The sequence below is a fragment of the Varanus komodoensis genome, unplaced genomic scaffold (assembly GCF_004798865.1).
Source record: "Varanus komodoensis strain SLA01 unplaced genomic scaffold, ASM479886v1 scaffold1, whole genome shotgun sequence".
Taxonomy (NCBI): Eukaryota; Metazoa; Chordata; class Lepidosauria; order Squamata; family Varanidae; genus Varanus; species Varanus komodoensis.
In genome coordinates, this window is record NW_025335268.1 from 125,002,167 (window position 1) to 125,072,093 (window position 69,927).

Here is a 69,927-nt window from a genome sequence, read left to right on the forward strand (position 1 = left end):
TTGGGATCACTGATAATGCAATATTTCTGATTACACAGAAGCTTTGACTTGCATTCAGCTGATGGGTGGTGTACAAATATAATTAATTATATTTAATTAATTGTATTAATTAATTGAGCAGATGTGAGTAGAAGCCTCCTACAGACCTCCCTCCTCAACATAGGAAGGCTGGAGACTAAGTAGGCAGAGATGAGGAAATCAGGGTGGGACCTGAGTGCATGCCCCCCACTTCCCATTGCTAGCCTTTGCCTGCATAGGACTTCTGCCCTTGACTCTTTGAAACTAGCAATGTGTTTCCTTCTCTCTCTGACACACAGAGTCCCCATTCTTCTCACCTGGAGGGGTATCCCACTCTACCACTCAAATTAGTCATAATGTTCAATACATCTGCCAGGTGGAGATTGATTATTCCTGGGATTACAGCTGGTAAGGAAGAGGATTGAACCTTTTTTATCCCCTGCTGCAGTCTGAGCAAAAAAAAAAAAGGGGGGGGGCCCTCAAAAGCTACTACTTAAATTGAGAAGACAATGATGGAATTTGAGGAAATCACACAATGACATGGTTCACATGTCATAACATCCCAGAATATAGGTTAGTATAGGTTGAATATGGATGTCTGATGAATTAACCACAACATATACATAATCTGTATTTCATCGGTAGTCTAAGTTGTCATTCCATGTGTCCAATATAATAGTTTCATGCAAACTACGGCCATTCAGAAGAAAAACAGTCTAATACAGAGCCATTCCTGTCGCAAGACAGAAAAATTGGCTTGGGCTGTAGGCCTGCATCAGGTGTCATGTTGAGGAGAGCATCCAGTGTTACTAGGCAACCACCAACAATTTTCTCTCCGTGATGGGTAAAGCAGCATCCTGAGTCACGGTGATGACACTGGCTGGGAAGGGGTGGGCGGGGAGATGGCCTAGATGGAAATGAGGATTTTGACCTACCCCTGTATCTAGAACACTAAAAGAACATTAACCTCATACCTCAAAGCAGCAGTCTCCTTCAAGATCAGTTTCCTCACTGTGAATAGCAACAGGACAACAGCAATCTTGAGGAGAAGTCTGTGGGGAAAGGTTCAGCGCTCCCAGCCCAGCAGTCCTCAGTCAGCTCCCGGTTTCCTCACAGCTGATGGCAGTGGGAGAAGTGGGTGAGGCAGCCTGGCGATTCTGCAGGCCTCGTGGGACAGGCTGCCCACTTCTGCCCTACAGCCACCCTGAAGAAAGACACATGCTGCAGAAGGGCAAAGCTTGCATGCAAGCACAAGGTCAGTGGAAGAACACCGGCTTTTCACCCACCTCCTATCTGCTGTGGAAGGGATCGGGTGGCAAGTGAGCAAAAGACCTCTTGCGTGTGAGATACAGCCAGTCACTGCAGGTAACACTAGGCTAGATGGGGAGAGAGCCTGGCCTGGTGAAAGGCAGCTTCCTGGATAAACCAGGCAAGCAACGTGGGTAGTGCAAACTGTGGAAGAAAGTTTTCCCCTTGCCATGAGACCCTTTGTGTTTCTCTCCCCCTGCTTCCCTCTTGCCTCTCTCCTCCCCCACACCGCCTGCCCTTGATTTCGCCTTTTCCTTCCCTCATGCTGCAGATCCCGTGAGAACATCTGGCTTGGTGTCAACGGTGCTGAGTCACCACTGTGTATGACCAGCATGTGAGTCATGAGAGGGAAGTCCCTTCCACACAGGGTACTTTTCAAACCGGAGCTGAGTAAAAGGGAAAGTTGTCCAGGAATGTTGGCAGCAGAGGAGGTTCTCTTGGAGCGGTGACAAGCTTTCTGCTATCCCTGAATGATTTCCCTTTGCCACAGTGAACTTGTGCCACTGATGAGGTCCAAATCTTCAAGATGAACACCAGACCTAAGGAACTAGGAACAGCTGGAGAATTGTAGCTGAGAGGAAGCTTCAGATTGGTGTGTGGAAAAAGACCGGGAGCAGGAATCGTCCACAAATTCTTTGAATGCAAGTCTTTCTTCTGCACCAGACTTACCATTGCTATTAATATTCAGGCTGCTTTGGGGGAGCAGCTGTAATAGGGATTAGGCAGATGGGAGAATACCCCCCCTTTCCAAGAACCCCTCCCCATTTTACATGTTTCTGGGTCTGAATTGAGCAGCTACATCTTTTTTTTTTTTAAACTCCAGCGTAGGCTCAGGAGCAGCCCAATCTGGATCCCTCCACACTCGTGTCCCAGTCAGTATCCGGGCCCCTGCGCTTTCCTTACAGTAAAAATGAAAACAGGATTTGCTTTCCAGTGATGTGCCATGCTGCCTTCATGCAGCAACAGCACCATAATCCACAGCATCATGACCATAGAAGTCATTGCTGCAGCAAAAGATTGCCTGCTCTTTTAATCACTAGCCAGGCAGTTCTTTTTCCTTATTTGGCTGTACAGCAAATAGCAAATTTAGAAGTGCTGATTTCAAAAAGCAAAGTCCTTCCAAATGACATTTCCGGGTCATGTGGCTGATGTTTGAATCCTAAAAGGTACACAGTGAGGATGACTGAACTAGTCAGGTTGCCAGCATGCCTAAATACCTTTAGCCAGGCTCACACAGTAACTTCAGTTTTGCCTTTTTACTGTTTTACTTTTTTACTGTTAATGTTCTTTCATACTGGGAGTGAAAGAACATACACTGGAACAATCCTATCATGCTTGGACAATTGGTTTTTCCAGCAACTGTAATAAATGACATATATTTATCTCTTCTATTTGCATCTTGCCCTAGAAATCAGGACAGTGTATAAAATCATTCTCGCTTCCACCCCAATTTACCTCACAATAAACCACTGTGGTAGATCAAGCTGAGAGAGAGTTACTGGCCCAAAATCATCCCGTTAATGACTCCTTTCCTCATTGATGGGAACCTTACAAAAGCAGGGCACGTTCTTCTACCTGAAAAGCCTCCCACAAAGAATATAGCTGTTTGCCATGGCCACCCTTACCATTAAGTGGAGTGAGGCAATCGTCTCAGATGGCAGGTGCTGGGAGGTTCAGCAAAGTTTTACAGAAAAATGCTGTGTGCCGTGTGACCAGCCCTGTGCCCTATAAGCTCGCCTGCTGACTTCAAGTGAAATGAAGGCTGTCATCCCATTGCCAGCATCGAAGGACGATTTAACTGCCAATCCAGACAGCTTTTGTGCACGAAACAGGAGAGAGAATGCCTGGGGTGAAATATCTTGGCCAGCCCTGCCATTTGCACCTTAGGAAGCAGACCCATGAACAAGCCTGGGTATTCCTGGGATTGGTTTCTCTGGTGGGAAAGAATAGTATTATACACATTTGTTGCCAATATGGAAATATTACAGTTAAATGGTACAGTGCTTTCATTCGCGGATGCTACTCAGAATGACCATTCCAGAAGCACACACAAAGTTTTTACTGGTTACATTTACAGGAACAGGTATGTGCTTATCAAATCATCCCATTCCCATGATACTGTAAACTTTTGGGGGCAAACCCTCTGTACTTTTATACTTTAGTCTACTCATGCCAAACTCTCATTCTTGAGAGTGAATCACATGTGCAAAGAGCAGCTGTTTTTACAGCATTAAAACTACAAAGACAAATGCCAAGAAAGCACAAGTGGAGCACTTATATATGTATACATCTGAGTTGTTTCCTTAATGCAAAGAACTGGTCACATTGAATGAACTGATTCATAAAGATCCTGCCAACATTTTATTGTTGTTTATTTTTATTTATCAGATTTATATCTTCATATAACAAACTCAAAGTGGCTTATATCATGGTGATACTCCTGCTCTCAATTTTATCCCCACAACAACCCTGTGAGGTAGGTTGGGCTGAGAGTTTGACTAGCCCAAAGCCACGCAGTTAGCAACACGGTTAAGTGGGGACTAGAACCCAGATCACCCAAGTCCCAGTCCCATGTTCTTAACCACTATACCACAGTAGCTCTCTTAACTATTTACACTTAGTAGCAAGACTATTTCACCTGGATTTTGCAGGGGGAAATACTTTTTATAGCATACCTAAGTCCTCTAGGCCTAGAGCTGGTTTTATATTATTTATATTTATATATACAATATATAAAGGCTTTACATTCCAGTAGGCCTCTGGCAAAGTGCCACCTCAATGCCCATCCCACCAGTATTGGAATGCCAGTGAACTGTAGTGCTCACACACAAATTTGCAATGGGGAAACTGCATGCCATGGCTGGGTACTGTGGTGGAGGTGGAATGGGCAAGCAGGTGGGCTCAGTCTAGAGCAGGCATCAGCCCCAGTGGACCTTTCTGGAGAAGCCATGCAGCATGCATTCACAGCCTGCCTTATCTCTGCATGGATTGCACAAACCATGCAAGGTAAGTCACCTCGATATAGAATTCCATTTTTTTGTTTTACCTTTTCTCACAATGCCACCTCCTGTCATCCCTTGCTGACAAGTTATAATAGGTAGGGTTGCCCTGAACTGAGGTTCTGTTAACAAAAAAAAAGCTATTTAGGGAAGATCTGTAATGACAGCTGCAATGTCTTAGATGATCAGTGACCTGCTACCATGCATAGCTCCTACTGTTCTGTAGCAGAGGTACTGGCAGTAATAAAACACTTTGATTGAAGAGCTTGGCAGACGGACTCCCTGCAGTTGGAGACCCTATTAATGACCTTTCTTGTCTCTCATTGAGAACCATTACCCTGGTTAATCAGTAATACCATTTTCTCTCTGTAGGCCTATTTCCAACCCTTTTTGTGGCCCGTCTGGATCATCCTAATCCTGCTCATCAGTCTACAAATGCCATACAGCATGAATGCACACTGAACTCTTTCATGCTCACCCATACGTATGTTCCCGGAAGTGCTTGGCCGCTTTGTATAGGATGCTTGGGAAGAGGCTGCCAGTGAAGTGTTGCAACCTAGATGGGGTTAGAAAGAAGGTCTTCTAGTTGAGTGTATTATTTCAAGAGCAAAGGTGCAAAGTCTACAAACTCCCTCAAAATCCTCAGCAAAGCCAGTGTGTGAGCTTGTTGCTATAAACCTTGAGCGTTGTGCAGCCACCTTCCAGCCTACCTCAACATTTGCAGAGCTGTCAAATGAGTGCAGCACAAGGCAAGCACAGTCACAGGCTAATGGAATTGCTACTGCATCAGAAAAAGTACCAGGAAAATAAAGCCTTTACACTAAGGAAAGCCAAACCCTGCATTCAGTGGACATTATCCTATCTGACACTATCATTGGTATAAACTATGTTGAGCTTGTGAAAGCGACCTCTTCACTGGCACAACAGGTTCTCCCAAATGTAGAAAGTATATTTCTTAAAATCATGGATCTCACTCCAAGGCAGTTTATTGTAAGCACACACATTCCAGTATTCGCATGGAACTACCTTGGTCACAAAGACATTTTTGTTCACTTTAGTGGAGAGAAGGCATGTACACAGACATACCTCTCACCACTTGATCTTCTTCTGATGATCACAGTAGCACAGATGGAACACTAGACTTGAGCAAATGAATGAAATGCAAATGGAAATTAAAGCACAATCCTATGCTGTTTTAGAAAAGAACGAATGAAAGGCCTCCAACACCCAGCATGCCCTAGCCACTTGGGCATGCTGGGAACTGTAGGCTTTTTTCTGTCTGATGTTGAATAGAATTGTTGCTTTAGCTAGGTTACAGGGAACTTTAGACCCATGCAATGTTACTGGGGAAATGATAGCAGATTTTTTTAGTTTTAATTCTATTGTAAGTCATCTTGAATATTTAAGAAAGCCATTCAAAAATTAATAACAACAGATGTTTGTTGGATGTTATTAAATAGTTCTTGAGACACAGATGTGAACCAGGGTGCAACATCAGCTGTCCCCACAGTTCTGAAATGTTACTTAGAATCCAAAATGCTGACTGGAGCTTTTGTAAAGGGTTAGAACCCAGTAGCCCCTAACACTGCCAGTTTTTAAAGTATTGCCAAGCTAAAAAAATGTGGAGGAAAACCTGTGGTCAGACACACTGAAATATATGTCAAGACAAGGAAGAAGGAAAGCATGGCAGCACCTGATGATTTAAAGCAGTGCCGTTTCCAACAACGCCTTCAGAAACATCATTTCTTCTTTCCCAAGGGAAATTCCTATCAGAGAGCACACAGGTGTTAAGAAGCAAATCACAGCCCAGTGTAAACAAGCCTATGTGCCAGCAACAGTGGCAGATCTCAGCAGGATCAGCACCTGACACTGGGGATTTACCTAGCATGTTTGTGCATGGGGACTGGGGAAAAGAAAACAAAAAGGTAAACAAACCGATGTTTTAAGGTGTGCCCCCCCCCCGCCAACACACACCCTTTTTAAGACTTTTCTTCTGCAAATTCCCCATTCCCCTCCTGAAAAAAAGCAGGCCAAGCTATTGTTCTTCCCAGCCCCTTTCTCACAAATTCTATGTCTCTGCTGAGTGGAGTTGTTGGTACACATCTGTAATTGAGAGATCTATTAAAATTACTAGATCTGAGGTGTCATGAGGGAAGTTGTGCCTTTATTAGTTATAAAGCCAGATTGCAAGCCAGAAAACTCAGAAAACTTCACTCCCTATGCAACATAGGTTGCACTTACACAGAAACAGGCATTATCATAAATATCAGGTTTTCCAAAAAGCTGGAACTCTTTTGCATGGTCTAACACGATGGACCTATTTGGACACCATTTGTGACCTCTTTGGAGCCATAAAGTCAGCCATTTACTTGCTATCCCAAATGCAGACATGCCCATGGGGAATCAATTGAGCAAATGTTTCATTATGAGCTCAACAATGACAAGCCAAACAGAAAATTTAAAAAGATTCAGCCAAGAAGTATAGGAGCTGCCCCTTATGTATGATCATTAGTTTACTTCACTAGGCCTAAATCTTAAGCAACAGGAATATTTTATCCACAGTCTGTCATAATGGGGAAAAGAGCACAAGTTTGCTTGAGTCAAATTCTTTCATGAGATAACTCAAGGTTTGTCAGGGAAAGAGGTTGTTCCCTCTTTTCCTGACAAAAATATTATGCTTTAACTGTTAAACCATGTCCATTCTATGAAACAACTTTCATGCCTACAAAAGCACTGCTCATTTTGTGCAATACATCCCACCTCTAAAAGCATAACCCAATTCTATGCAGGGCATTTAAAATTTAATTGCCTTTCAATATCTTATCTCTGATCAATCATCTGTGACAACAGCAGAAGAAACTGGCTGGCTGGGGAGCCTGTGGCAGGTGCATCTAACCCATTCTTTCCCCATCCCTGCTTTAAGAGCTGCATAGAAGCAGACATATGAAAGCTTCTCCTGAAGGAAGATGAATTGACAAGGACACCTTCACTTGCAGAATTGTTGCTCATCCTGCAGTTGCGAAAGGCACAGGAGCCCTGCGAGAAGCCAAAAAAAAAGGAAAAAAAACTGGCAACTCCACAGCGCTGAATCAGAAACAACATTCAAATTGGACAAGAAGCAAAGGGGCGTAAACTCTGTTTTGTATCATTCTAAGTTCATAGTCCAGTGGGTTTTCAGAACAGTGAGTGAAGAAATAGCTTTAGTTAAGCCTCCCCTTCTTTCCTGGACCTGTTTTTTACACCAATTTGTACAATGGAGAAGATGGCATTTGGGTGCTTTGCAAAAGAGATAGATTTGACTTCTTGTTTTCACATCAACTTCCTCTTGTTTCTGTAGCAAAGTTCTGTTGAGAGACAAGCTGCCATTTATTTATATCCCCAAGGCCAACATCCTTCTCTGATGCCAATAGAAGCAACTTGGCAAGAGCCTTCATGCCTTCTGCCCAGTTTCTCCTCCCTGTTACCCTCACACTCACACACTTGATGTCTTCTAGCTCATACCAATATATTGTGAGCACTTCAGCACTGCATCTATTTATCTGTACCATGCTGTTATTTTAGTCTGCATAGAAGGGCTGTAACCAAGAACAGGGTGCTATTGCAGCGTTATCAATTAATAGTAGTAACAGGGATTATTTGCCCTACCAACATCTGGACAGTATCCTGAATAAGCCCAATAATGTTGCATTATTCCTAAGAAGTGCTTATCAGCAGCATTCGAGGGTGGCATTCTGAGTGTTCTCTTGCCAATTCTAAGTACAGGAAAACATTTTTACTCTGGTGAAATCATTCATTCATTCATTCATTCACCTCAGAAACAGTGTATCAAATGATTCTGTCAAAATGGGTAAAGAAAGCATAAACCCCTAAAGGACCATGGATGCTGGCAGCTACTCCCACAATCATCAGTGAAAATATAGTATTAACAAGCAGCAAAAATAGTGTCTTCTGTGGATAAAATTTGTAGGAGATCTGCTTCACAAATTAGTGGTATGTCCACTGCCTGGCATCTGAATAAAAATGAAGTGACAGCAGATATGGGCATCGGCCTAAGGGTGGTGACGCCGTTTGGGGCCATGCGGGGGCTGGCCTGGCCAGGGACTCTGTGGGTTGGCTTCCTTAATCTGCTGTCGGGCGGTGGTGAGGTTTTATTGTTTTTAATTGTTTTTATCTGTTTTTAATGGATTCACACTTGGCTGCTTCTATGGGGTTGCCTGGGGAGCATGTGGGCGCCGCCATTGGGGTGGTTATGGGCAATGGGCGCTATGGCGTTGGGGGCTTAACAGGTCTGCATAGAAGGAGAGACGGATGGCTGACACCTGTCCCCACTTCTGGTTATTCCCCCAGACAGAAGGTTCCGGGTATGCTTATCAGCCGCCCCTTGGGCCTGACGGTGCTGTTACTTAATGCCAGGTCGGTCCATAATAAAACATCCGTCATTCACGACTTAAGTGTGGATGAGGGGGCTGACCTGGCTTGCATCACAGAGACCTAGGCGGGAGAGGAGGGGGAATGTATCCTTCTCTCAATTGTGCCCGCCCGGGTTTCTGGTTCAGCATCGGCCACACCCAGGGGGGAGGGGAGGGGGGTCGCTTTAGTTCATCGAGCCTCTCTTTCCCTTTGCGGGGCTTCCTGTCCTCTCGAGACCAGGTCTTGGTTGCCTCTACTTGGTGTTGGGCAACCAAGACAGATTGGGGATTCTGTTGGTGTACCGTGCACCCTTCTGCCCAACAGACTTCCTGCCTGAGCTGACGGAGATCGTCTCGGACCTGGTGTTGAAGACTCCCAGGATGCTGGTCCTGGGAGACTTCAATCTCCATGCCAAGACTGATCTGACCGGGGTGGCTCAGAACTTCATGGCCTCCATGACGGCCATGGGACTGTCTAAACGTGTCATTGGCCCGACCCATGAACGTGGACACACGCTGGACCTGGTTTTCTCAACGGGACAGGAAGAGGGTGATCTGAGGGTGAGGAATTTGTTTCTGACTCCCGTCATGGTCAGACCACTTCCTCGTGAGGTTTGAGCTCGATGGCGGCCTTTCCCTCTGTAAGGGTGCGGACCCTATTGTGTGGGTCCGCCCTCGGAGTCGGATGGATCCAGATGGATTCCTGAAAGCTCTGGGGAAAGTTTCTGGTTGATAAAGCTGGCGCTCCTGTTGATACTCTAATCGAACTGTGGAATGGGGAAATGACCAGAGCTATTGACACAATCACTCCTAAGTGTCCTCTCCCGCTGGGCAGAGCCCGTTCATCCCCTTGGTACACACCTGAATTACCAGCAATGAAGCGGGTTGGGAGATGACTAGAGCGTAGGTGGAGAAAATCTCGGATGAATCTGACTGAACACACTTAAGAGCCCATTATCAGGCCTATGCTGTGGCAGTGAGGGCGGCGAAGAAGAAATTCTTCTCCACTTCCATTGCCTCCTCACAGTGCCGTCCAGCGGAACTTTTTCGGGTGGTACAGGGGCTGGTACAGCCAGGCCCCAAGAAAGATCCTGTACCATCCTCGATAACCTGCTGTGATGACTTTGCCCAGCACTTCAAGGAGAAAGTTGCTCAGATTCGTCACGAGCTGGACTCCACTAGTGACTCAGAATCCGTAGGGGAGGTGCCAATGTTACCGTCTGGTCACACATTGTTGGATGAGTTTCAGTTATTGCGGCCTGATGACGTGGACAAGGTGCTTGGACAAGTATGTACCACCACCTGTGTACTGGACCCCTGCCCATCGTGGCTACTATCCAAAGCCAAACATGGGATTGGTTCCTGGATCCAGGAGGTCATCAGCGCCTCTTTGAAGGATGGCCAGGTGCCTACCCCACTAAAGGAGGCGGTGGTCAGGCCGGTCCTAAAGAAGGCGTCCCTGGATCCAGAGATGGCCGCCAATTATAGACCGGTGGCCAACATCCCGTTTTTGGGCAAGGTGCTGGAGTGGGTGGTGGCGGGACAACTCCAAGCTCTCTTGGATGAGACTGATTATCTGGACCCATTTCAGTCCAGCTTCAGACCCAGGTTATGGTACTGAATCTGCCTTGGTCGCCCTGTATGATGACCTCTGCAGGGAGAGAGACAGGGGGAGTGTGTCCCTGTTGGTTCTCCTGGACCTCTCAGCGGCTTTTGATACCACTGACCATGGTATCCTTCTGGATAGGCTAAGAAGGTTGGGAGTAGGAGGCACTGCTTAGCAGTGGTTCCGCTCCTACCTCGATGGCCAATTCCAGAAGGTGGTGCTGGGGGACTTTACCTCTGCGCCATGGCAGTTATGCCATGGAGTTCCGCAGAGGTCTATTCTGTCCCCCTTGCTCTTCAACATCTACATGAAACCGCTGGGAGAGGTCATCCGGAGGTGTGGGCTGTGGAATCATCAGTACACTGAGGATACCCAGCTCTACCTCTCTTTTTCAACCAATCCAGGTGAGGCAGTGGCTGTACTGAACCGGTGCCTGGTCGAGGTAATGGACTGGATGAGGGCCAATAAACTGAAGCTCAATCCAGACAAGACGGAGATCCTGCTGGTAGGTGGTTCGAACTCCTGGGTAGGTGACTTGGATCTTCTTCTGAATGGGGTTGCACTCCCTCTAAAGGACAGGATCCGCAGCTTGGGAGTGCTCCTCCACCCGGAGCTGACTTTGGAAGCTCAAGTGTCGGCGGTGGCGAGGAGTGCTTTCCATCAGCTTCGGCTGATCCATCAGCTGCATCCCTACCTGGAGGACGACTGCCTAGTGACAGTGACACACGCATTGGTTACTTCCTGGTTGGATTTCTGTAACACGCTCTACGTGGGGCTGCCCTTGAAGACACTCGGGCTGCTTCAGATGGTGCAAAATAGAGCAGCCAGGTTGCTGACGAGGACTGGGCGTTATTCTCATATAACCCCAGTCCTCTACCAGCTTCACTGGCTTCCCATCGATGTCCGGGCTCAATTCAAGGTGTTGGTAATTACTTATAAAGTCCTTAATGGCTTGGGACCCGGATACCTGAAGGAATGCCTGCGGTCATATTTGCCCTCCCGCCCCTTGAGATCAGCAGCAAGGGCTCTCCTCAGGGAGCCTTCCGTGAGAGATATTAGGAAGCAAAGTACCCAGAGGAGGGCTTTCTCTGCGGTGGCGCCCCACCTGTGGAATGCGCTCCCCAGAGAGGTCCGCCTGGTGCCATCGTTATTTGTTTTTCGGCACCAGGCCAAGACCTTTTTATTCAAACAGTATTTTAATAATCTTTAATATTTATAGTTTTAATTGTGCAGCCAGTGTGTTTCCAAGTTTTAATTGTAATTGTATTGTTTTATTTATTTGTTGATGTGAGCCATCCCGAGGCTATGTAGCAATGGGGACAGCATATAAAAACTTTAAATAAATAAATAAATAAATAAATAAATAATATGGCAAAGTCCCTTTCGTGTTTGAGCAAAGAAAAGGGATGTTTGTGATGTGCTGAGCCCTGGATTCACTGCCTTCACCTGTCAGAAGATTCACAAAGGCTTTCAGCAAATCACAGATAAAAGACCCCCAAAAGGGTTAGAGAGTGTTCATTGGGAAAAATCTGTTTTACAGGATCAGTGTCAAACATGGGCACTTACAACAAAACATAAACGAAGGTTAGTCACCATGGAAATGAGATGTTTGAGAAAAGCTGCCAGAGTGACTATAATGGATAAAATCAGGAATGAGATTATAAAGGGAAGAATTGGAATAGAACCAATCCTTAACTATATACAAAGACAGCAAATAAAGTGGTTTGCTCATCTGGAAAGAATGTCTTGGTGGTCCATACCATTCAAGACACACACAAGAAGAGGAGAAGGCCAAACAGTGCGAGGCAGACTGAGATGAGTATGGAGAGACAACATCAAGGACACACTACAACAGCATCACATGGCAATGGCTGATGCTTCCATAAGTGCAAGAACCAGAACTTTGTATCTCCCTGGACACCGGAAGCAGTAAAAGAGGAAGTAAAGGCATAAGTGAAACAGACACCTCAGGGAGCAGATGCTCCGGTGTTGGGGGCAGTAATAACAGCCCCCTGGCTGTTCCTGTCTGTCGGAAGACAGAGATACACAAGCATGCTGTCCTCCCTGCCCTGCTAAGCATGCTGGTAGCCTTCTAGCACACTTTCCCAGTCTGCCGTGTTGCAACAGGCTGAAATAAGAACCAGCAGCCAGTCTAGCTGGACTCTATATGTGGAATGGGAGGAGTTTCATGTCGTCCTTTGTTTCAAGCAGCAAAATACTTTGGGTGAGTCCTGATGCTTTGCATGCAGAAGCTTCAATCCCTGGCTTATTCAGCTAAATGAGTAGGAAAGATCTCTGCTAGGGAACAGCAGCCACTCACAGTGGACAACTCTGGCCAGGGCGACTTCTTTTCTTTTCTATTATAACTTTTCTAACTTCTTTTATATCGTTTATATTTTTTATTTATTTTATATTATTAATTTTAATTTTATATTGTTATTTTTGTATTGTATTGTATTGTGTTGTAAGCTGCCCTGAGGCTTCGGCAAGGGGCGGCATAGAAATGTTCTAAAAATAACAACAACAACAACAACAACAACAACAACAACAACTCTGAACTGGATGGGCAATTTGTCTGAGTATAAGGCCGCTTCCTAGGTAAAATTGTGCCACACAAGCAATGCACAGGTAATATTCAGAATCTGCCTATCTCAAGAGCAGCTGCCCAGGAAGTTATTTGTTCCTCCTATAGCTAGTGTTGTTCGGTGGTTACAGTAATGACTGGAAAGGTCTGGCTCAGCTGTCCTTCAGCCAGTAAGCTCCCTGGATTACAGTTGCCGCCTCTCAACCTACATTACAGTTGCAGTGAGGATACTGTGAGGAGCAAGAAATAGCATCTATGCCACCATGAACTCTTTGAAGGCCAAATTAAAGTTTAAACATCATAATCATCAGAAGAAAAATACTAAGAAGTGTTTCCCAAGCTTGCGGTTTCTCTCACCTCAACCACAGCTGCACCTAGCAATGATCTCAGAACGAAAATATGTTGTTGGGGGTTGACAAGTGTTTGAGTTCAGCGGCCTCTGTAGGACAATAGGCTCTCCATCCCTGAGCTTATGAGTGCTCTGAATAATAAAGCTGCCATCTTGGGTACTACTGCCGTTCTACAGCTTTGATCCATTCCACCATGTTCTGCAGCAAGATGTGGACTGTGGTAGCAGCCAAAGGGAGGATGGATGCATTACAATGCACCAGTATAGCTACAACTACCAGGTGGAGGGGAACCACAGACGGCATCAGCACTGCTCAGAAGGTCCCATTCCTGAGTTTTAACTGACTCGTGAGAAAATGCCCACAGCTTGGAAAGCAACTTGAGAAAGTATACACTTAACTTTTTGAGTTTAACTGTCTGAGATGACATAACTCACCCTTGCCAAACCCAAGAAGATCTGGATCTTATCAGTACCTGGATGGGAGATGACCAAATAACCATTCTGAATTCTATGATAAAAGAAAGGTAGGATATAAGTATGCTAAACAAGAGGATTGTGTGTGCTTTCGATGTTATTGCAGAAAAAATGCTTTTAAGGATCATCACAATGGCCTGTAAGTCAGCAAAGGTTTTTGTCCTATCCCCAACTCTTTTCCTCTTTCACATTGATTCTACAATGCAACAGCTCCCATTCCCTTCCATTATTTAAGGCATTGTGACATTACCCCAGGAATAATGGTGACAGAGTGATTGAAACTTCAGTTCCTTTAACAAAGCAATGAATCTCTGCTTTGTTCTCAATGCCAGTACCAACCCATATGCAAATAGAAGTTCAATTATGAATGACTCCAGATATCTGTGTACACACATTCATATTATAATCTAATACACCTGAAAACTGAAGAAAGTTGCCCTTCTATGAGTCAGACCACTACTTATCACCTACACTAATTAGCAGAAGCTTTTCAGGCTTTTGGATGGGGGCTTTTTCCCTTCTTACCTGGAGATGCCAAAGAATGAACCATGAAATAAACCATACCTAAGCTACAGCCCCTTTTCACTGGATTCTCCCCATGGAGAATAAGTGCTTTGGAGAAAGAAAAGGACAGCTAGGAGGAGGAGAGAGGGGGAAACTAGAAGGTGGGTCAATGGGCCACCGGCAGAGCACATAATGTGGCATGTTGAAGGTCCTTGGCATCTCCGGTTGAAAGGTTCAGGTAGCATGCAATGGGAAAGAGACCCAGAGTCCCAGACAACATTGGGCTATGTAATGTTAGGTGTTCTTAATTTTACACAGAATACTCTTTATGTAAGATAGAAAGGTTCTTTTTATTAACTGAGGCACAGTCCAGAACATTCCTGCCTCCTGTTACAGTACCGTGTGGCCCCCTATATGCTAATCAGTATAACATCAAAATGAGTTCCCTTTTGCGCAACACAAAGCAAAACACACACACACACACATCATTACAGGCTAGATGGACATGGAGTCTGATCTGGCTTAAGACAGGTTCCTATTGTTTTAGAATAGCCTTTTGACAGTGCTGGCTCCCAATTTTAAAGAGCCTTTCCACAAGTCATCCTGAATGGGTCCCTTTCTTCAGAGAATCTGCCTCCCTGTATCTATCAGTCTTGTTTTTTGGACCATGCCAAAAGTCTGAAAACTCCCAGTATGCCCTAGCCAGCATGCACAGGATTGAACCTTGAGAAAATGAAAATACATTTTGGATCCAGACTCAACATGTGTTCAGTCATTCCTTAATTTAAGCCCTTTCAATTTCAGTGGGAATTTAATGTAGGGTCAATCCTACCAGGAAGCCCAGAAGTCCCTGAACTTGAAGGCTGGCAGCATTCAATGTAGGCTGGAAAGACTGGCAATCTTTGCATCCCTATCTTCCTGTCCTTCGTCTTCTGCTAAATGAGCATTTCTGCCCATCTAACTAGAGTGTCTCAGAAGATGAGGGAAGGAGGCTGAAGCTGTTGGGGGATACCTTGCATCCTGGTCTCTCCAGTCTTCTCCTCTCTCTTCCAAGGCGCCTTCTTTGACTTTGCTAATCTCAGAGAGCAGTCACTATAGTTGTTTTCATGCCAGCTGTAAGAGGCAGGGGAGGGAACCAGAGCTCGTATTCTCAGCTCCAGAGTCAAAGAGCTGCCTCCAGCCTCAGTGCTGAGAATCCAAACCATCCTAAGGCCCCTCCAAACCTGACTAGAGGGCATGCAATGGGTCCTCAAGGGTCTAATCCTATGCGATTAGACTCACTCTTTAGGAAGTTTGTTTACAATTGCAACTCAGAAAACAAACATCCCTATCATGTAATTAAACAGCAGCAGTAAATTTGGAAACACTTTATACTACTAGTATACTATGTTATTTCAACATCATAAACAGCAAGTGTCATGAATACTATAAATAAACACTACTTCCCATCTTTACTTATGCATTTGATTTATTTCTCCTCCTAGTGAACAATATATCTGAAAAATAATAGCATAACGAAAGTTATTGCCTGTAACATAATTACTGTCTGAAAAATTCCTAATTTCTTATTCTTCACTTCCACTTTGAGCTTCATAAAAGGTTTGCTTCTAGAGAAGTCAGCATCTCAACAATTTTACATTTTAGTTTATTCCTTGATTATGCGACTGTACTGTCAAGCATTCATCAATTTATTTTACCTCATGCAGAACACAAATTATTTATATAGATGGATACAATTCTTAGTACCTAAACATGTTCAAAGAAACACACACACACACATGTATTTGTATATCTTGTGTTGTTTCCTTTTCTATTGCATGATGTATTTTGTAATAGGATTCTTTTCAAAAATAAGAGAGAAAAATTCTGCATTGTCTTCAAAGATAAATTGCTAATTAATGTTTTAATGATGACAGATATAGGAACACCTTCTTCCCTATGTGCCCTCCTGCCCCTTGAGATCTGAGGTGGAGGTCCTGCTCCGGGAACCTTCCCTGAAGGAGATGAGGAGGGAGGATACCCGGAGGAGGGCCTTCTCTGTGGTGGCATCCTGACTATGGAATATGCTCTCCAGAGAGGTTGGGCTGGCACCAACATTATATTCTTTTCAGCGTTAGGCAAAACTCTTTTTTATTTTCCTGCTATTTTAATGTTTAATTGATTTTAACTTGGGTTTTAGTATATTAATGGTCAGGTGCTGTGGGGTTTGTTTTATACTGTTCATTTATTGTAGCCCATCCCAAGAAGTTTGCAGGGGACAGAATAGAAATAGAACTTTTGATAAATAAATAAATAAATAAATAAATATCTGCCCAAATAAATCCCCTAAAGCTTCTACATTGTTTGACACCAAATTTAATAAAAATCAGAGCATTGGTGTGTTTTTTGCAAAGTTGTGATCCTTACAGAATGGGCCAGCACTGTTACTAGCCTTAACAGAGGAAAGCCTCCACTGGTATTAATGGGAACTTATTTTCTGAGGCTCCTAGCTATGGGGTGGGAGTAATTTAGCATTGCACCTAGCTTGACTCACTCTTCTCTTTCATCACACAATCATTATTTCTATACCAACAACACAGGGTAAAAATAGGGCATGTGTTCACTGACACCTCGAATTTTTTAAAGGCCTTTGCAAAAGACATCTTCCGAGTACCTCAGTGAGTCTGTCTTCTCACACACATTATCACTACCTGCTATTGCTACGCATACTGTTTCTTATCATTGCTATCCTTAGCTTACTTGCCAGAATGCCAGAAGGCTGAGGCATGTACCCCTGTTCTGTCTCACCTCCACTGTCATCAGGAACAGGGCAAGCAGGCTGCAATCATGAGGATCAGCAATTTGGGAAAGGGGTCTTCGTCAGTGAGTCCCTGCTGCAGCCTTGCAACAGGCGCCCGACTATGCCAATACCTGATGCCAGTCCCATGTGCTCGGCAATTGCCCTTCCTTCCAATCTCTCTGCTTCTCTCATGAGCTCAACAGCAGCACGATTTTCCAGCAGCTTATCTATTGTGGGTTCTAGTATCCACACAGGGCACAGCAGTAAAGCTATCCTTAAAACTTAGCATAAGTAAGAAGCTATCGCAAATCCTTGCTCTCTGATGTGAAATGCATTTTGCAACACATTTATCTCATTCACCCGCTGAGCTGTTATGCTTTGTAACTGCGCATCTAAAAATGTAATGTATGAATTGGTTGTGGGAGATTTGCATAAGCAGAGAGGTGCTGAGCTTGGCTGGCTTGTTACAGAAGGCAGGAAAAATGGCTAGTACTAGGACATGTCTCTCAATCCCAGAAACAGAGAAATAATGAAGAGCGTAACATACTCATAATGCAGGTGATAATGAGAATTCTTCTCCAGTTAGTTGGCTTGTGATGGCCAGAGCACTTCCAACAGAAGTAGAAATGAGCCACAATGAATAGGTATCTGACATTCCTCTGGGGAGGCACGGGGGCTGGGGGGTATAAACAGCAAGCAGTCATGAAGTAGGAGCTGATGTAGCTGAGAGAAAACTAGGAAGCTTTGCCCTACTTGCCAAACTCTGCAGGAGTTACTACAGAAGTTCAAGCACCACCATACTTGAGCTCACTTTTTGGCAGCATAAGAGGTTTAGATACAGGTTGCCCAGTTTAAGTAACTCAAGAATCAGATCTTAGTTCTTTCTCTTGTTGGCCTGTTTCTGGTACGGTAACAAGACATATGAAAAAACACAGATTTGTCTACAGCAGCAACCATTCTGCACAGCACAGCTTGCTATTCTGTACAGAAATGGCCAGTCACATGGAACAAACTTCTCTTAACTTCCAGCTGCTAAAATCACATTGAGAGAGTAAATAATGCATTAAATGCTTTCACAATGTTGTTTTTCCATGGAAACTATTGTTGCTGTAACTATGCAGATACTATACAATGGAAAACACAGAAAAGAGGTATGCTCATAAGATCACTCAAAAAGTTAGGTGTGTTCTTGTGAAACACACTCCTTCAAAAGGTCTAGGCTCTTTGGTATTTTCACGTCATGAAAGATGCTATCTTAATCTGACTTGACTTACCTGGAAATAAGCCATATTGAAATAAATGTTTACTTATGAGTGCACACCTGCATAGACTTGTAATATAATTTGATAGCTCTAACCATTTTTATTCAGTAGTCTTCCCACTGATTTCAGTGAGTCAGAGCAATTGCTTCTTATGTGCCTTTACATGGAAATAAAGCCCATTCAACTATGCGGAACAAGCACACATGTACAGATCAGGTTGTATGTGTGCCCAAACACAAAAACCTGCTGCCAAAAGCCAATAACAATTACACAACATTGAGTTTGGTAGCATTTACTTCCTACTACATTTGTTAGGATTGCATTCCTGGAACTGCAAGGGGAAAATGGATAATCATCACAAGCTTTACAAGGCAAGACCTTCTATACACAGACATATCCAGAATGCAATTTTCAATTATTTTCCTGAACACTTCCATATAAATATTTTTACAAAATGAGCAGTCTCCTGCTGCTGAACAGTATTTACCATTAGGAGAGTTAAGCCTGTATGACTTAGATTTGTTTCCCATGCATCGCATCTACTTAACCTGTTCAGTCACTTAGGAGTTTGTCCTTTTAAAAAGCCTATAAAAAGGAGGTGGAATTAAGTTGTTCTGGAGAGAATGGAAGGGGAAAGAAGAAAGGGAGTTCCTAAATCCACACCTGATCTTATTACATTACTATATTGCTCAACAGCCAGTTCCACAACAATTAAAATACTACAATTCAACACAATAAACATTTAAAAGTTTGCAAGTGTAAGGAAACTAAGACAAAGAACTATGGTCTCTGAGTGTTTCTTGCCTGCCCTCAATGGAGTAAGCTGACTATTCCTCTGCCTTTTTAAAAGCATCTTTATAAATATGTGAGGACTACAAGCCTATTGACACTTGTGAGGTAGTCCCACTGGATTCTGTGGAAATTCTTCCAAGTTAGCTATAATAAAATTATGTTCAAGCTCACATTAAAGGGTTTGATCAAACCAACATTAAGCAAGCCCTCCTAATTCTTGCTTAGAGGACTAAGGACATACTTTATTCCATTACTGAAATTGATGCAAGTTAAAAGAGCTTAATTTTGATGGGGCCCTGTCCAATGAATTTAAAGAAAAATCTAATTGTTTCTGGTATGGATCTCTTTAAAAACTGATATTAAATATTGCTTATAGTATACCTTATACTATATGCACACAAGAATACACTATTTGCTAGTGACCATACAGCACAGTGGCAAAACCAGATAGCCTGCCACTCCTCTTAGAAGTATTACAGGTTTTATAAAATACAAAATAACAGCCATTACAAATGTGCTGCCTGAGACAACATACGCTGTAGAGTGTAAATACCTGAAAATAACATGAGCTAAAGCAGATATTTTGTTGAAGATTTAGCTTGCAGTATGCCTTTCGCTTTAATTCTAGTGTAGGCATAAGGGAGGCCAATCAGAACTGAGACCCTAGAAAGGAGACAGTATTCTAATGCTCCCCCCACCCCCCACCACACCCCAAACATACACGGCTCAATCCAAAGCAAGAAACCTTTATCTGCAGTTTCTATTGCAAGATATTGATCCATGAAGAAGTTGTTTTCTTTAGCATAACCCTACTCAGGGTCACGCTATGTACTACTCTTAGGCAGCCATGGGATGAGGTTTGTTACTAATCCCAAATTCCTAACATAAAAATAGAGGTGCCATCCACAGACTGAAAAAAGAATCAACATGGATATATCTTTACATCCCTAAATGCCCTTTGGAGTACCCAGTATCATCTATTTCCATGACCAGAAGCCTGTTGCCTTCAAAGTTGTTCTCCGGTCTTGTTTTTGCACAGTACACTTCCACAATGCAACAACCCCAGGCCAAATGTATAAATAAGACACTAGAGATTGCATTTACCCCAAATTACCTCTGGGTCATCCCAAGTGACCTGCCCAAGCTGTCCCATAAGATGTGTGCCATAGTTTTGCATATGGCCCAGTACTTTCATTTTAGTGCAAGACACTGGAAAGCATAATGACCCATCGTTAATAATCCCCAATGTGTGTAGGGAAATCATACAATAGACCATAGTAACCTACTTCAAACTAGCTATGTGTGAATAAGTAACACTGAAGTTCTCCAGATTCCACCTCCAAACTCATCCCAACTTCTCTTACAAGATTGCAAGTTTTTCTTATTTACTTGACAACTTATGCATATTTTCATGCACTTTTTCCACCAGTTGCACTTATTTGAGATACACACTTTATTTTCTTCCCACTGCTTAAAGCACATTCATGGGCGTTTTTTCCAAATGCAGACTTGCCCTGCTAATTTCTCAAATGGGCATATTTTTAGACAAATGTTTTTGTTCCACAATTGCATCACAAGCTCAAAAAACGTGCAAGCTTCAATCATAGTATGCATTTGAGTCTACATAGGCTTCTGGTACGTACGAACTAAATAAATTCTGGTCAAAACTGAATTCCTCTTACAGCCCTACCTCAACCTTAGTCCAAACTTTCGCAGTTCACAAAAGCTTGGGTTTTCCCCCTTCTTCTTTCTTTTAAATGGCATTATCCCTGTTTTTAAAAGTTCGGAAACTACTCTCCTATTTCTCTTTCCCATGATATGAACTGAAGGGAAGCAGCAGCTGTTATTGTACTTCTACCATTGTTTTCCTTTTGTTCTTGCAGTTTGCCGCTTCTGCCGCCACCCTTATTCTCACCGCTGGTTTTAAGCCGAGCAGTCCTTTTAAATCCCCCTTGCTGCTTTCTTTACATTTCCTCCACCCACAGGTGATGATGCAGTCTCGCAATAGCTCCGCCCCCTCCCCTTTACCCTCTCTCTCTCCCTCCCTCCCATTGGAAGGGCTAAGCTTCCCTTAGCCAGCCTGCCCTTATTTAATTTGAAGTGTGATTTTGCTATTTTTAGCTTCTGGATTCTCTCCAGAAAGACTTAAAGGGGTTTTTTCCTCTCTTCATTTTTTTTAATTCTGCAAATGATTTTGACCCAGCTTCCTTCCTCTTGGAACATTTTTTAAAAATTTATATAAATAAGAGGGGGCCTGTCTGCTCTCTCTCCCTCTTTTTTTTTTCCACTGCGAGTCTCTGCCTTCTGCTTCAGATCTGCATTTGCAACCATCAGCAGCCAGGAGGGGGGTTTATTTTAATTTCATCACAACACACAAGGAAAAAACATACACAGATTCGCGAATAAGAGCAATTGTAAGTTTCCGATTTCTTACCAAAAAAAAAAGTTTGCGTTAATTTTATTAGCATTTGCAATAATACTAATAATAATACGTTTTGCAAAGTCATTTTCAATTTGCCAAGAAAGGGGGATTTCGTCTCTACTCGTAATTTGCAATAGGAAGCAAGTAAGGCATGCGGAATAACGCACCCTCCTGCCTTTTATTCTCATCGTGCGTTGCAAATGGAGGAGGAGGGGTGTCGGGGGGGGGGTTCTTGGCACAGCTTGCTGGATTGGTGAAGGCAAACTGGCCTTGTAATTTCTAGATGGGGGGGTGACTCTGCCAGGCACTTCTCGGTTAACGTTAAATTCCAGGGCACTGGATCCAGATTTCATCGGGGTGGGGGTGAGTGGCTTCACGGCGTATCTGTGTAGCGGGTTTCACTACCCGGTATGCCTCCCTCTTTTTGCCCCGTCGCCCCCGTGCTGGAAGAGGTGAAGGTCGGATCTGCCCTGCCTGAAAGGCTATGATCGGCTCCGCGCCGCCTCATGCAACTTGCAGGCTCCAGTAACGCTGCTGCTGTGGCGGCTGGTGTTTCAGGTTGCGCTGCCCCCTCCCCTTCTCGTCTCTTTTTCTTGAGGTCCTCACGAAGACACGCACGCCGAGGTTGTTTCATTTTCAAATCGCGCGACATTACTTTCCTCCACTTATTAATTTATTTTGGCATTATATTTCTTCCAATAGACATGCAGATCTGGAAGTTTTTGTGTGTGTGTGCAAATAGCAGGTAGTGCATTGGGCTCACTAGAAACACCCCCTTCCGCTCTTTTAAAGGGGAAGATCTCAGAACATTCATTTCCCTTTAAAGAGAATCGGTATAATACCCAGGGCTATAATTTTACAGGTGTTAAAAAAGGCTGGTAGGTGTGAATGCTCTTTCGGTTTCATACTCTTCTTTGCTTTTCTCAGGGTGTTGCATATCTTTTCTGGCTTGCGTTTTTTGAGCAACGGCTTTGCTATTGTTGGAGATCCACACTTCTCCTGACCGTGAAACGTTGCGTGCGATTGCAACGAGGTGGCACCCATTCCCGCTGCTGCTTTTTCTTTTTAACTGTAGTCTCTTCTTGGCACTGGATCTCCTTCAGTCGGTGGGTTGCTCCCCTTGGAAGTAATGGAAAAATGAAATTTTAGAAATGTATTCAGGCGGCATGGCGGGCGGGCTTAATAGTGGTGCCTGATTAAGTCGTCGTAGTTCAAGTGGGGTTAAACGGAGGCGGGGGTGAATAGAAAGAAAAGCTCAACATTGCAGCTAAGACTTGGAACGGATTGTATGGGTGTCCCTTTCAACTACTTTACTTTGTTTTAGGTAGATTTGACTTCAGTGACCAGCAAGTAGATGCCGAGGGTGGGGTAAGTTTCCGAGCAGAACATGCTCACCTCTGCTTGAAAGCTATGTATGCTGCAAGCTTTAAAAGGATTCTTTTCTCGCTGCTTCCTCTTGAGGAAGGATCACACTTTCTCTATTAAATCAGCCCCTGAGAGCTGAATTGATGTACCTTGAAGGACAGAGCATTTCAAAAGTCTTGCGTGATTTGTCTTTCTATGTGGCCCCCACTCTACCCCACCCTTTACGATATTTATCTATTCCGATTATTTATTAAGACTTTATTACGATAGCTTTAAGCAGGTTGGCTGCTTCTAACAGTTCAACTTTGGGGGCTTCAGCGAATCCCTTGGCCAATCCAGTGCTCCTCAAACAGGCTCTTCAAGTTCTTAAGAGGGTGTGTGGTTTTTTTTTTTTCTTCCAGCATATTGTAAGAAAATGATCCATCCCCTGGGAGGTACCATTGGGATAACAGTCTCTTTGGAATCAGGCCAGTCATCTTGGGTTTGAGGAGCTCTCAACTTAAGCAATCATTTGTCATGCAAAACTTATTTTGTTATTAATGAGATAGAAGCATGGGAGTTATGGTGCAAGTGAACTGTTTGTACATACAGCAGCTGTGGGAACCTGGGAGGAGGCATGGCAGGTTTCTGTGTTGGAAAGCGCAAGAGGACTGATGTTCCTTGGGATTATGGCTGCTGGTAATTCAGTTCCTTGAGAGCAAGCCATGTACCCAGGGTTGCATGCACTGATATAGTGTAGGAGCACATACAAACAGCCTTCCCTCAAGCACACGCACACACACACACTTCCTCCCACATACACTCTTACTCTACCCCCATGACCCACCAGCTTACATGTACGGGAAGATTTAAACCTCCATTTCCTGCATGTTAAGATTGCTTTCAAAACAGGGATTGCACCAATTTAGTCAGTATAATCCAACTTTTGTGGTTGGCCTTGCTGTGCTGTCCCCACATGTGCCTTCCTTCCCTTTGCTATTGATTCTACCCAGCCTTTTTCCATCGCACACCTTCATTGCTGCCTGCAGATAAGTCAGTAGCAGAGGGGACTGGGTATCTGCGCAAGCCTTCTGAAAGATCTACAAGAACTGACTTTGGCCTGCCCATTGCCCATCTGTGTTTTAGAGCATTGAGGTAGCTTTCCTGCTTTCAGGGATGCTGAAATTCAGGAATAACAGTGTAACAGTGTCTGTTACACATTTTTTGGTGCAAGGGGCAAATTCCTAAGAGAAATAAATGGAAGCCTTGTTGATAGCCATCCAGGTTAATGAGAAAGGTTTGATAGGTTCATGACTTCCGTGTGATACCAAAGACAACTCTTAGGGATATGTCTTTAGGAAGGCATATGGGAACTGCTATTGTAAGGCACAAACTCAAGACCTGCCTTCCAGTAGATACGCTTGCAAAAAGTCTTATTCAACCAGTTGATTTTCTAGTCCTTATGACAATTGTGCTGGTCACGATGCTGTAATACCAAAGCATTGTTGATCCTCAATGGCAGGGTAGGTAACCTGTAGCTCTCTAAATGTTGCTAGATGAGAATTCCCGTAGTCCTTGACCATTGGCTATAATGCTGAGGCTGATGGGAATTGGCAGTAAAAAAAAAAAAAATCTGGACTGCCAAATCTTCCCACCCTGTCCTCATTTTATCATGCTACTTCAGTTAGATCATCAAGCCATTAATAAGATTATTTTCACATTTGATCTGTCATCTGGGCTTGTTGCACATACAGCTTGATGGCCTTGGGAGTTCTGGCATGGGAAATAAGGACTTTACTGTGGCAGTTCCACAGTGCTCTCCCAACTGAAAGTGTCAGGCTCCCAATTTCACCAGGACTTGACACTCTTGTTTTGGTAAGCTTTCAAACTGTAACACCTAGTTTTGTAGTTACTGATTTTAGTGCATAATATTTCAGATGTTGCTGTTAGGTTTGTTGTTCTTATTTTGCCTTTAGTGTTAGTAGCATTGTATATTATTTTGTTTCTTCTTTTAGAAACTGGTGGTTAGTTGTACTTGTACTATTGTTATTGTTTATGTAGTTAGAATTATATTGTATACCACTCCAGATACTTTTACTAGAATGAAAGATCAATAATAATTTTCTGTTAGATTGAGATACATTTTTTCTTTGTAGAGTCTAGCCACATACAGATCTGGCAGAAACTCTACTCCCTATGTCACTCCTGCACAACCTGGTGTACTCTATAGACACCATCATCCCCATTGCTCATCAGCCATGCTGGCTGGAATGGTAAAACTTACAATTCAGCTCATCTCATATGCATCCAGTTGTAGAAGGTTGGCATATACTCTATGAATCTCCCACATGGAAGTCTACAACAGACCAGAGCTGCTACCTTCTCAGACACTTTGCTCTCCTGTGTCCACCCACTGCCACAGGGCTTTTTTGTACAAAACAATAGTGGGTAGAGGGTGCCATCCCTATTGTATGGCATTGTCATCTTCTGGACTTTTAGAGACAGGATCCCAAAGTAGAAAGGGAGTCCTTGTGAGCAATTGGTGGATGATCAGGACTGAGTGCTGCAGTAGAACGAGACTACCCAGATTCTATTTGCAAGACTGAGAGAACCATTTTTATGGCACCAAGAACATCCTGCACTTTTCACAACCCACTCTGGTGTCACTAATCAATCGTTCGGAACAGAGAAGGATGCACTAACTCTTCTGCAATGTGGTTTTGAGTGCTGGTGGTTTTATCATCATAGACAAACAGTTGTATTTATCTCCGCTGAAACCCACAACTAATAATAATTTCATATGAGAGTCTCTGAAAGAGAATACCAGCAGTGCAGCCCTAAACAAGTTTACCCAGAAGTAAGTTCAGCTTACTTAATAGGATTTGCTCCACAGTAAGTGTAGATAGGATTATAGCCACAAAGCACCCTTTAGCTATATAAACTTATAAAGAGTGTTTATAGGAGTCTGTGACTTTAAAAAAAAAAAACCTTTGAGGATGTTTTTAAATTCATGAGTCACTTCCATAACTGAGCATGAGTCAATTTATATATTTGTAGAAAGACTAGGAGGTCTCTGTGTTGAGACTGCATGTGTCTGTTTAGGGTATATATATTTTATTTTTAAACATTGTTCCTAGAAGCACCTACATCCTGTAAGCTACTGATTTCAAGTCCTAAAATTTCTCTAGTCATACAAAGCCACATACTTTGGCTTACAAGGGACACATACAGATTTTTCTGCAATTTAACTTGAAGGTCTATTTTACTAATTCTATCAATTTTCATCCCAAAGATGACATCAGTTAAAGTACCTAGGTATGCATTTAGCCTAAGGAAGAAGGTACAGGAATGGTGGCTTGCATACGGCATTAGATATTTTATGTCTTGGATTCTTTGCCTGTTTCATAAGAGGCAAACCAGGTAGCTTTTCGTTAGAATGATAAAAGTTTTTGTGCTCCTCTGTGGCAGGATCTTGGCTCACCTGACCCAATTCTGCAGCTATTATAAATCTCTGGCCTTTTATCATCATATACCAACAGTTCTAACTTTTCTTAGCCATAGACCACTCATCACATGTGGTTTTCGTTCATAATAGCAGGGACTCCCTATAGCCTCTTCTGGTTGAAATATGGAGGCGGCTTCTCTGAACTGCCACGTCTTCCAAGTAGCAAAGGGAAAACTGAGTTATATTATTGCATCTAGGTGAACATGTCTCCTCCCCCCCCCCCCCCCCCATGAGTATAACCACTGAGGTCTTTTTGATGGTCCCTAAAAGAAATGTGTGTGAATCCCGCTGTTCAGATGCTACATCGTTGTCATCCAAAAACCACCTGTGGCTCATGGGATTGTTTGGTCAAGTGGATGCGGGGATGCTTTCTTGTAGAACTAGGAGCAGTGTGGTGCCCCTTCACTGCCATTCTGTGTCCATGCAGTAGCGTCCGTTTTGTGTAGGAGCTGGTGTGGAGCAGCTTCTTCTGGTCCCAGGGGTCACTATGGCAACAGCTCTACAGGTAGCCTATCTTATTGTGGCCGCGCGTCTGCTCTCGGTTAGATTCTGTCATCTGTCAAGATAGCATGCCTAAGTATCTGAAGGAAGTACTGTACCGCTGTGGTTGATGGAGAAAGAGCTGAAGAGCCAAATAACACAATCGCTTATCATTTTCATATTTTTATCATAAAGCTGAGGTTTCAATTGGAGCAGTGGTGCTGAGAGACATGAGTCTAATCTCCACCTACCATGCACTGTTTTAAATCTCCCCTTGCCAGTGCTTCTAGCTTTGCAACAGAAAAATAAAATACAGGTAATCTCAGGAGAACATCCTCTCCTTGTTCCTTCCAGGGCACAGCCTGTATGGCTCTTGGCCCCACCCAGAGCAAGGTGCTGTTGTCATGGTGATAACAGCACAGTCAATGTAAGGGTTCTGGCCTTCAAGTCTAAAAGGAGCCTAGCCAGGCTAACTCAAATGGCAGCCTTGAGTAGTACAATAGACCAGACTCCCCTTCTGACGCTCTAAAAATTTCAGTAGAATTAAGCTTGATTTTTGTCCCCTTCCTTACCAGAGGCCTTACATTTTCTGGAATAGGTTTACTTCATTTATTTTGGATTGAAATGCAGCTTGTTTTATGTTAGCAGGGTGGATAAAAATCAAAGTTTCTTTAAAAACAAAATCAGATATTTAAATTTTAAATTGTATTTTTAAAATTTAAATTGGATTTTTTAAAAAAACAAAATGCTTTTTGAGGAAAGGTTTATCTAAAGATAGCTTTCTCTTTAAGATACATTATAGTCCAAAGGTTATTCATCATGAAATAAGGATTGGTTTTTAATTATGCAGCATGAGACTGTATATTCATGCAATGTTTAAATTTGTTGGTAAATGAATTCCATTAATCCAGTCACAATGTCATGATCTTCTGTAAGATAATTGGCAGTTTTTTTTTCCTCTAGAAGATATTATCACAAATGCTTGGTTTAACAGTTCTCAAAACTGTGAATTTGTGTCTGGGGAGATCACAAGCCTGTTCTTCACAGCAAAAATGTTAAAAATAAGCGTACCAAGTTGAGAAAAAGACCTTTATCCTGTTGTAAATCTATGTACACAGAATCAACCCCTTACCACATAAGTGCTAAATTTCAAAAAATACAATCAATAGAAGGTTGTTGGGAGTGGAATAGATGTGCACAAGAAGCTAAGTGTGAGGTAGGAGGGACAAGCAGTAAAAATGAAAGTGAAACCATTTAAGCAGAATATGCCACAAGTCTTTGGATCTTTCTGTGTATAGTCTGAGGTTTGTCATACTATTCTTTCCCTGGAGTAGAAAACTTATAATGGCAGCAGGCCATAAAATAGACCCAGTTTGGGAATGTTTTAATGAAGTTCCTCTACCTTCAGGCAAGGCAGGCACGCATGCAAATTATGTAGAAAACCATTATTTAAATCTAGTTGATCTGATTTAAATTAAATCCACCCCATATGTTATGTTTACATTTCTTTTGAAATGGCTAGTTTCCTATTGCCCTAGTCACACACAGTCTCTATGTTTGGACTGAATGTATGGAGGGGGATTGTGCTGGCTGCATTCTCTTTTCCGTGACCTCCCTTCATCAACCAGTTGAGTGTTAATTCTTATTTCTGGACAGGAAGATGCAAGTGACCAAGCTTTCCCAAAGTAGCTGATACCCATACTGCTGGCCAAAAGGTAGTCAGATTTCTCTGGCATAAAGTTCTGGTCCTATAGAATACTGAATGCCCACAACCAACCAATGGCCCTTTGCATGAGGGAGAAGTTGCTTATATCAGAAACATCCTTCAGAATTGCTATATAACTTTAGAAGGGATCTCTGAACAGCACAATGTTGGGATCAGTACCTCTTCTCGTGGCTGATCACTGGCAATGCCACGATAAGTTAAGCAGAAATGCAATTTTGAATAATTTTGAATTGGTTTATAATCAATGTAGGAAGGTACTTCAAATAGACTTCAAAAAGAACATATTAAGAAATGTATAATCCAAGTAATCTTAAAATAAAAGTGGTGAATGCCATTAGGAGCATTTCAGTTTTTCTTTTTGACCTCATAATTCAGTTTATACTGTTCTTTCCAGAGCAGCTGCAGAGGGGAGAGACCAGATTCCCCCATTATAGCAGTGTCTATGGCCTTGGAAGGGAGACACTAAAGAACCTTATGGTCCCTGAGACATTCTCCAGGGATAATAGGATTGCTAATCTCTTCATGTGTGGATTTAATGATAAGGATGCAGCACAGTCAAGTTGCCTGTAGCCCTGCAGGCTCAGAGTATTATGGGCATTTTGTGAAGGGCTGGAGGATTTTGAGCATAAAACATAGTTAAAATATTAAACATTAAAAGTACGGAAGAATAAAAAGGTCTTGACCTGGCACCGAAAAGCATATAATGTCAGCACCAGGGGGACCTCTCTGGGAAGCACATTCCATAGCCAGGTGGCCATAGGATTCTGCGGTAATTAATAAGCAAATTATAGTTCATGCCTAATCAGTTCAAGTTTCTTTCAAATCAGGAGTCAATCATAAAAGTAACATTTGATTGTCTGCCTATGTGGGGATTGGGAAGAGCCTGCTAGAGGTATTCTTTATAAAACCTGATGATCCTGAAATGGTTAGTGTTACTAAAATCCACTTTCAGTCACCGGGCCAATATCTAGACAACAGAGTTGCTCCCAATATCTCTATCAGAGGTGTTTGAAAGTAAAACATGTGTTAACTTAATCTTATTGTTATGTCTGTCCTCTAGCAGAAGGAAGATGAGTGAATCCAGTGCAAAATCGAGCCAAACTCTGGCTGTCAAACAAGATAAGGATGCTTCTGAGAAGAGAGGACGAGGGAGGCCCAGGAAACAGCCTCAGGTTTGTGGACAGCTTTCCTGCACATACCTGGAGAAGCTTTTTGCAAGCAGTACTTTGTCTCTGGCTGTTGCCTAAATCATCTAGAAAATGGCAAAGGAGGAACACTACCTATGGCTTAAGCAAAGTTATTGCAAGTCTACTGGGAAGAAGGGCAGTTCTGCCTGTTGATGGCTGCAATTCTGTATAGTATTGTAGTAGATTCTGAATCTCTGGGGCTCTTACAGTGCTTTGTAAGCACCAGAATGCTATGATAGCTAGAGCTATACCTCAGTGGTAGAGCACATGCTTTGCACATAGGAGGTCCCAGGTTTGGTGCTCTGTATCTCCTGGGAGGACTGGAAAAAACTCTGCTGGATACCCTGAAGAGCTACTGTCAGTCAGTATCAACAATACTGGACTAGATGGGCCAGTGGTCTGACTCCTTAGTTATCCTTTTACCTTCTCTGCCCCATCGGTGGTTTTGTTTTGGATTAGTTAGTCTGATTCAGGACAATGGAGGTTCTTTATGGAAGCAGCTTCAACTCCGGAGCCTCTCCAGATCTTCTTTCATGTTGTTATGTATAATTTGATCATAAGAAAAGACCAGATCCTGCTTGTTTAAAAGGTTGCTTTTTATTGCAAATCTTTCAGAGTCATCATTCTATGCTTTGATTTCATGGCCTTGTCTTCCTTTTTTCATGGTTTTCCGATAGCTGTTATTGACAGGCTCTATTGCTGAGTGTACGTTACTGAGAGAAGTGTCTATACAGCTTTTGACACCTTACTTTTAGTGCTGTGCAGGTTCTTCTTTTCCCTACTCTCAAGTTTTGACTAACTTCCTATAGGACTTGATTGCTCACACATCTGTGACATATACTTCAAAGAGGAAAGATGAAATATGACAGGGAAATGGTAGTAATCCACTCTGTGGCTTATTTGGGGAAAAGGTCATTCATTTGGTTTGTTAAATTTTTGGATGCTACTAGAACTGGATTCCATTAGATGAGGGGAGGGCAACCATTGAGCACATTTGGCATTTTGCAGCAATGTCCCAGCACCACCACAAATTATAGTAGGAGTAAAACATTAGGACTGTTCCTTTGCTATATTCTTTCTTTTCTTCTCTCCACCAATGTTTCAGCCATTTCTCTGCAGGGGTTTTTGTCGCCACTTCTGTCGATGTAGCAGTATTGCCCCATTATCTTTAATAAAGGTGGAGAAACAAGTCCCCTAGCAAAGAACAGCTAGAGGGACTTCTTTTAAGTGATGTGTGTGTGTGTAACTAAGTGTATGTATCTTGGATCAACATAGGAATTACAAATATTTACCTGCCACTGACATAATTTTGACTTGGGTTGCTGGTACTCTAACACTGAATTGATACATTCTGGACCTTTCTGTGCTTCTGTTGCTTTCCCCATATTCATATACCTATGTTTTCTTTTCCTGCTATTTCTATATAAAAAGAAATCTTGTTGGAATGTATTATGTCAAAGTTTTAGGGCCTAAACTTCTGAAATCTGTTAATACAGTTCTTGGGTACTACATTAAGAAGATGGATCAAAATCTGGCCACCTCCGTCATTTCTTTTAGCTGGTCTGAGTCTGCAGTTGCTACCTTTCTCCTCATCCTTCTAGCAGAATGTGGCAGTTGCTTTGGAATAAAGAATAGTCCCATGTTGCTGATATGACAGGAAATTAGAAACAGTGGCCATGTGACACTTAAATTGACAAAATATATAATCTATTAAGTCTTTATTAATTTCCAGGTATTAAATCTTTGGGATGTGGTTGAGATTGGGAGTACAAATGCTTCCTTCTCATCTCTCAAAAAAGAGCTTTGGCTTAATGGGGCTTTTTCTTAACATATCCATACTTGAATAAAAAGTAGTGTTTTTTTTCTTTTCAGCCTGTACTACTTCCACCTGGATAGAAGTTCTATCTTAAATCTGATTATCACTTCCTGGTCTGTGAAAGACTTTGAAGTTTGGCACCTAGCATCCATTTCCTTTAACATGCGATCTCAGAATGAATTCTTGCAGTGGGATAGATTCTTTTGTGGGGACAGTTTAGGACATGGACTGCGTAGTCTTGGACTACATAGTAATTAGAAATGCAGTTGACACAGCCTTAAGATTATAACACTAACTTGGAACAAACTTCATTAAGAAGAAATATGTAGCCAGCACCACTAAGGTGGTACATTTTCTTTCACTGTGCTACAAACATTGTAAGATATACTCCCTGTCTAAATTGATACACAGGCATGAAATAAATCATGGGGTATTGTGTCATTTGATGCAATGAAATAACACCTGAAGTTGCTAACTAATAAAACTGTCTTCCTCAATGAAGTTTGATAGCTTTCCTTTATTTCCTTTGGTGTGGCATCTGGGTAGGGAACAGCAGGCACTGAACCTGCCTTGTCCGGTTGAACATGTACAGATGTTTCTATTCCTTTTCACCTGTTGCTGACTGTAATGCTCTTTCTCTCTAGCCAGAACCCGCCGAGGCGCCAGCACCTAAAAGACCACGTGGCAGACCAAAGGGGAGCAAAAACAAGGCCTCAACAAAGGGAAGGGTAAGTATTCTGGGAGAACAAATTTCTTACCCCTCAGGCCACACATGTGTGCATGTACCTGGAAGTGACTTTAAAACTTCATGTGGACATAAATTCCTGTCTCATGAAGCAGCAACAGGGAGAATCAAATCTGCAGGTTTTACTGGGACAGTCTCCTGATACCTTTAATTAAGTCCAAGTAACACTAGTAGAGGGGCGAACTATAGATCTAATAGAAAGGTGCTGACATAACTGCTATTCTAGATTTTTTTCCTCAAGTGGTTCTCGCATTTTTTCCTGTGTCTTCTTTACTTAGTTAAATGTTTTCTAATCCTTTTTATACAGTTGCACTGAAATTCAGTTCCTGGAGGATTTGAGGGCAAAACTAGATGCTGAACATGGGTTTTCCATGTATGGGTTTCCTTGGAACTTTGATATGGGGTCTTAGGAGATATTTTGCAGGCAGAATTAGGAGTTGGGGGATAGTTACTGTTTTACTAAAGCTAGCCATTGATTCTTTTCTGAAATTAATTCTATCCACCCAAGATATTTTACACTCTATCTGGATATGGAAGAGCATATAAAATGTAGGGGCTGGCAACCACATATATGTTGAGGTAACATCTAATTTGGTCTTTTATCAATCTTGGAAACTGTGTGTGTGCACTTGTTTGTTTTTTGCATTTTTTCCAAAGAGGGCATGCTTGAATGTGTATTTTTTTAATGAACTTGAAAATTGAAGAGGAGGAATACAGGTGCCCTGGAGGCATCCATATCTAAGCTATTTTGTACAGAAGTTATTTGATTTAGCTGGACAACTGGTGACATTTGTATTTTGTATGTGTCCTGGAAAGTGGGATTTGCATGGTTGTAAGAAGCAGAAGGGAAAGGCCCAGTCACTCATGCAGGAAGAAGATGAAAAATTCTTAGGAAAACTGAGTGTTGTCAGTGGCTATCCTGGCTGCTCCTGAACTTTGGGTCCCTTGAACTCCAGTACCCTTGTTTTCTAGTTGTTTATCTTGCGTAGCATTCAACCTAGTTGTAGCATTCTCCACACTGGTGGAAAGTAAAGCCTTTCATATGATAAGAGGCAATGTGGTTAAAACTGGGTGAAAGTTGACAAGTGAGTAGATGACAGTTGGTGACTGGGCAGCTGTGTATATGAAAAAATTGTTGAGCTAATTCACAAAGGACATATTCTTCCTTTCCTGCACCCTCCAAGTAGATACTGAGAAAGATCCTCAAGTGTGGCCCAGCTGCTTAGTCCCGAATTGGCAGCCAAGCTGCAGAGGTTATTTCAATGGCTTAAACCAAGCCCTTTGCCATCTGTTCAAATTGTAAAATGCTAAGCAAAGAGAACATCCAGCAGGGACAGTTGCTTCTGCCTGTTGCGCACCTCACTTTGTGCAGCTGCTGCATCCTCTTCCTCCTCCTGCTCTTGGACTTTGTAATAGACACTGCTGCAGAGATGGTTGGCTCAGTTAAATATTCAAGTAGGAGTTTGGGATCTCAGGTTTGTTGTCTGCTTTGGAGTGAGTTGATTCAGAGATCGTGACATGGCAGAATATCACACATGCAGCAATTAATGCAGCAACACTGAGCATTGTGATATCAGCTTCTCAGTGTTGGATGGTTAATGCCTTTCTGCACTTCATTTCCAGAACAGATGCATTTGTAGAGTTGCTCTGATAGTTGCCTGTTGCTCCTTGTGTGGATACCTGCATTTGGCTTTCCTCCAGGCCACTTGTAGTGCATTCCTTAGGTCTTTGGGGATCCAGAGTAGCAATTGCAGAGATTAAAGCAAATTTGCGGTAAGGCACCAGGTTGTTCTGATCGTCTTGCTTTAGCACGTGTTCAGATAGCTTTCTCTACAGCTGGTTTCTTGGCACTACTAAGCTAGAACAAGAGGAAGTACCATGAAAATTATATACCTGCAAGGACTTTCAGAAACTCTGTTCTTCATTCTTGTCACCCACGCTAATCCTGCTAATTACTCATCTCCTGTTTGGAGTTGTTTGAGGTGTTTGGTGTGCTGGATTGTAATGCCTGACCCTCAAATAATGCTCTGCTTTGAATCATAGCGTTTGCCCCTTCTGCAGTTAAAGTAGAATGACAGGATTCGGATACTTATAGCATCCCAAGGCTTTTATACATATAGCTGTCAGAAGGTCAGTCTGTGATCATGGAGGCCAAGTCTTCATGGTCTTCATACCCACTTCTTAAAGATGTGGGGTATAAATACTGGTGAAGATGTCCTAGGAGTGGAAAATAAATTTGCACAAAGTTCCAAGAATGGGGTGTGTGTGTCGTGTTTGGTTTCAAACCTGTTTTGAAAATATGCGACTCATATCCTGCATACTTCCCTGAGTCATGGGGCTGGAGCCCAGATGGCTCCTGCTGAAATTGTTGTGAGGGTTAGAGATGACAAGGGAGGGACTTGTGGCAATGTCCCCAGAAGGCAAAAGGAAAGGCCAGTTGAAAGAGACATCACTGCCTACCCCAAGTGTTCAAAGCTCATATGAGTCACATCCTCGGATCGCAAGATTAATTTAAAATTCATGGGACTGGTACATGGTTGTAATACTTTTGCATACAGTTGGGGAGTTTTGTTAGATCAACTTTGGCACAAACTATTTCAGTTTCATTATTTTTTCCTTTTGGATATTTGTGCTGCTAATTCAATGTTTGTCATCTATGTGAACACAGTTTGGAACAGAAATATTTGCAGTGGTCTACCACCTTTGGATGCTTTTTCACAAATAGCCCTGGTGCTCAGAGGAAGATGCTCTGTAGGTCATTTCAAGTACCAGTTTTGGAGACAAATGTATTTCTTAGAGCCTCCATCCAAACATCAAGTTTAACATTTCAGAAATGTTGATGCTTTTTTCCTAACCCTTTAATGGGCTAATTACCACCACACCAAAAATGTTTTGGTGCTAAAGCCTTGGGTGTGGAGCAAGCCTTAGGGTAGTACATCTTGCCTCTTAAGTTGCCATTTTCTTACTCCTGGTTTAGTTAAGATGTAGTGGCATATTATGGATTACATGAAACTGTAAATTAATGGATTAGGGTTGGGGAGGTGGAAGTCCCTGAGGATTGTTTGTGTAATGGAAAAATTTTTTAAAGCCACTGATTTTTCAGGAACAAAGCCCAGAACTGAAACTGTCAAAGGAGTCCTCACTCACACCAGTACTGGAACCATGCCAAGTTTTAGAACAAAGAGCTTCCTCTGCAGAGAGTGTTACCATGAAACTTTGCTTACTCTTGATGTTATTTGGTGATGACTATATTGTGATTTGTTTATTTCAGACTTTGCCCAGCAACATATATCTATTTATTATATTTATGTGCCACAAAATAGCCAGCAGGACTCTCTAAGCAGCATTTAACAATTAAAATTAAAATGTTGCAATACTAAAATCAATAAAAACCAACCAGATGAAAATGTAACGATGAACTTTAAAATTATATTAAGACAAGTAAGAAAAAACAATTAATGAATCATAGAATGTATACAGTTAATAGAACTATTTTTAAAATCAGTTGTTAAAGTCTGAAAAAGAGGATGGTTTTTGCCTGGCACCAAAGTGGTGATGGTGCCAGGTGAAATTCTCTGGGGATCCTGTTCCATGGATCCCAAAGACCCAAGAAATACAACTGCTTTTTAATCAGGAAGTAGAAATCCCAAATATAGAAATATCTGAAACAGGTCTAGGTTTGGGCTGGATGGCAGAAGCCTTGTAAAATTGGCTTGACTTAAAGCTAACTTTTTGTTATGTTCTTTCTGTCTAGAAAGCTACTGTAACAACATCTGGGAGGAAACCTCGAGGCCGACCCAAAAAATCAGTAAGTGGTTGTTTTTAAATGGTAAATATTTCTCTGAGAAAAATTGGCTATGGTGGCTTATCTTGCATTTAGAACTTGGCATTTCACTTGGGGAAGAGATTTGTACTTCAGGTCTACTCAGGAGTAGTGGGCTGTCCAGTAGGAAAAGCGAATTGTTGGATCAAGAGAAATTGACCTACAAAACATCATGTGATTTTGTTACATTGAGAACTGGATGCTAGCCAGCAGGTACTCAACCTGGAATTTTCAATCAGGCTGCCATCCCAGATATATAATAAATTCTTGGCCTTCCAGTCTTGCAATGATAGGTGCTGAACTGTCTGTGAGACTTGTCACAATTGTCTCCTTCCAGACCTATGGCTGAAAGGTGCAGTTCAATGGCTTTCACCTTCACATGGCTCTTGCTTTAGGAGTGTGATGCTTTCAGTCCTAGTAAAAGTCTCTAGTAAAATCAGTCTGCATATGATTGAACTACTACTAGTAGTAATTATTATATTACCTTTATATCTCACCAGTTTACCTCTTAATAGAAACCTTAGATGGATTACATAATCCTCCCGCTTGCCATGTTATCTTCACAGCCCTGTTGCAAGATACCCACTCCAAAAGCATGGATGGTATAATCTGATGTGAAACAAACAATTGTGTCCTCTAGTTGAGTTGCTACAGACTCTGAGGCCTCTCATTTCCTGACTTGTACGTGGGACTGGGATGGTGCATGGCTGAACAATTATCCTTGGGGGAGTCGTATCTGTTCTAAAGGAACTGCATGTCTTCATAGCCAAGCAACCGAATTCAAGCCCACCTGGTCACTGAGGCCCATGTAGACCAGTAGCCTATTTGATGTCTCCTCAGAATAGACCCTTGTCATTACTCCTTCTGTGTGGAACTCCTTGCCTGTTGGTATCAGGCAGGCAGCAGCAATACGCTGTGCGCACCTCCTGAATACATGTTTTAAGAAGTTGCTGTTCTATTGACACCCTCTGATTTAAAGATTTTAATTCTGTATTTTTATCATGATCATCATCTCTCCTTTTTCATGCTCACTGCTTGGATATTTTATTGAGCAATGTGATGCATAAATCTTAAAAGTAAATAAAGATAAAGATGCTTACCTTTCAAGCAATAAAACAACTTGCAGGAAGAGAGAGAAATTCTGGGGAATGAATTGACTGGTGTTATGTCCTGAGGGCAAACTGTACTACCTTCATCTCAGAGTTAGTGTCAACTGTAGCAACACAACAGCTTCATATTCCTGTCTGGTAGCTTCTCTTTGGCACATTCAGTGGGAGATGGGCTTCCTCTTTTCTCATCATGACTAGGCCAAGGGTGGTTATGGACGCATTTGGCATTTTTAAAAGGATCCCTTGTCATTGTATATGGACTCTTTACTTGCCTTTTTTCTGGCTCCATGTTTCTGTGTTCTCTCCATCGCTATGCCAATAAGTAGTCATTTCTCTATTCTTTTGCATAAGGCAAGAACAACCTAATTTGATCACTCCACTGCCCTGCCCAAGCCAGTTGGCATGATGATGGCAAGGGAGGATGGCCCACTACTTTTTTTGCTCCCCTCAGTACAGAGGGGGGCACAGATCTCCATATCTCTACATGAAGCAACAGAAGTACAAGGATTCAATCTGCAACACCTGGTCAATTCCAGGGCATCCCTTTGTTATCTCTGATCACTGGGAAGACAAGAAGCACACAAAGGGATCCACAAATTGGAGATCTCATTGACATTTCTTTCCCCAAGATAAGAAGAGAGAAGCATGGAGGGTGCCCATCCCTTTCTGGACTGGGCAGGCCCATGAGTCAGATCAGGCCTGTAGGCCAGACATTACTCTCTGCTAGCATAGAGTGAAACATTGCCATATTGAAAATTGGCTGGAGGTGATGTAAAGAGTTCCTTGGGTGGGGTGTTCCATTTTCCTTTTGGGGGGTAGAGATTTGTTTCCCAGCCATATTTATGTGAATGAGGAATTCTTTCCATAGGGATGAAAAAACCCCTACTGAAATTTTACTGTAGGACCCTACAAAGGGCCCTGTTACCCCTACCCCAAGTGGTAGGCTTTGACTCTAGAAATCTTTGTCTGGGCACCATCTTCCAGTTTGCTGCCTCTCCATTGTCCCATACTTCATAAGGGGGAAATAATTTGTTGGGCACCTCACCAGCCTTTGTGGGTACATGTTGGTTACCACAGCACTACGAAGTGATCTGCAACTACAAAAATAAAAATAGGAAGTGCATGATCTCCGTTTTGTTTAAAATGCCAAGTTAAAAATACTGCAACACACAAAAAGGACCAAGTTGCTCAATATGTGAGTTATTGGGTGCTCTCTGAATCCGGGAGACACTACCCTAAGAAGATAGGGTGAGATGCAGATACAAGTATGTTCTGTTCGTGTAGGTCAGGGAGCTTGATGAGTCTCTAGTGGAAGCCCCAAGACCAAGGGTATTTCCTCCTTTGATGGTGATTGCTTGGCGTCTGCTTGTTGTGTTATCAGTTTAAAAACACATTGGCATCTTTCTCCATGCTGCCTTCCAATTTATGATTGCTAGCGTTCTTTTCTTTCTTGCACTGAAATGAGTAACAGGAAGTGGTTTGTTCTCTGTTAGCTGGCTTGGATCTGGTGCTACCAGTGTGGCATTCTAGCATTCCTGCAGAATGAGTTCTAGGCAGTTTCAGCTGGCCGTCATGGTCTACCACAGCAACTGCATCTCACATCCCACTAAGGTGTTCTGGTCTGGGTTCAAGAATTCACCATCAAAATGGGTTTCCCAGTTATGGTATATACTGTTTCCAGGACTGATCTCTCAAATGCATCCCCATCTGCTGCTGTGGTGAAGGCTAGACTGACCATGATGTAACTGCAGGTTGTGTCTTCTAATACTGGCTAAGTTCTAAGCATGCCTTTATGTAACTGATGTCAAAATATAGAATACACTTGTTGGGACACCAGAAGGAAAACAAGTAACTTTTCCTTCTGGCAGGCCCCTTCTTTACATGGGTTCCCCAGGGACAGGATTTCTGATAGGTTTTTCCTCACTGCCTGGCACACCTAGTCTGTCCAACTGCTTGGCGAGTCCCTGAGCCCTGTTGCAAAAGAACCCTTTCTTCAGCCCAGGCCAAGGGAAAAAGTAAAAGAAAGGTGTTTTGAACTTTTCCTTCCCTAAGCCCAGAAACAGAACTTAACAAAGTCCTTCTGAAATACAAACAGTAGCTTTGTGAGTGTGGTCATTAATGTGAGGAACAGTTCAGTGAGAAATCCATCTGAAAGGAACACAACCAAATATCCTAATATAAAAAGGAGTTTAATGAAAAAGAGCAAAGAACAGGACAGGGTCAGGGAAGACCACAATTAAAAATATACAAAATTCAAAATCAAATTTAAAAACCCATCTAATTTATGTTGCCACATAACATATTTGAGTAGAGCCTTGTGTCCCAAAGCATGTCAAGTTTATTGCAGAGAGGACAGTCTGAGACACAAAGTATCTTGGCTTCTAGTTAGATGGTCTATCAAAAGCTGAGGACTGAGTGAATCTTTTTATAGGAACTTCAGTAAAAGCAAACCCCTTTGCAGAGGCAGATGGTTGGTATGCCCATAATGCAATAGCTTCCATTTCTGATATCACTGATCTAGCCAGCAAATCAGAAAATTACCTGGACCCACTTTTTCTGAAAACATATATGTTAAAGCCCTAAAGTGGTTGGATCTAGTTGGCTGATTTTAAAAGTGAGGATTAAGGTTTTGGTTGCATTTTAAAAACCAAAGAAGTGAGATATACCTAAATAAAACTCTTCAATGTGATGATTAATTTTCTACGAGTACTGTCATTCTATATCAGAAGTAGGGTTTGACAGAACTCTGTAAATCTATTCTGTTTGCTTTATCCTTCCTTTTGTTTTAATTCTAGTATATTCTTAAAAATGCAAGTGAGGGGTGCGCTAATCTATATTGTTCCATTGTTTGCAAAAGAAATTTGATTGTAAAGTGGATTGACCTGTAATTTGTATCTTCTAGTATCCTGGACCTGGAGGAGCTTGTAGCAAACCGCTTTCCATGGTCTGCACTACCATTGTGCCCTCACCCAAGCTCTGGTGCTAGCAAGCAGCTACAGAACAAAATTTTAAATTAACTGCAGTGTTCAAAGTATCACTGCACAGCATTAGGAGAAATAAATGTGGGGGAAGGGGTGGAGTACATTTCCTTCTTGGTGCTATCATTGTAATTTTTCACAGTGCTTCATAGTGACACCCAGGAGCAACCTTGAGCTCTTGAACACACTGCAGGAAATTGTGTATAGTAATTTGTATTTATCTGCAGGCCAAGGGGGGGTGTTCCCAGAACAAGCATCAGTGCCAGGGGCCCCTAGAAGAGAACTGGCAGCTGCCAAGTGTGTCAAGAGCTGATGCTGGACCTGCTAGCAAGTACATATCATTCTCTCTAAGCAAACCAGAGTAGTTGACTGCCTGCCATTTTGGAAGTGAAACAGGACCACATAAAAAAAAAAAAAAGTGTGGTTTATGTAAACTCTTAGAACTTCCTAGATATGCTTAAGTATGTGTATGTTTTTAAATGACTTAAAGCAACTCAAAATGACCTGACAAACACTTGTAAACTTCCAGGACATACAGAATGTTGAGGGCAATTGAGCATAGACACCATCTGAAGATAAAACTTGGTTGGGGGGGGGGGGGTCACACTGAATGCTAAAGGCTGGAACTGTTGTCTTTGCTGCTACCATTTGCTTGAATGGAGCAGAAGTCCCACTGCTGCCCAAGCACGACTGTGCTAAGATTCAGCCATTCCATTTTGACTTCTCTAGAGCTTGCCAGATTCTTTGTAATTTGGCTTAGGCTACCAGCCTGGTTCAGTTGCAGCCCCTGCCCCCCTAAAAAGAGAGAGAAGCTATATAATATCAGTCATTTCCTTCCTGTGCTAAATGAGGTCTCTAGCCCTGGAACTGGCTGTACAGACTTGGCAGGCACATTCCACAGTGGCTTAAATGTATATTTTTATGAATGAAACACAAGGAAGTGGAGGTTGCTGACTCACACACACACTCAGCCATGACTCATCTCATTCTGACAGCATTTGTTTTTCTTTAAAGAGAGCAGACAGGAGATACCTCCTTGAAGAAATATGTTCCCCCTTGTACACAAACAATTGCTTTTCAGAGCTGGAAGGGTGTGGATGGTAGGAAATCTTTTTACTGAGCAGAGTGAATGAAAGCTTTGTAGAAAATAGAGAAAAACAATTTTGAATTAGATGGGTTTCTTAATACCACTGTCCCTCTTGTGGAAACTCAGTTGCATGACAACCAAAACACAGAAAATAACCCATTTAGGGCTCTCCATGCCTGTGTTAAGCATTGTTCATGGCACCTTTGCCAACCTGGTGCCAGATCTGTTGGATTACCCTAGTCAGTGGAAGTTGTACCCCAACACATCTGGAGGGTACCAGGATAGGTAAAGCTTGTTTATGCTATGTAATCAAAGTTACTTACTGCCAATTGGTAACTTATGACAGAGAAGTGTGGTGAACATTCTGCACCATAATAACAGCAGGGCCTTTGCTGCCTTATTTGGTGCCCAGACTGCTTCCTGTTCAGGTCCCCTGTTTGTCTGTGTAACTGCTTTGGTGGAAAAACTTGTTTGTGCCTTTGTCACAGCTGACTATGCCATCTGTGCTAGCATGATGTAGGTCTGCTAGTTTCTGCCTGTCACTCAAAGTTTTGAAGGCTTGTGTTTATTATAGCTGTCTTCTAGGAGGAACCTGCAGCATCGATTTGAAAATACATTGCTTTTTCAAAGGATGAAAAGCTTTTTTTTTTCAGCACAGGATGGGACCTGGGAGAACTACAGAAAGCAGCTAGTTGAGCGCTTGGGAAGAAAAGAGGAGAGGGAGCTATCTAAATGCAGGCATTTCTTGTGTGTGTATTCTCAGGGCTTCGTTTGAGCCAGGTTGCAGTAAGTTGATCTTTGACCTGCTTTCCAAGATCACATTTGAGGCTTGAATAATATAAAGCAGTAAGTTTTGTGACTCTTAGTGCAGTGTAGATTTGAGGATGTGTGATGCAACTAGTTACCACATATCTGTGACTAGGAGTTGGGATGGCCATGTCAGAGCAACTGAAAGGCAACCTCAGGTTCCTGCACTTCTCCCTTCATAGCTGCCCTAGTGATGATAATAAACAATGTTAATTAGCCTTATGCCTAATGTGATATAATCCCCTCCATGATTGTCTCAATCCTTTTCTCTTCCTGTCCAGGAAAAGGATGAAGAAGAGGTCAACATCTCCCAGGAGTCGTCAGAAGAGGAGCAGTGAAAATAGCCAACTGATTCTACCTCACAGTTCATTTTTCCTATTTCTTGTCGAGTTCTGGGACTGAGGAAGGAACAAAGAATCCTCACCCCTTCCCTGACCCCCACCTCTTCAATGTTCTTGCAGTCAAAACAGCAACACTGGAGTACAGTGTGAAACAAATCAGTCATCGCATTTGATGTATAATGTTTAACGGGAAAACCATGTATGGTTCACCCTTCTCATTTGACAGGGTTAAAATTTTAGCCTACCAGTTCATGTAATTCTGTGTCAACCTTTCACAACCTGGTGCCCTCCAGATATATTAAATTGCAACTCCCATCATTCTGAGCTGGTACTGATGAAATGTCAAAAAACATCTGAAGGTTGCCAGATTAGGGAAGGTTGTTCTTTATTTTGTATGTTTTTTGGCCTATCTCTTCAGTACACTCCTTGTAGAGAAAGGGGTATATAAATCTTTATGGTAACCACTTATTCATGTTGAAAAAGAGTGGACAGCCTAATTATTCCTGAAATCAACCTGATTTCCCTTTTACAGAGACCATACCATCCTCCAAAATGATACTTGGCAATGGCAGAAAGTTATGCCATGGAGGAGAATTGGGGATATTATCTGCATTTATTCTGGGATGTCAGTATGGTGAGAAAAACCACAACACTGAAAAGGAGGAAGGCAGTAATTGTTTCCTATTGTAAGCCATTTGCCTAGGTCCAGGTTTTAGAGGATGTTAGCTTGCCTTTTCTCACTCCATTTCCTGTGGTTGAAGCATAATATGGCTCTTCACAGTAGCCCTGTAATTTGTTGATGGCACGCAACTTGGCCCCAACAAGCTGCCTTGGAGCCCAAATACTTAGGCTTGCTATTGGTAAAACTGCTGGGGTCTGTTCTTTTATTCTCATCTGCCAATGGGAGCTCTTTCCAATAACCACATAACAGTCCCTCCCATCTACTCCCACTGTAACTCCAACTGCCCACTCTCAGGTCAGAAAGACTTGCAAGTGGGAGCGTACAACTTGACAGTTCTTTGCCTTGGTGCTTATTCATTCTGCACAGAAAGGAGGACTATTGGATCTCCTTTGACACCAGACAAGTGTTTGTCAAGACCATGGAAAGCAGGATGACAAATTCCCTCCCCCGGCCCCCAGTCTCTTCTGGTTTTGGTGATGTTCTCAGTTGATAATAGCACAGTTAGAGTGTTAGCCACAGTTGTCTTTTCAAAACATGTTGTCTATCAAGGTTTTTCTCTTTCCTTCATTCACAACTACCTCTGGATAATTTAAGTTTCATTCTCTTAAAACATGGAGTTGCTGCTGTTTGTTGCTGCTGCTTCTGATGCTGCTGTACTGGTTACAAAGTTTTATTATTCCAACAGGATCTGTCTGGTTTTTCTCTGGAACTGACATAATACACTATAGATAATTTAGTTTGAGTTGACTTTTAAAACTATTGTGCTATTAAAGGGATAAACACTTAATTTGTCAGACTGATGAGTGATTGGGGAAGGGGGGAGTTCTTTGAGAATTGGCATCATTTCAAAGGATGGTTTATTGACATGTTCAGATTCCCAAAATCAGAATTGCTTCTGAAAAGGGTTATTCAAGCTCCTTGGGCCTCTTTGCTCAAAGAAACCCATCTCTATTTTTTCCCCTAATAATAGACTATAGGCAACTGCAATGAATAGCTTTTAAGAGCATTTCTGGGGGAGGGGGGGTGCTTAGCAAAGGCTCATTCTACCAACATGCCTGACAACTGCAAGCCATGTTGAAGCTTGTGTCAGTTCCTGTGCTTCAGTATGAAGACACATAATGGGTACATTGTCCATGTGAAGGTGAGACCCTGGTACAGCTCAAATCTCAAATGGCTTGGACCTCATTTGATTTGAGTATTTGTTTCACATGCATTAATTACACTCTGGTTTAGAACCACATTGCTCAAAGATGCTGCTCAGTGGATATAGCCCTAGCATGGACTTCCTGTTGGATGTTAACTTCTCTGTGGGGAGAAAACAGCAGAAGATTGAGAACTTCTTGAACTGCTGTAAGATTTTAGTAATTGCTGGAGAGATGGTCTTTCACCTGCCAAGACCAATAAATAGTTCTGCCTCTATTTTGCCTAAATACTGTTTTAAGAATAATTCAGTGATGATCCTGCTGCTCTGAGACTGGCATCTTTCTACAACCAGGTTGGCATTATTTGCACAAAGCCTAAACAAATCACTTCTTCAGTTTCCAGGTTGAAGATTGATGTGATGGTTAAATAATATGCCAACATGAAGGGGAGTCTAACTTCACTATTTGTCTGCCATTGGCCAGCGACCTGTCCTCTTTAATTTTACAATTTTATAGTTGACATACCGGGGAAGTTGCAAGCAAGGAGCAGTTTTTATTTCTGCCTCAAACAATGCAATCCAATGCACATCCACTCAAATAAGTCCCACGAGGCTCTGTGGGACTTACTCCAAGGTAAGGTGTATAGGATTGCAGTCTTAAACTATTAAAGAGCTAGACAGTTCTTTCCCCATCTTGCTTGATCTTTTCAGTTAGCTGAAGCCCTGGGTCTGAAAGCAGGTTTTTTGGATTTTTTTTCTGAGGACAGTGGTGTTGGAAGTTGCCTTAAAGCAACTATGCAAGAATGCACAGGGATGGAAGAAAGATGGGGTGACCACTGGTTTTGTGGGTTGTGTGGATCTCTGAACCATTGCTAACAACTTGATACCTTTTGCCCATTTGCAATTTACTTGAATAAACATTAATTGATGTTTCAAACCTTGCCTTTGAGTTTTGTTTGAGGAGTGTGGGAATGTTTCCATGGTGCCTCCAAAGCTGTAATCAGTGAGTGTTCATATATGACAAATTAGGCGTGCAAACTCAAGACAATCCCTTTCAGGAGGCACACAGAGGACTCGTGTCTTTTACTGCACCAAACTTGTTACTTCTTTCACTTCAGAATGTAGAATCTCAGCTCTCTTGAAGAGACATGTGAGTATGAGGAAGCTTCACTGTACACGTAACACTTCAATCTAAATACCTTTGGGTAAAAACAGATTCATGGGCTGGTTTGAGCTCTTGTGGGAGATACAGATTAAGAAAGGAAAGAAGTCCAGTTTCCAACATTTCCCAGCTAGCATAGCTGGTAGGGGGCTGCAGGGAATTGTGGGAGTTGTGTTTAAATATGCCTAGCACCACAGCCTCAGTAAAGCTGCCCTCATCTTGTGCTATAACAGTAACTCCAGTGACATCTGGATCACAGGCTTCTTGCAGAGTTTCAGTAGAAATTCGTCCTAACCCTCGTTACTTATTTTCAGAAGCCCATGGACAAATGTAGCTCAGATCTGACTGCTCAGGTATCCTGTATTACCATCTTTTAGAAAGATGCAGCCCCTATTCATGTTGATTAAAAAAGGGAGGCTTTCTAAAACAGCATTACCTCTTGTCCTCCCCTTTTCTGTCTCATTTTCCCCTCCTTGGTATGATTTGGATCTAATCCAGCCTTCCCCAGTGATGCAGGACATAGAACTCCAACATATCTGAAGGATACTAGCTTAAGAAAAGCTGCTTTAATTAGTTTTCAGCTGATTTGGGATTTTTATCAAAGGTCTAAAGCAAGCAAATCTTTTACTAACAAAGATTAAAGAACTCTATTACTTGTATTTGAGAAGGTTAACACTAGCTTCCTCTCTTATTCACCAATCACATGAGGGGGTTGTGGAGCAACACAGGGTAGTCAAATGACGATGGTGTCCACACAACATACAAGTCACAGTCCTACCAAACTGAAAACAAAGCAAGGGTGCTGCTATTGCTGAGCCGTTTCAAACAACCCATGTTGAAGTCAGCCTGTGGGGTCAGATAACCCATGGTGGCAAGAACAATGCAAAAACAAGCCATGGGTTCTCAGGACAGCTTGCTCATGGAAAGTAAGCCACTTTGTAGAAACGGAACCAGGTTTGGACAACACAACAATCCACCATGACAGGCTACCCACTACCCATGGCATGTTGTGTGGTATGAACCAGATGCTACAACTTGTTGCATGTTGAATGCAACATGGCAGTTGTTGCAACTGAGCAGTACTAATAAACAGCAAGCTGCTTGCAGGAAACACTAACATTACTACTTCCCCATATACTAACTCCAGCTCAGATTAACTGCGCACATACCTGCTAGACCAGCTTGACTAAACCAGAATCAATTAACACTTTTTGTGCTTAAGAATAAATGGAAGCAATTAGTGCAATACACATTATGAGACATTCCCTAGTAGCCTATTAGTAATATGCAAATTAGAGTCACTTTATTTCCATATCCAGAGACTTTTTTTCTTGACAGTCAGAAGTTACCTGGAAGCAAAAACTGCAACATTTGGCATCAGACATAAGCACTGCAGATGTCCTTGCACTCTTCTACAATCTATTACGAGGACAGCTAGCCAAACTTTGAAACACTTTTTTGGAATGAGGCAGAGAGACAAAGGCCAATAGAGCAGTCTTAATACATGTTTTGCCCATGTCAGCAGTGCAGCTCTCTAGTCATGCTAACAAGGTATGTGCATTAATTCTTGGCTCAGCAGCAGTGGTCTGCAAGGGTTTTCTGCATCAGCAAAGCCCATGTGGTACCTGCACCAACACTTCTTCAATCTGTCACAGGGAGTCAGCAATGACAAGTTGTACTCACAAAAGACAAGCATTAAAGATTAGAAGCAAAGCTTGAAATTTTTGCCAGAAATGTTCTTGTTCAGAATTAATTTTATTTACAAAATATAGATGAGCTTCCAAATATAAAAGTCATCATTATAGAAAGAACCACCTTGCAGAACTCAAAAATTTCACTAAAGGAAACAATTCCTCAAAAATACATTAAGGCTCCTTCTGACTGACATGCTAAACATCCCCTGTTGACCCTCCCAGTGAACCTGTTTATCGCAGTGCAAACTCCAATTCCTGTACTGATCAGTATTTGTTCATTACATACATTTCAAGATGTAAAGTGAAAGACAGTACATTGCAGTGCCCCCTCTTCTTCCCCACACTGTCCACATATTTTGTTGCGCAGCTTCACTTCCGTTGCCTTTGCCCTGCATCCATCAAAGGGAATGTCATAAGTACCCAACAGCTAAGCAATGCACTCATTATCCGCATAGGTGCATAGGATCGGAGACTGCTAGCAAATGCAGTGAAATGCCATGGCAGCTGCAGCTTAAACGCTGATTATTCACAAAAGGAAGCTGAGATCAGTTCAGAGTTTTATAAAGCTGAACCTTGTGAGAACTGTAAGTTCGTCGTACAAGAGCCATGTCATTGCATTTTACCTGTTATGTCAGAAGCTCCAATATCTCCCCAATATATCAAATGCAAACTAGAAGTAGTATGAGAGATGTTATCAGTCATGCCAAGGAAAAGCATTCACAGATCCAAATACAAACTCCAACTGTGCACCAGAACACGCACCACTCACCTTCTTTCATGGACAGTTAAATTGGAAGAACACAGTTTTAAAGTGGAAAGGAAGAATCCAGGAGGGCATAGTACTGAATGGGAAAGAAAGGCATCAGGTTCAAAGGGAATGGCATTTGGGAGTGTTTCAAGTTGGCACACATGCCAGGCAGGTGAAGTCACCCCTCCACACCCTGTTGTCTGTCTGAGCTGAGCAGCATCAAGCTTTCACATCCAGAAAGGAACCACGGTACGGCTGGTATCCTCCCCACCCTCGCATCACCTGTAACATACAGATACATTTTGCTTCAGTTAGTACAGCCACCATACCGAGATTAGCAGGTAGCCTCAGTTTCTGAGAATGACAATTTCTGAGTTTCCATAGTTGAAAACAGCTGTTAGGCAAATAGAAATTTCTGTCATAATTCTTTGGGCTTCCCCTTGGATAGAAATCTATTAGGAAGAAAGTAGGTGCAATGCATACTTCTTGTACGTACTTAGGTTACATCTGTTTTCTAAAACAACTTCAGCTAGCAAAAACAAATAGACACATACAGAAAATAAGCTCTGAAAGAAGATTTGAAAAACATGGCAAGTTCCTAGGCACCAACCCTAATAAAGCTGAACAAGAATTTTAGATCCCTAAAAATCAGGATCCATTTTTTTACATAGAGAGTGCCTGGGAGTTTTTCCAAGCTTGATAAGGTTAAAAATATTTTAATGTTTCTGTTAAGCAGATCACTGTCTACATTAAAAGGGACAGACAAGGACTCCATGTTTTAGAGTGTAAATCAAGCACACTATTAACACATATGGTATAAATATTAGGTCCCATAATATAAAAGCTATGCCCACATCTTTATTAATATAACTTCAACCAAGATGTACATACTATTTGAATCACTGACCCAGATTCAGCCAAGCTGTATACAAGCATTATAAAAAGAATGCTTGGCTTCTTTAGTGCTGCTCACACTCTTTGCAACGTAATTGAGCAATACTGTTTGTCTGTGGAATCACATTGCTTAACATAATGGTTCTCAAATTGCTGGAAGCTCACCCTCTCCCTTCTTCAAGGGCAGGTTTCTTGCACTCTTGCTTTTTTTACAGTCTGCTAGAAGTGCCAGAGGTAGGAATGCTGGAGGCAGAAAGACCTGAGACATTTTCAGATTGAATATTTTGTGAACACCAACACACCTGATTGCACACTGGGCACATGAGAATTGTGCCACTGAACTCTACATCAAGGGCTGGCAACCCGTGGCACAATGTGGCCCTCAGCTTAATTCATGCAGATGGCTGGGGGAATGTTAAGCTACACAGTGGGGCTGTTCATGGAACAACCACAGCAAGCCCAGTGGAGGTCTGGCCTCATCCTGGGTTATCTCCCCACCCTCCTTCCCCTTCCCCTTCCCTCCTCCCACAAGTATACCAGGAACCAGCACAGCAGAACCCATCTTGCCTCTTCTCCTGCTGTGATCCTGACAGTTACCCATGGCTTTCCCCCACTTCAAGAGATCACTTTTTGGATGGTTCCTGCTTTGACAGCAAGCACTTATTTTAGGTAGCTGAAGCTGTACACTTATGCAACTCCAAACTAACAACATACCATATTTTTGTAAATTATCAAAAACATTTGTGCACCTTTCTGACGCAAAAAGATGTTTAATAAAATAGATGGCCAAGTCATGGCATTCCCTCATGGCATTTCACCTCAGAAATCATGAGAACTGATATTTTCAGAGCAGCTGCAAAATGGCCACCATTTCAATGAGCCAGTGATGGTTGCTCCAAAGTGCCACTTGAGAATTTGGCAGAGCGGCTGGCACTGGTACTGGCTTGCTGCTTCTCTGGATCCACACTGGGATCAGTGTGCTAGGTTTAGACAATGCACAGCCCATCATGGGTCCAACAACATGCCACGGTTTGACAAGGTTGCCAAATATGAGCCACCCTGCAGGAAGCATTCCAAGTTCAAATGACACAACAACATCATGTGGCTATTACCCAGGATTACTTGCCATATTGTGTGAACCCCATCAGAGAAAGAAAGGTGGGGACCACTATGGTCCTACCCATTCCTGGCATGCAGCCCTTGAAAGTCTACATTTGATGGAATGCAGACCTGGATGGGAAAAAATAACCCAGTCCTAGAGGATCTTTTGCCCAAGCTTTGAATTTCCTGTTTAGATGGGATGCATATTATGGACCACTCCACTGTTTATGTCCTTTTCCTCTGCAGAAATGAAAGCATAAGAACGCCATGTATTGCACACACAACAGATATTGGACCCATTCAAGCTTCTCAGCCTACATGCCCTAAGCACAGCGGTCAGACACTGAACTGGTACAGCAAGAAAACCAATCAAAGGTGTTTGAAAACCTAGCCTTCAGTTGTTTCTTCTTGCTCTTTCCCGAAATCAACACACTTCCAAGTCGCAAGCAAATCACATACATAGACTTCCCAAAAGATGCCCCACACTGAAGCCTGGCCTCTTTGGAGCCTATCGACTAGAGCACAGGTCCTAATTAAGCTCACCTTTGCATCCTCTGGCTCCACCAGGAGCTCCTGCTCAGCCTCGTGCAGCTCCTCCGCAGGATCGTAGCTATACATCGGTAATAAGTGGTGCCGCAGCCGGTCATACCTGAGAGACAAATTGGCATATGATGCCACTTGGATATATACCCCTTCCCCAAGTTACTATGTGCTAGCTATACCTTTAAAGCCATGTCAGTCAGGGTTGATCTGGTCCAGAGACATAATCTCAAGTGATGGGGGCAAGGGATAACATTACAAATAGCTCAAAACCCATCACTTTTAAAGAATGGACATGAACATATTCAATGTCCTTTTCCCATCCAGGCTCTTCCAAGAAACGTGGGAAGAAATTATCTCTAGGACTAGGGTTACAGAGTGGGTTTACTCATTCATGACTTTTTTGCCTGACCACATCTTTTGAAAAATGTACTTGTGATTTCAGTCACACAACAGAAGTATTACAGTTATGTACATGATACTCTAATCAGTGGGCTGAACTGCTTCAGATTTCACCATTGCCCAAATGAATAGGAAAAGCAACAACAACAGATGATCTTGCATTTTTCAAATTCCTTTTAATAAACTGATGCAATTCACTCTGCACATTTCAAAGCTTATATTTATAAACACATGTATATGGATTTGTGCGTGTCGCATGCAGTAAATGGAAAGGCATGCCTAGCAACATTTTAATCTATGGATTATAAAAAGGGTGCAGTCCTGCTAGCTGTGCCCTCAACAATCAGAAGGCCCTGAATTCCAAAGCCTCTCCAGTGCAGGAGGAGCATCGAAAGCCATCTTTGCCTCCTCATTTTCCTACTCTGCGTATTCATTAGATGGGCTAATGGGCTCTGCCACAGAGCCCTGGGGAAAGGAAGGGAAGGAGGCTGGAAGTGTTTCAGGACTCTCTCCCACTAGGGCCCTCTCCCTTCCCCACCCAATGGAATTATACCCCCCTCTTCTTCTTTCTCATGAGAAGATATAGAAAGGCGAAATTCTGTGCCCTATAGCCCCCCAACAATGTCTAGGGGTGACAGGATCATACCCCAGCTGTAAAATATTAGGACAATTCCTTTGCACCAATGTGGCATCAAATTTCTACCTTGACTGTCACTAAGAAGCATTCATTCAACTTATCACCATTTCCCATGTGGTGATAAGTTTTTATAACTGAGCTGTTTCTCAGAACCTAAATCCTTCCTGATATTTAAAACGAACACTTTTTTTTCCTTAGCTAAAGCCCCATTCTTCCTTTTCCTATCATTACTGACCACCTACGAGTAGGATGAAATGCCAATCTGCTCACAGCTGCCACCTGAAAGTCATGTCATCAGCAACAGTGATAACTCTTGTGCAACAGGTGTTCCATTGCTCTACATTACAGCAAAACCTAACACATATTATCACTAGAAGGCTAAAGAGAGACTCTACGCAATATGAAAACAAAATGCCAACAAGCCACACCAGATGAAAAATACCATGGCTGGACCTGACCATCATAAGCCTGAAACATCTCCACTGGTGGCATCTAAGGAGGAATCAAGACAGCATCAGCCCTATCACCCTGGCAACCAGTTAGCCAGTGTTTCTTCTTGATGCCAACAACTTGCCTCTGACCATGGAGAGGTGCAGCTTCATAATGGGGCTTTCACGGGGACCTGGAGGGTAGCATAGCAAGATGTTGCTGTTTCAGGCAGGGGTAAGTCCAGGTCTGACTTAGGTCCCAAACTCTGCCCTGTGGATAGTCCTAGATTAACCTTGTTGCCAATGAGTCAACAAGCATGACTCGCCAACGTAAGTATTTATTAGGGAGACAGCCAATTTGGCATATCAATATTAGTTATTTGTAGTGTAAACATGCCAGAACAGACAGGACTCCCAATTGTTCTATATCTTCCTTGTTTGGCTGCCTGGGCATGATTCCATCTCAATACAGATGACCAGACACTTGGTTATATGCAAAACTGATCCAGATACATCCTCATTTTGCAAAAAGAGAGAGTTAGAACAGGCCTTTCTACAAATAATCTGGAGACTGTGTTGAAGGGCAGTTCTTGCTTTAACAATATAAGGTAAGGATGGACTAATTAGTTTGCCAGCAAAATGTTTCCTCTCACTGAAATCCACCTATGTTCCAGGGCAGTTCAATGTAGAAATAGAAAAGGAATGCAACAGTTGAATATTCATTACAATCAACCCCCTCCACCATTAATAATTAGCATTATTGTACCTCAACTTATCTAGTGAAGTAACCTATCTCTGTTCTGTATCTAGAATAGCCTAAGTATACAGCTGATAGCAGCACACAAAGACTCCTCTGTTCTCGTTGAGTCACAAACTATTTTCTCTAGTAAGAAAAAAGTTAGTGCTGAAGAGACATATGACTCAAACTGCCCATTTCTTACAAGATCTGATTACTATCTCAATGCATTCTCTTACCTTCTTTTCTTCTGAATATACATCATCTGCAATGTGAAGAGGAAAGCAGAGAAAAACAATTATGAGAGGAGCATAAATACAAGTCTGTTCGGTGGATTATTTCTCCTTCCAAGGAATGAAGCATGGGACAAGAAAGAGAAGGAGCAACAGCACAAAAAACATAAGCAGGAAGAAAAGCATTGCTTGTGTTAGGTCTGTCTCAAAGCACAATCCTGGCAGCAGGAATGTCACAAGATATTAGCCTACTGAGTCTATGTGGAGCACTCGGCTCATTAAACACTGGCTGGGTGTCGGATGACAACAAAGACATTGAGAGAAGAAGCTCCATGACAATACCGCAAACCGGACTGCAATCTTCTTAGTCCAGAGGAGCCAGCTCCGGGGCAATTCCAACCCCACTGGACTCTGCCACTACTGCCATGCATGCGCGTGCGCACCTCCTCCTCCACCCCAGCAACTTGAATCATGATCACTGGGAGGAAGGCATGGATAACGCCTGTTCCACCTTACAATGATCATGATCCAAGCTGCTTGCATTAGGACTGGGAAATTTACCCTCATCCTCTGGACATCAAGTCCAGCAACTTGGATGACAAGCAGATTGTGCTGGGAATCAGGCAAGCAAGCAGAGTCATCTCCATGGATCCATTTCCCAGAAGGAACGGGTATACAGAAATGACTTTCCTTGCTCTCACCCCTGCCACTGAAAGGATAAAAACTCCCATTTTGGAATCTACTGAAAGAATGAAGGCAGAAACCTAGTAAGAAAGTGTAAATGGATAAAAGCTGTATTTGAAATTCACAGCTTCCAGGCATAATGGGATAATGACAGTCACAAGGGCCATGTTTAATTCAGTAAAATGGTGTGCTTATCTGTTTAACTGAGAGCAGGAAAATACTTCAGATTCCTTCTATGACAAAAAAAGTCAACACTCTCAGGGACATTTCTCATTACATATTTTGCCCTTGGGTTCAGACATTCAAGTACAAAATATATGCATGTCATATAAATTATGAAAGGGACTTTTGTATAGAGCTTCCCCCCTTCAAATAAACAAAAATGAGGGGCCAAGTTCTTCCCTACTCACTGCTTGTACATACCTTAAATGGGAAAGCCTCATTTAAAGCACGCATGGTTTCATAAGCGACAGCAATTATGTAAGTTACTTTAACTATCCACTTCCCGCTTCACAACATCTCATCAGCAGGAGCTCTCAGGCATCAGCATCCAATTTCAGGTAAACGAATGTGCGAGCCTTTTACAGACCTTGTTTAATAAGCAGGGTTGCTGCAGATTCTAGTTAACAGCTAGGCAGCACACACACAAAAGCTACCTGTCTCCCAGAGTAGGCAAGAGAGGGTGTCTGAGACCTGCAAGTCTCTTGGCTCGGGGTAGGAAATGTTGTGTCCATGGACACCAATTTTGGTTTCTGCCAAGGTGTCCAACCCTTCCCACTTAATTAAAAAAAGAATCTTACTAGCAGCTGAAATACGTCTCCTCTGGTGCTGAAAACTAGGGCTTCAAAAGACTGTTTAGCAGGCTGGTGCTCAGACCACACATCTGCCTTGCATTCGGTCCTTTGGACCGGTTTCTTGTCCTTCGCCACACCTCCCATGGGAGCCAATTTATGGTGGTGCCTGGGACAATTTCTCAAATTGCCAGTGAGCCCATGGCCCAGAAAGGTTGCTTATCCCAGCTCTAGCTCGCCAGGAAGTTTGGGAAGAAGCTGCATTTTTTATCTTGGCATGCAGAAGTGAGGGAAGAGAAAATAAGGCAAAGCTCACTGAGACACGAGGAGGAGGAGAGCTTTTCCACCCCCCTACCCACAACTCCCTTTATGGCATTTCTATGAGCTGTCAAGTGTTCCTCTCCCCACAAAGTAAGCAATGTGGAAACAGCAAAATGTCGAGCCACCCTTATGCCTTATCCCAGGTGTCATGTTCATCCATAAAAGCTCACTTATTTCTAGGAGCAGGCTCGAAATGCTGCTGGTGGGAAATGCAGGCACTTCTGTCAACGAACACCAGTGACCATGACGGCAACCATTTGTCCAAACCTTAAGTGGAACCAATTTTTTTCTCAAGAACAGATGGCTGCTTGCTGAGGAATGTATATCAAAACATTTGCTCTTCTACAGAAAAAAATCACTTGAGTATTCCAGGACTGTAATAAAGTGAAGAGGTTCCGTTCTTCTAGTGTATATATAATTCAAGCCACTCACCACAGCCATGATGACTCCAACAATGGTGATAAGGAAAAATGGCACCAGAATGTAGGCCACCAAGGAGTCATGAGCAGGCTCAGCAGAAGTGGGCATGGTGGTATTACTCATGGCATAGGAAACTGTTGCTCAAGGTGGACCAGAGAAGCAGTTTCTGTCTTCATTGGGAAGTCCACCTTGCAATCACAAAAACAAACAGTTTTAAGATTAGAACACATCTGCTCACCACCACCAAACAGCTGTGCATTGTAGCTCAGTACATGCAGTCACAAGGCTGTTAAGTCACAGGCCATTATTCACATTAGATTCAGCATTATAGTTCTGGAGAACAAAATCCTTTTAGTGGTATTAGCCTTGAGGCATGATCCAGCGCTGACTGAAGCTGTGATAAAGTATCAACAGCTAAGAAATGAGGTTCTTTGCTGCTCTTCTATCAATCAATGTAGCCTCCTTGAGACAGTTTCATTCCAAAGAAACAGGCCTAAAACAAGCAGAGAAAGGAAAGACAAGAGAGGAAAGCCAGGACAGTAATACTGAAGTGTTGGCCCAAGTAGTACTTGACTGCTTCTGGAAGCAGAACCAAGCCCTGCTCATCCATCACTGGCACTCGGTGTGTCCTCAGGAGGAATAGGCAGTCGGATAGAGGGGGATCCTCCTCAAGCTGACCGGATGTCAGTTCACAAAGCATTTATTGATTTGGACCTCACCTTTCTACCAAGAAAAATGGTACTCAAGGCGGATTACAATTCTAAAACTTGATTAAATGCATTAGCATACAAGTAAAGACAAAATAAAATAAAAAACAGCATCCAACCCAACGTACATGTTCACATGTCAACAGCCTGATTACATACAAAGGTCTTTGCAGGACAGCAAAAATGGAGGGGAGTGCTGGGGGGCGGGGGGCAGTCCCACAGCCTGAAAGCAAGGCTCCTTCACAATTATGTTAATATGTTCACCCATCACTCCAAGCTGGAAAGCCTATCTTGGGTCCAAAATGTTCAGCCCCAGATTTATAGGCAAATACAGATCTTGCAAACTGGGCCAAAGAGTCTGGACTCTCAGTACATAGTCAGATATGCCCACACAGCTGATACTAGTATGTCAACTGCACCCATTCCTAGAAATCTTCCATCTAGTCACCATTAAAAAGGTAAAGGTTTCCCCTTGACATTAAGTCTAGTCATTCCTGACTCTAGGGGGCGGTGCTCATCTCCGTTTCCTAGCCGAGGGAGCCAGCATTTGTCAGCGTTTTCCATGGTCACGTGGCCGGCATGACTAAACACCGAGGTGCACGGAACGCTGTTACCTGCCCACCGAAGTGGTACCTTTTCATCTACTTGCATTTGCATGCTTTCAAACTGCAAGGTTGGCAGGAGCTGGGACGGAGCAACGGGGACTCACCCCGTTGTGCAGATTCGAACCGGTGACCTTTCGATCAACCAGCCCAGCAGCACAGCGGTTTAAACCACTGCAACATTATATACCATTTGGAGCACTGTAATGCTCCCTATATGGCACTGCCTTTGAAATGTGTTTAGAAACTTCAGCTGGTCCAGAATGCCTCAGCCAGACTGTTGACTAGGGTCAGTTACAAAAAGCATGGATGTGCTTGCTACACAGCTTCAATGGCTACTCATCTGTTTCTGGTCACCCTTCAGATGGCTGGTTATGTTCTACAAAGCCCCATACCGCCTGGGAAATACTCCATCTTCCCATAGGAACCTGCTTGGGTTTTAAGATCATTGAGAGGCCATCCCCTCGATCCTATCACCATCAGAACACTTTTTTGGAGACACAAGAAAAGGCCTTCCCAGTGGCCTTTCACAGGCTTGAAGCTCCCTGCTAAAGAAGATTAGGTGGGCTCCCTCTCTGTTCTTCTGCCAGATACTGAGTGAGATGGACCAACAGTCTGACTCAATGTAAAGAAGTTACCTATGGTCTCACAGTTTCCCAAGCGTACAATACCACATTGCTCTCTCTCTTTGCATGTTGAAGCAGCTCCTTCCAAATGCTTGATATGAGGCTACAGTTTCCCCAAAGTGACCAAATTCTTCACAAGCCTTCATCCCATATAAAACTGAAACATAGACCTTATCCAAGAAAACAAGTTCCTCATTCCTTCCTCATACAGGCTTTTTAACACATCCTTCCCACTGCCCCACTAACTTCAGCTAAGCTCTCAAGGTGTGCTTTCATGAGAAAACTGCAATTGCATAAATTGTTCCTGCAAATCATGCCTCCTTACCATGCCAGACAATTAAGCAAGAAAGGTTTTGGAAAAGGATGAATTGCTTACTTGCAGGTACATACAAAAATTCTCAGACCACAACACATTTATGCCTGCCCAATTGCACATACCAGTCCATCACAAGATGGCTTGAGCATTATGCAACCAGCAAACAACTCACTGTTTAGCAGATGCATTAATCACTCTAGGCTAGTCTTCCTAGAGTGTCCTCCATAGATATTACTGGACAACAATTTTCACAATCCTTGGCCTGCATGGCCATACTAGTTACGGAAAATGGGAGGACAAAATATCTGAAGAACCACAAGGTAGGGAAAGTCTGGACTAGACCGATTACAATGCTCCCAATGCAACTGTGTGAATTCACCATACATTACACGGTTACACATATATCTACACAATACACGTAACACAAGACATCTTGTCCAGGGTTATACTAACAACTTCCACTGCCAAGTAGCCACGCATTATTGCGTTCCATGTGGCACATCATGGCGACAAGCACTAAGGAGACATTTCCCAGGATAAAAGAACACTGTGAAGCAGTTAAACCATTCATGGAGCTATTTGCAAAGGGGAGGAGGAGGGAACAGGGTAGCAAGAGACCAAGGGAAGGTAATGCGCAGAAATTCTACTGTGGGGCTGTAGGTTATTGTGGAAAGAGCAGAAGCAATCTTACAGACAATTGTTGTCCATAGCTCAGTGACACAGCGCATGAAGAACACCCATTTCAGAAAGGGAGAAGAAAATAAAGAACCACTGTAGTTTGTGCAGCACTAGCAAATCATCAATCCCCTGTGAAGATAAAATCTCAGACGGTGCATCTATGCTGTATATACATGAGAAATTAACTTAATCAAAAGAAGGCTTTATACAGTTGTTGTCTTTGTTGTGTCTGTAACCCCAAAAACAAAACAACAGTCTGTGTCCCATTTGTATCTCAGGCTTCCACTAAGGAGCCCATGGATTGCAACATTCCATTTTATGCTCACAGTCAAAATAGCCCTGAAAATCACTGGCTAAATGGAGATATGAGCTCACATTCACACTAGCCCACTGGCACCCATTCACCAAGTCTTTGCTCTGATTTAATTAAACGTGAAGAACATACTGATAGGGAGGGGGAAGACTATATGAAACACTGTCAATTAAAATGTCAGTGAGAGCCAGTGTGATATCCAGATCTCAGTCCCCACATGGTCATGAATTCATTGGAGGATTTTGGGCCAGACACTGACTCTCAACCAAACCAACCTCACAAGGATGTTGTGATGATCAAATGTAAAGGACCATGTAGAGCACTTTGGGTTTTTTGCAAGGAAAAAAAGCAGGCAGCAAGTGTAACAGATAAATAAAATGTTTACTTTTCAACTTGTGCTGTTTTATTCTAAAGCCCCTGATCTCACCACAATCACAATTCAGTGTTCGGAGAGAACACTACCAGTTGGTTCAGAGTTAGCACTCAAGAAACCAAGCAGTGTTTTCGGGGAGCACAGCATGGAAGGGTATCATGGAATCACCCCACCACCAGCAACAACACAGTTTAAAACAAAACAAAAGACCACAAGCATGGAACCTGCAAGCACAGGATCCAGTCATTCATAGTCCTGCATTGCAATGACATAGCAGAAAACAGTCAGGTTCTGTCCCCGTAAGAAACTAAGTGGGGAAATACTATGGGTGCAATCCTGTGCATGTTTCGACAGAATGTTGTTGTTGTTGTTGTTAGTTGTGAAGTGTCCAACCCATCATGATCTCATTGACAACATTCCTCCAGGCCTTCCTGTCCTCCACCATCCCCCGGAGTCCACCTAAGCTCACACCGACTGCTTCAGTGACTCCATCTAACCACCTCATTCTCTGATGTCCCCTCCTACAATTCCCAACATGCCCCAGCCAGTAGGGCATGCTGGGAGTTCTACGCCTATTTTCCTATTTAAACTTGCATTGGATTGCGACTGCCATGCTCTTAGTCGGCTTTGGAACATGATTGGACCGGAATTTAACGATGAACAAAATAAGGTCACTTTAAGCCAATCGCCTTCAGAGTTGCTGTGGGTTCAGTTCAGAAATGTAGCTTCTTGAATCTCCGAACCTCCAAACCCACCTGCTTTGCAATCCTGCTCGCACAGCGCTCCAAACGGACAGGCACAGAATCCGAAGGCAAGTTGTAGTACTACGTACATCTTATTTAGGGAATACATCCTAGTTCATTCAACGGGACTTACTCCCAGGGAAACAGGCAAGAGGATCAGACTAGATCTGCGCAAAACACAGCACAGCGATTCGAAGGAGAGCGTTCCCAGCGTCACCTGACAAACTCGGGCCAGAATGCAGGGCGGGCCGAGTCCTACAAATTAAAAACCCAACCTCTGACTCCAAGCCGGACCACAACTTACCCCACTTCGGCACTCTCGGGGACTAGAGCAACCTCTCCCACGGCAGATTCATCGCCCTGGCCCGAACCTGTGAAAGAAACACGGTGATGCTTCCTCGCCTTGCTTTCAACGCTTCCTCCCAGCCATCTCGCTGTTCGCCTAATCGTCTTCCCCATTGGCTTTCATCGCGGCGACCTCTGTTCCTCCGTCATCCCCACCCCTTCGGTCGCTGCAGACTGGCACGCCCCCGAACAGTCCTGCGCCTCCTCACCTGCGCCCAGCTGCTCCCGCGTCTCCCGCTACCACCAGGAAGGGTCGAGGCGCGTGACAGGCAGCGCACATCAAAGTGGAAGAGCCGCGGCCAATCGCCGGCTAGGGGGAGGAGCCAGGCCCGGGGCGGACTGCGTGCTTTTCATAGGTGGGGACGGTAGAGGGCAGCAGTCTCCTACCGCAATCTGAAGGAAGACGGTGCGGAAGTGTCGGGGTTGCTGTTGTTTTCTTTATTGTTTTTCGAGACTGCTTTAACAGAAGGCTTTTTCCCTGCGCTTAGCGGTTGGTGCCACCTCCATCTTCATTTGCCACATTGTTCCCCATTTATGCTTTCATTCAAAGAAGAGTTTCAGAAGGATTTTTCCAAACTGCAGAACTGCTGAGTGGGCAACTTGAACTGAAACGAAAGTGGTGCAATTAATTTACACCAACAAATAGCATGGCAGTGGCTAGGAAAGTGATTTCCACCCAAAGGGAGGCACACTCCAGTACTGTAGAAAAGAGTAACACACAATGGCATTTAGTGAGGGTTACCAAGATTCAAATGCACAAGCTGGATGAGCAGATGGAATTTGTCTTTCCTGTCCCGTATCACAAGTGCAATCAATTAGTGGTAGATTTACAATTGATTCAAATCATTTGTCACATAATAAAGAACCAGTCCTCCAGATGTAATGATGGATGGCCAACGTTTAGGGGGCTTTCAAAGGACCTAGAGAAATTCATGGAAGGTAGGTCTATCAAGGGTTGTTAGGTATCATTTCTTCTAATAGTAAGCTTGCAAGGTTGAATCCCTACTGCTTTGTAAGGGAAATGAGAACACCCATAAGCAAAATAGTAGTTTCTACATACTTGAGTTGGGGAACTACCTAGGTGCATGGCAATGGAATTCTCCCACTTGTAAGGGCTGACCCAACACTTCTTGGCACCCTCCACCTTTTCAACATTTCCCTCCATGAGCAGGTACTCTTCAAAAGCAAGCTTTCATGGCAACTGAGAACATTTATTGCATCAGTTACTGTGGTTCCCTGACAGTTCTATAAACTCTGCAGAAATATACCCACATTTCATGGCTGCGCAGCAGATGGAAGGGAAATGTGTGCACCACTGTAACTGCTCTGAAAAGCAAAGTGAAAGAGGTGGGGGAGGAATCAGCACCATTCCTTTTTTGAGTAGGAGAGTTCGGGAAGTGTTGAAAAGGTGGAGGGCATGAAGAAGCCTCAGCAACATTTAAAACAAAGAGGATCACATGGATGGGGGGTGGGGAGGCTATTGCTTTCACCTTTTGGTGCAACTTCTTCCTTTGGATCCCCCCATTTTCAGTGGGTGAAAAAAGCCAGGGATCCAGTGGGGGGGGGGAGCCAGGGAACAAGCAGTGGTGCTTCCAGGGTGCCATTTCAGCCGTGGTTTTGCTCTCCTGCCCTGGCTCTCCATATTGGATTATTAGAATAACATCACTGGAAACTGCTAGTCTTAATCGTTTACACTTATGAAATTAATTAAATGGCAGCACTGTTACAGGGCAACAAGACCCATAATCAGGAACACACTTCTTACAAGATGAAGATACACTACAGAAAAAAAAATTATTGCAGATCCCACCTCTTGTTAACTGGATGGCATCTCCAAATTTAGACGTAGCACAGTCCTGTATGTTGTAATTAAGGGGTAGGAAAACATTGGAAGAGGACTTTAGCCTTTATTGTCTTGTAAAAGCTTCTGGTTGGTCAGTGTGGGGAAAGGTTGCTTGACGAGATTAATCCAGCAGGGCTCTTCTTAGCTTCTTATACTAGTTGCATTCAGCTCACCATTGATTCTAGTAGATTCTTGTTTCCAAATAAGGCTGCAATCCTTAGCACACTCAGAACTTCTACAAAACCAAATTAGGCCACTTTCTCTTTGCTGTAAAGGTGGTCCAATCCAATTTTTATTTATTCAGAAACCCTCTTGAACTTGAGGGGTCTTATATGTACGTAAGCACAGAACTGAAGCCAAAACTCATTATTTTCCATGCCATTCAGTGATACTTTATTTGATGTAACGTACTGTAGCAATGCCACTGGACAACAGTACGCACAAATTTATACTCAGTGATGCTGACAAGCAAATTTTAGACCCTGGACTTAAGTTTTATGGGGAGGAGCTTTATGCAGCCATATATATTACTTCATTCATGAGCACTCAAGTAATGTTTCCTTTCCCCCCATAGCTAGTTTTATATTTCTTATATGTTGCTACAACCAAAACTTTGCCAACCCTGATTAAAGAAAAAAAATCTGAGCATGCGCAACTTTGCATTTCAAAGCCATTTGAATCATAGCACCATCACAAAGCCCAACTTTGGCCCCAAAGTCCAGCCTTAGCAGCACCGTTTATACTAGGATTAAAAGGGGAAAAAACACTGTTGTTATTTAATTCATGCCGTAAGTATGAACTATTAAGATTAGCCATTTCCTGTGTTGTTCTAATGCCTCCCCTACCCTTAGCACCATTCTTGCTGACCCTGCAAGTGTTGCTTTTAGTGCCTATAAGCCTGTCCTCAGGGATGCATTGAATCCACACTCTTCTATCACCTCCATATTCATAAGACTGTAAGGGTAAACACAGTCTTTATTTGTATGTCTTTGCCTCTAGTTACTGCACTGAGCCCAACCAACCTAGAAGTTCTTGTTCAGGGTAAAGACTTAATGCCTCCCTTCTCCTCTTCCTGCTTTGCATCCACACTGTCCGGCGCCCCTTGTTTGAAGTACTTGCCCAGTCCTTCTTTCTCTTTTTGCTGGGTCCTTCCAGAATCCTGGCCAAAGGAAGTCAAGGATCCTCTATGCTCTTCTGCTGTGGCATGTAGCAGTTCTCTCTCTTCTTTCCATCCCCTCTTCTTCTCTTCCCTTCTTCCTGCTCCATCCTATTAATAGCCTGCCCTTGGTGGGCCCCAGATTTTCTTGAAGTTTCACTCGCCCCCAGCTGAGCTAGCCTACGCTTATGACTTGAGGCTTTTTCAAACAGACCTCCATTTCACCTTTATCCTCATAACAAGCGGCTTAGGTGTCTGCAACCAGAGCATGAGAATGACTTGATGAGGCTAGTCCAGTTGTTCTGCTCCAGTGCTGTTACTGAGCGCTGCAAAGGGTGCAGGCTGCATCTTCAAACACTGAATGGCTGGCTCAACAGGATCTCTTTCCATACAGCTATTTCATTGTTAGTCAACAGACCCTGTGAATTAGCGGATAAAGTGGGAGGTGGCACTAGGCTCAGCCTCACCAGGTCAGCCCCTCTACTCATCTGTTGCAAATCCTAGAATTTCATCTGAAGAAGCAAAGAATCCAGTTTCACTGTCAGAAAGAGGCCTGTGAAACATGCACTTCAGCATCGGTCTAAAACTCCCATCTCCCATGTTGTGCATCAAGTGAGATGGGGTGCACTGGAGGTGCCTAAGGGCCAGAAAAGAAAGCAGCTTTGAAGGTCCTCCCTCCAGCCACCAAAATGAAGTCCATGAACCGAAGATGGTTAGGCAGAGCTTGCAGATCAAAATGGCACTTTGGGTGTTTTCTTGAAACACATTATCTCATTTGAAAAATGTGAGTGTTGCTCATGCCAGCTATCTGTGTAAGAATCCTTGGGAAGGGAGCAAAGTAATACTCCATTTCTTTTATAGTAGCTGTGCAAAAGGGGCTTAATAATTTGTCTGCAATGCCTTCATTGGTGTCGTATATATTAAATGAAACATGTAAAACTGAAAACCTTTCTGAAAATTCACCTGGATCACTAATCCCGCTCACACTGCAGATGTATAGCGGTGGGTGCAAGGCACTTTGCACGTCACCCAAGGCATCTCTTCATCTTTATACTGATGGAAACCACTCGGGCGCTGGGAAGGTGCGAGTGGCCCTGCAAGACCTAATGCTTTCAACAAATCTATGCTCCAGCACTGAAGCTTGGCGACGAGAACAGACTGGGAGGCAAAATATTGCGAGTGCGGAAAGACGAGGTCGCTGGACAGCAGGAAGGCCGACCCAGCCCCTGGCCTGCCTTCACCGCAGGCGCTCTCCTGCATTTCGCGGGCAGCTGACGCCTAACCCAGCGGCGCAGAGCGAGGCTCCGTCTAACAAAGGCGGGCCGGCGCAGGGCCTGCAGCCGCTGGAACGCCGCGACCCCTCGTGACAGCAGCCGCCTGCCCTGCGAGAGCGCGCGGGCGGCAAGGCGCGCGCTTGCGGAAGAGCTGCCGATACTTTCGGCGGAGACGCGGCAAAGCGCTGCGCGCGCAGCCAATTGCGGCCACCGCAGGCTCGGAGGCGTGGCGTCTCCGCCTCCCCGAGGGGTGTATAAATCCCCGTTTCATGCGCACGTGCGCCGCCGGCTTTCTCGTTAGGAAACGCGAGCCGAGCCTAGCCGAGCCATGCTGGCCGCAGAACACGGAAGAGGCGCTGCAGATCGTGGCCGCCCCTCCTGTACGCACCTGGAGCTCACCAACTCTAGCTTCAGCTTCCCGCTCATTTGTTCGGGTCGGGATAGCAGCATCCGCCTGCTGCCCTTGTAGTCGCTCTCGGCCCTATCGCACTTCTGCCTTCAGCACCAAGAAGCAGCTTGGGAGATAAGATAGGACTTTGAATCGGACCTGTGCATGCCTAGAGCTGCTGACTAGCCAGTAGTGGTGCTGCGCTTTTAAATATGAATGAGTAAGTAAATGTCTTTGCCTGCCAGGGATTTGGGTCCCGTTCCAAACCCCCGGAATAAAGCCTCAAACTCTTTCAGTCTTGGTGTGTTCCTTATCTCTGCCTTTTAAGGGGCCACTTGCAAATGGGAATTGGGATCTTGCAACTGCCCCGCAATTGTGAACTTGCTTTATAAGCTCCGTAGAAAACGGTGGAGCTTGCTTGCGTGTGGTGTTTCCTGAGCTATTGCAGCCTGGCAGCCTATTTGCAGAAGTTCTATTAACAGTGCAGTCCTCCGGATGGTTACTCAGAAGGAAGCTTCATAATATTCAGTGGAGCGTCTAGCAGTGCAGCCTGCCAGGTAAAAGAAAAACAGGTTGGAAGGTGGGACATGATCCTTAAAGGACGTCAAAGACAAAGAGAACATGAGACTGCAGCTTTGGGGTGGCAAGAGATAGGCTTTGAAGATCCCTGGAGAGTCATCCTGTTATGCAAAATCCTAACAACCTCTTTCACATAAAGCACATCAACTTGTTGCAGTTCGTTGCCACCAGATGTGATGACCAATGATTAGGTGTCTTTAAAGCAGAATTAAACAAATTTATGGAGGAGGGGATGTGAAATGGAATCGTCATGTGGTACTAGATGCTGGGGAAAGAATTAACAAGAAAAGAAGGCAATTGCTCAATTGACTACTATGGGAAGCAGAAAGATGCTAGACCAGATCGAGCCTTCAGTATGAACCAACAGAGAAATTTTAGGCTGCTCATCCAGTTTTTACTCCCAGGAGCTGAGCTTAGAAAAGACAAAGCTTTAATAACAACAATGTGATCGTACTGCATGTACGGAGTGCAAATACTGCAGCAACTTGCCTTGAGTAAAAATAGTGCTGTGAAAAGCTGGAGTGGGAAGTGCTATTTGATGGTCTGCCTTAAGCAGCGCAACATCTTGGGTTCTGCAGATATAGATGGATAGATACAAATGTAAATACATCCCAAATGGGTTGAAGGTAGATCTGTTGGTAGATTCTGGGTGACTTTCAGATCAGCAATAATTTGACGCAGTTTTTTAAACCAGCCTTCCAAAAGGTAGTGCCCTGCGAAGTGCTGGACTACAGTATCCCCCAACCAGACCTTTGGGACTCGAATTAGAAAACAAAAAAACCCAAGACAAAATGCGTGAAGTAAGTCTGAAGTCTGCCTTCCCAGTTTGGTACTTCAACTGCTCCAAGTATTCCTCATCCATTATCTTGTAATCTGAACAACCCTAGAAAGGTAGGCTGTTATTACCTCTGCCACAGGATGGGAGGTCACAGATAACAGAGTGTCAACTAAGAGCGAATTCATAGGTGAAGACTCAGTCATAGTCACTGGGCCTCAAAGGTAGCATTTGAACTGTGTGCATTTCAGTTTCAGCAGCCTGCACCTTCACTGGAACATGAGCACAGAGGGGCTGAGGGTGACTTCTGCTATTGCCACAGTTGCCGGATTTTTCTTTGAAGTTCTAGAGATGGAATTGGAAAATGAACAGAAAAAGTGACAACATTTGATATTATTCAACCACTGACGAATCCAAAGGCATCCTAGTCTGTATTATGTATCCATACCACTGTTTAAGAAGCAGGGAGCATATTGTCCAGATGAGAGAGAGTCAAACTACCATCCTATAAGTTCAGAATTGCTCTTTAGCTACTGTTTGGTCGGCAGGGCAATTACACATACTCTGCTAATGGCTAACTACTCTTACTGAGGAAAACCAATGAAAGGTGGAGGAATATTGATTGATATTTTCCACCTCTGCACAAATAATTTTAGTGTTGTTTGCTTTATTTGCACTTTACATTACACACATTGTGTAGAGCTATTTGTGAAGATCATGATTATTTTTTAGGTAAAAAAACCCATAAAAGTAGTTGCATTCAGCTCTTATTTTGTTCATGTAACATCAATACTTGTGTTACTCAGGGGTTCCTTCATTCTCCTACAGACTACAGACTCATGTATGACTGTCACTTCCTCCAAAACAAGCCACACTGTAAACCTTCCAAATGTAGAGGGCGGCAGCAGCCTTGTTATTTCACAATAACATTTAGGTCCATGGGCACCGAAGAAGTCATGTATAGGTATCACCATGCACATGAACATATCTTAGCATGCCACTGCAGGAACTTTAAACATGCATTAGGAATCACCATGATGTGTATTAGTCTTCCCTTCTGAGTAACAGTAAGTAATATATTATTATAACATATTGGAAAAAACCTTGGAATGCATCACAGAGCACTGGCTGCATCCATCTTGATTGTATAACCTAGAATGAATTGGAAATACACAAAGTGGGGGGAGGATGTGAATAACTACTCATTAACTCTAAAAGACATCACCTTTGAATATGGAAGTAAATATATTTCGATTTCCAATAAAAGTAACTTTTTTCTTCCTTAAATATAAGTAGGGTAGTGATGAACAGGTGCATTTTAACACAGATTTTCACAGGGAACAGGGAAAAAGAATTTTGTCTTAAACCAATGAATCAATAATGGATAGAGAAGTCTCAAAGTAAAACATAGGTCTGGTGCTTGAACGTTCTTCACAAATGCACTATTTCTTCTATTCAACTGCCTTGTTTATTCTTACATGATCACAGCATATTCTCCTCTTCCTAGAGCAATATATGCTTCTACTACCATGGTAACTAACTACTTGCTTCTGCATAGACCATATGGTATTATTCCCCCTTTCCACGCAAATAGCAACTATCTCATATTTGAATATAGTTTGTAATGGAGTACAGAAAATGAAGTACAGATTCTCTACGTAGTAGTGTCTTTCTAAATGCCAGAACTAATTCACAGTTTGACACTCAACAAATATTTAAATCAAAATGCAAATTAATTGTTATACCACCTCAGTTATGCAGCTGGGAGATCCTGTTTGTAAACTTCTCCCTGATCAGCAATGCTGAATTGTACAGAGTAGTTTTGTGGAAGGGGCACTTTGAAAGAATTAGCCACAGACATAAGAAAAATGAAAATTGCATTACAAGTCTTGTTTAATGTTTGAATTCATTCTATTTCCAGAAGTAAATCCACGTAAAGTGCAAGAGTAAAAAAAAAAATCCAGTAACTAAATTATACCACCAATCATGTTCGAAGCAATGCATAATTTAATGATGAAAGTCACACTACTGAGACAATTAGAGTATTCAGGGCTGGAGCTTGACTTCTGGTTGCTGGAACAGTTGCTGTAGCAAGTGCCTTGTGAAGGAAGCAACAGGAACAGAATCACATCATCTAACACAAGAAGTAAAAAAGCAGTAACAGGTCTTAGGAGCGAAATATGAATTTATGGGGAAAGCATCACATCTTGTCAAACAAGAGCATCTTTTTTAAGTGATGGGAGCATTGGAGGAGGTAGTCCTTCAGTCTCACAGGAAGGGAAAGAGCTCTCCCTTTCTTGCTGCCTCTGTTGATCACCAGTCCACACAGATTCTGCAGAGCAGGCATGAACATAGACGATGGTTTGATGAGCTTCAAGAGGAGTTCCAGCAAAAGAGCAGAGCCTGATGAGGGACAGGGGAGCAGAGGGATTGTGGCACTGCAGTGCTGCACCATTCAAGCAAGGCAGGGAGACAATGTTCTTCTCCCCCTTTGCACCTACCCTGCCTTCATGATGCCAGGTCAGGACAACCCTTTATGTGGAGGCCTTTAAAGATCTCCATGGTTAGCCAGGGGCCTGAGATTCTTTTCTCAGAGATTGGATTGAGATTCCAATCCAGGTGATTCTTTTCTTTTACAGGATCTTTTTACTGCCTGTTCTCTAGCTATTTAAAATTAATTTAAAATTCATTCATTTTAACATTCTTGTATGTGTGGTATGTGTGCAAGGGCATTGCATTTTATTGTTTGAGTTTATACATTGTGGTAAACTGCCCAGAGAGCTTTGGCTATGGGGCACATAGAAATGAAATTAATCAGTTTTTTCATAATACAGCTTGCTGTAGCTGCCTTTTCACAAGCACATCATTCAGTACCCACAAGCACCAAGTCAAAGCATTAAACAGCAACAGCACCTCCCTCCCTGCAACCTAAGACGAAATTACGAGGCTGCAGGCTCTGTCCTTGGCCGCAGCATCAGTCTTGGGCACCAGCTGCATTCACCTTGAATAACTCCTGGGAGTCAAGACAGGCACCACTGTTAATCACACTAATGTGATTAAGGCTTCCCTATACCCCCAAGACCAACTGGACTTACTCCTTTGCTACGTTGTGGGACAGGTAGGGACAGGTCAAGTGAGGTCACCAGCTGGTGGAATGTTGCAGAGCTGGGCAGCTTGCCGGTGCTGCAGGAGACTGTCCAGCTTCTCTACATACCATGGCATTACTTCAGTTTTCCATCACACCTGGATGTTTCTTTGGAGGCAAAGAAGCCATCTGGTTATGTGTTTGTAGAGTATCACAAGCTCAGTGAAAAGTATTTTTCCAATTTAAAAGTGAGGTCACTGAATGTAGATTTAACAAGTGTGGTTTTAGCAAAGCTTTTAGTTTCCAGCAGGGTCTTCACCACCTCCACCGGCATACATTCAGGGGAACTGAAAACAGATCTATCCACCCCCTCCCACCCCAGGACCTCAAGGGCTTTGCAGAATCAATCTTCACTTGCAGTAGTTGAGTGCAAAAGTCTGCAGTCTGCACATGCGACTAATGCATTCAATATACATCTCATGTTTCCTCATAATTCAATCTTTGCTTTTCAGATCTACTTAGAAACTGAAGGAAAAACAAAAATTTTACAAGACCCAGAAAAGAAGCTGAACAAGACCACACCAGTAAGCTGTGGGGCTGTCGCATGTGGCTTGGGTTTTTGTGGCCAGAATAAAATAAGGGTGAATGAATACCATATGAGAGGGCTCTGCATATCCTAATTAGTTCTTCTGGAAACCTCTTCAGTATTTGCACAGCAGGGAGACAAAAATGGATGCAGTCCACAATACTCTGGAAAACTCCACTTCTGGGATTATCAGAAACCTGAACAGGATGGACAGTATCACCATCGGTTATTGCTACAGCCCAGTGGCTGTCCCTTCAGAGGTTTCTCCACCCCCATCATTATTAGAGGCATCCATTTTCTTCTGTAATATGGCCATCCTTCTGAAAAGGGCAGATACATCTTACTCTGGTGTCTCTACTTTGACCACTCTGCCTTGGGCGATTTTGCTAGGAGAGGAGCCCAGTGAGACAGTCTCAGCTTCTTTGACACTCCCAAACCCCCTCATCGAGGTACACATGCCAGAAGGTATT

General features: G+C 43.1%; 2 protein-coding genes and 1 long non-coding RNA gene across 14 annotated transcripts in view; 1 reads left to right on the top strand and 2 right to left on the bottom strand.

The window, feature by feature from the left end:
• LOC123030529 overlaps positions 1 to 1,974 on the bottom strand; it is a 41,674-nt gene extending 39,700 nt beyond the window's left edge. The window contains exon 1 of the long non-coding RNA XR_006416121.1: positions 993 to 1,974. This is a non-coding gene — a long non-coding RNA (uncharacterized LOC123030529). The remainder of the gene's footprint in view (positions 1 to 992) is intronic.
• Positions 1,975 to 20,191: 18,217 nt separating this feature from the next.
• On the top strand, positions 20,192 to 45,214 carry HMGA1 (high mobility group AT-hook 1). Of its 10 annotated transcripts, none has more exons than XM_044444504.1 (6): positions 20,192 to 21,498; positions 22,831 to 22,874; positions 29,625 to 29,733; positions 32,209 to 32,292; positions 36,064 to 36,117; positions 42,395 to 45,214. In XM_044444504.1, the coding sequence occupies exons 2-6, from the start codon at positions 22,861 to 22,863 to the stop codon at positions 42,449 to 42,451; spliced, it is 318 nt and encodes a 105-aa protein (XP_044300439.1). In that variant the 5' UTR covers positions 20,192 to 21,498; positions 22,831 to 22,860; the 3' UTR covers positions 42,452 to 45,214. The 10 variants fall into 10 exon arrangements, with proteins under 10 accessions (XP_044300439.1, XP_044300423.1, XP_044300462.1 ...); XM_044444488.1 differs by having other exon boundaries at positions 22,835 to 22,874; positions 29,622 to 29,733; XM_044444527.1 differs by having other exon boundaries at positions 22,835 to 22,874.
• SMIM29 (small integral membrane protein 29) lies at positions 22,515 to 60,084 on the bottom strand. Of its 3 annotated transcripts, XM_044444444.1 has the most exons (6): positions 59,981 to 60,084; positions 59,731 to 59,797; positions 55,081 to 55,256; positions 52,859 to 52,884; positions 50,420 to 50,525; positions 47,176 to 48,163 (listed from the first exon to the last, which is right to left on the bottom strand). In XM_044444444.1, exons 3-6 carry the CDS (start codon positions 55,189 to 55,191, stop codon positions 48,101 to 48,103), a joined length of 306 nt encoding a protein of 101 aa, XP_044300379.1. In that variant the 5' UTR covers positions 55,192 to 55,256; positions 59,731 to 59,797; positions 59,981 to 60,084; the 3' UTR covers positions 47,176 to 48,100. The 3 variants fall into 3 exon arrangements, with proteins under 3 accessions (XP_044300373.1, XP_044300379.1, XP_044300364.1); XM_044444438.1 differs by lacking the exons at positions 47,176 to 48,163; positions 52,859 to 52,884; positions 55,081 to 55,256; positions 59,981 to 60,084 and adding an exon at positions 22,515 to 22,625 and having other exon boundaries at positions 59,731 to 59,960; XM_044444429.1 differs by lacking the exons at positions 52,859 to 52,884; positions 55,081 to 55,256; positions 59,981 to 60,084 and having other exon boundaries at positions 59,731 to 59,950.
• Between the last annotated feature and the right edge of the window lie 9,843 nt (positions 60,085 to 69,927).

Coding starts and splice junctions, on each gene's coding strand:
- HMGA1 (XM_044444488.1), top strand. Junction 29,734..32,208: donor GGCCCAGGAAACAGCCTCAG/GTTTGTGGACAG, acceptor CTTTCTCTCTAG/CCAGAACCCGCCGAGGCGCC. Junction 36,118..42,394: donor GAGGCCGACCCAAAAAATCA/GTAAGTGGTTGT, acceptor CTTCCTGTCCAG/GAAAAGGATGAAGAAGAGGT.
- SMIM29 (XM_044444429.1), bottom strand. CDS start 59,885: ATGGGGAAGACGATTAGGCGAACAGCGAGATGGCTGGGAGGAAGCGTT. Junction 50,526..59,730: donor CCCGAGAGTGCCGAAGTGGG/GTAAGTTGTGGT, acceptor TTTGTCTCTCAG/GTATGACCGGCTGCGGCACC. Junction 48,164..50,419: donor TGGAGCCAGAGGATGCAAAG/GTGAGCTTAATT, acceptor TGTATGTTACAG/GTGATGCGAGGGTGGGGAGG.